The following is a 72,089-nucleotide window of genomic DNA, read 5'->3' as shown; positions in this document are numbered from 1 at the left end:
CAGCCACCCACCAACCCACCCCACCCACCACCCACCCACACCCACCAACCCACCACACGCACCTACCCCACCCACCCCACCCACCACCCACCACCGACCCACACACCCCACCCACCCCACCCACCACCCACCACCGACCCACCCACCCACTCACTCACTCAGTCACCCACCCACCCACTCACTAACTCACTCAGTCAGTCACTCAGTCACTCACCCACCCACACACTAACTCACTCACCCACCCACTCATCCACCAACCCACCCACCCACCCACTCATCCACCAACCCACCCACACACCCACTCATCCACCCACTCACCCACCCACTCAACCACCCACCCACACACTCACCCACCAACCCACTCACCCACCTGCTCACCCACCCACTCACCCCCCACCCACCCACTCACTCACTCACTCACTCAGTCAGTCACTCAGTCACTCACCCACCCACACACTAACTCTCTCACCCACCCACTCATCCACCAACCCACCCACACACTCACCAACCCACTCACCCACCAACTGAACCACCCACTCAATCACCCACTCACTCACCCACCCACACACTCACCCACCAACCCACTCACCCACCCACCCACCCACTCACTCACTCAGTCAGTCACTCAGTCACCCACCCACCCACACACTCACTCACTCACCCACCCACTCATCCACCAACCCACCCACACATACACTCACCCACCCACTCACCCACCCACTCAACCACCCACCCACACACTCACCCACCAACCCACTCACCCACCTGCTCACCCACCCACTCACCCACCCACCCACCCACTCACTCAGTCAGTCACTCAGTCACTCACTCACCCACCCACACACTAACTCACCCACCCACCCACTCAACCACCCACTCAACCACCCACTCAATCACCCACCCACCCACCACCCAATCCACCCACCCACCCACCACGAACGTGACGTTGCCTCTCGTCCGACACGGACAATCTGTAGCGACGGACGGCTCTGCCTCCGGCCTCTACGGTGCTCTCGTAGACGCACTCGTAGACGCCTCCGGCGCTCAGCGCGACCGCCTCGAGCACCACGGAGCCGTCGCCGAGTCGCAGGTCACCGGCGAAGGTCACGGAGGCTCGCGGCGTCGCGTGGCAGGAGGGGACGCCACCCTGCCACCCGCAGAAGAGGATCTGGGGCGCAGCGGGGGACATCGACGGCATATTCTTAGGTTCTTTCGGTAAAGTCACCATGTAGGTAAAAAAAATATTAAAATAAAATAAAAATAAAATAAAAATCACGACGTTTCGGAGGCAACACAAGATTCCGTCTTCAGGTGGAACCGTCACAGCACGATAGCTGTATCAAGTAAATGAGAGATTCTAAGAGATACTACCCCGTATATATACTGGTTGAGGGGGGGGGGGATGGGCCAGGAACGGCCCACTTTTTTATTATTATGGTAAGGTGCGGCTTGAGACTACGGCTAGGCTACATAACAAAGGACTGAGCCTTTATTATGGTAAGGTGCGGCTTAACACTACGGCTAGGCTACATAACAAAGGACCGAGCCTGAGAGGGGGGGGGGTGCCAGAGTTTTTCAAAATGATGGCAACGGTAAGACGAAACCTTAATGACTTGGAGAAGATCTGCAAAGAGGAGTGGGACAAAATCCCTCCTGAGATGTGTGCAAACCTGGTGGCCAACTACAAGACACGTCTGACCTCTGTGATTGCCAACAAGGGTTTTGCCACCAAGAACAAAGTCATGTTTTGCAGAGGGGTCAAATACTTATTTCCCTCATTAAAATGCAAATCAATGTATAACATTTTTGACATGCGTTTTTCTGGATTTTGTTGTTGTTATTCTGTCTCTCACTGTTCAAATAAACCTACCATTACAATTATAGACTCATCATTTCTTTGTCATTGGGCAAACGTACAGAATCAGCAGGGGATCAAATACTTTTTTTCCCTCGCTGTACATCTGCAGAACGTGAAGAACCAGTGGCATCTACATCTACAGAACGTGAAGAACCAGTGGCATCTACATCTGTAGAACGTGAAGAACCAGTGGCATCTACATCTGAAGAACGTGAAGAACCAGTGGCATCTACATCTGTAGAACGTGAAGAACCAGTGGCATCTACATCTGTAGAACGTGAAGAACCAGTGGCATCTACATCTGTAGAACGTGAAGAACCAGTGGCATCTACATCTGTAGAACGTGAAGAACCAGTGGCATCTACATCTACAGAACGTGAAGAACCAGTGGCATCTACATCTGTAGAACGTGAAGAACCAGTGGCATCTACATCTGTAGAACGTGAAGAACCAGTGGCATCTACATCTGTAGAAAGTGAAGAACCAGTGGCATCTACATCTACAGAACGTGAAAAACCAGTGGCATATACATCTGTAGAACGTGAAGAACCAGTGGCATCTACATCTGTAGAAAGTGAAGAACCAGTGGCATCTACATCTACAGAACGTGAAAAACCAGTGGCATATACATCTGTAGAACGTGAAGAACCAGTGGCATCTACATCTGTAGAAAGTGAAGAACCAGTGGCATATACATCTACAGGAGATTATTCAACGTTTGAAGCCATTTCTTGTGTTTAGTGTACATGCCGTACATCACGTTGGGAATGGACAGGACCAAACTTGGACTTACAAACACAGACCTCTGGAAGATAACTCGTTTGTAAGTGGAGGAGTTCCTGTATATTTAAACTCCAGCAGACTCTCGATTTTCTGCGTATCCGGTTTATACTACACTGCTAAAGCTATATACTACACTACTATACACTTATATACTACACTACAATACACTATATACTACACAACTATACACTATATACTACACTTCTATACACTTATATACTACACTACTATACACTTATATACTACACTACTATACACTATATACTACACTACTATACTCTATATACTACACTTCTATACACTTATATACTACACTACTATACACTATATACTACACTACTATACACTTATATACTACACTACTATACACTTATATACTACACTACTATACACTATATACTACACAACTATACACTATATACTACACTACTATACACTTATATACTACACTACTATACACTATATACTACACAACTATACACTTATATACTACACTACTATACACTATATACTACACTTCTATATACTTATATGCTATATACTACACTACTATATACTACACTACTATACACTACTATACACTATATACTACACTACTATACACTATATACTACACTACTATACACTTATATACTACACTACTAAACACTATATACTATGCTACTTTCCACTTATATACTACACTTTTATACACTACTATACACTATATAAAACACTACTGTATGCTACTATACACTATATACTACACTTTTACACACTACTATACACTGCTATACACTACTATACACTACACTACTATACACGACACTACTATACACGACACTACTATACACTACACCACTATACACCACTATACACTACACTACTATACCGTACACATTACACTACTATAGACTACACTACTATACACTATACACCACACTTTCACTACACTATACACTACACGACTATACACCACACTACTATACACTACACCACTAAACATTACACTATACACCACACTACTATACACTACGCCACTAAACATTACACTATACACTACACTACGATACACTACACTAACTTACACTACACTATACACCACACTACTATACACTACACCATTAAACATTACACTATACACTACACGACTATACACTACACTATACACTACACACTACTATACACTACACTACTATACACTACACCACTAAACATTACACTATACACCACACTACTATACACCACTAAACATTACACTATACACTACACTATACACTACTACACTACACTATACACTACACTATACACTACACTACTATCCACTACACTACACACTACACCACTATACACTACACTACTATACACTACACCACTAAACACTACACTATACACTACACTATACACTACACTATACACTACACTACTATCCACTACACTACACACTACACCACTATACACTACACTACTATACACTACACCACTAAACATTACACTATACACTACACTATACACTACACCACTATACACTACACTACTATACACTACACCACTAAACATTACACTATACACTACACTATACACTACACTATACACTACACTATACACTACACTATACACTACACTACTATACACTACACTATACACTACACTATACACTACACTATACACTACTACACTATACACTACTACACTATACACTACACTATACACTACACTATACACTACACTATACACTACACTACTATCCACTACACTACACACTACACCACTATACACTACACTATACACTACACCACTAAACATTACACTATACACTACACTATACACTACACTATACACTACACTACACACTACACTATACACTACTATACACTACACTATACACTACACTACACACTACACTATACACTACTATACACTACACTATACACTACACTACACACTACACTATACACTACACTATACACTACTATACACTACACTATACACTACACTATACACTACACTACACACTACACTATACACTACTATACACTACACTATACACTACACTATACACTACACTATACACTACACTACTATCCACTACACTATACACTACACTATACACTACACTACACACTACACTACACACTACACTATACACTACACTATACACTACTACACTATCCACTACACTATACACAACACTATACACTACACTATACACTACACTACACACTACACTATACACTATACACTACACTACACACTACACTATACACTACACTATACACTACTACACTATACACTACACTATACACTACACTATACACTACACTACTATCCACTACACTATACACTACACTACACACTACACCACTATACACTACACTATACACTACACTATACACTACACTATACACTACTACACTATACACTACACTATACACTACACTACACTATACACTACACTATACACTACACTATACACTACACTATACACTACACTATACACTACACTATACACTACACTATACACTACTACACTATACACTACACTATACACTACACTATACACTACACTATACACTACACTATACACTACACTATACACTTCACTATACACTACACTATACACTACTACACTACACTATACACTACACTATACACTACACTATACACTACACTACACTACTATACACTACACTAAACACTACACTACTATACACTACACTATACACTACACTATACACTACACTACACACTACACCACTATACACTACACTATACACTACACTATACACTACACCACTATACACTACACTATACACTACACACTACACTATACACTACACTATACACTACACTATACACTACACTATACACTACACTATACTCTACACTATACACTACACTATACACTACACTACGCGCGTTCATCATCGCCATCTTCAGCTCACCGTGGTCGACGCGGGCGAGTCTCCGTGTCTCCAGCGCAGGCTGCTGATGTTGCCGCTGGTTGCGCAGTGCAGCCTCACGTCATCACCCGCAGTAGCGGTCACCAGTCGGTAGGGGGCCTTGTGAGCTGCGGGACAGGCCACAAGAGGCACGGCTGGGATTGCAGAACGAACCCGCGACCACCTGTGTAGCCGGCGAGGGAGTTAACATCTCGTAGACGCGCGGGGAGAGAGACGCAGACTCGAAATGTACAGCAGGAGGCATCGTCAGGGTCTGGGAGACTCACACACTCACACTCACTCACTCACCCACTCACTCACACTCTCACTCACCCACTCACTCACCCACTCATTCACCCACACACTCACTCACTAACTCACACTCTCACACAACCACTCACACTCTTACTCACTCACACTCACACACGCACACACTCACACACTCACACACTCACACACTCACACACTCACACTCTCACTCACACACACACTCACTCTCACTCACACTCACACTCTCACTCACACACTCACTCACACTCACACACACTCACTCACTCCCACTCTCACTCACCCACTCACTCACTCACACTCACTCTCACTCACACTCACACTCTCACTCACACACACACTCACTCTCACACACACTCACTCACACACACACTCACTCTCACTCACTCACCCACTCACATACTCACACACTCACACATTCACTCTCTAACTCACTCACACACTCACTCACTCACACACTCACACACTCACTCACACTCACACACTCTCACTCACACACACACTCACACTCTCACTCACACACTCACACACTCACACACTCACACTCTCACTCACACACACTCACTCAATCACACTCTCACTCACACTCTCACACACCCACACACTCACTCACTAACCCACTCACACACTCACTCACTCACACACTCACACACTCTCACTCACACACACTCACTCACTCCCACTCTCACTCACTCACCCACTCACTCACACTCACACACTCACACTCTCACTCACACACTTACACTCTCACTCACACACTCACTCACACTCACATACTCACTCACTCACACTCACACACACTCTCACTCACACACACTCACTCACTCCCACTCTCACTCACTCACCCACTCACTCACACACTCACTCCCACTCTCACACACCCACACACTCACTCACTAACCCACTCACACACTCACTCACTCACACACTCACACACACTCACTCACTCACACTCTCACTCACTCCCACTCTCACTCACTCCCACTCTCACTCACTCACCCACTCACTCTCACTTTGTGGGTTCCTCACCTCCATGGATCACGCGAGAGACGCCGGCGAGGAGGAGGAGGAGGAGAGCCTTGAGGTGACGATGCATCGTGGCGAGCCTACGGAGTTGGCAACATCCATCACAGCGCATAGACTCAACACTGCCACCCATAGACTCAACACTGTCACCCATAGACTCAACACTGTCACCCATAGACTCAACACTGCACCATAGACTCAACACTGTCACCCACAGACTCAACACTGCCACCCATAGACTCAACACTGCCACCCACAGACTCAACACTGTCACCCATAGACTCAACACTGCCACCCATAGACTCAACACTGTCACCCATAGACTCAACACTGCCACCCATAGACTCAGCACTGTCACCCATAGACTCAGCACTGTCACCCATAGACTCAACACTGTCACCCATAGACTCAACACTGCCCATAGACTCAACACTGCTCCATAGACTCAACACTGTCACCCACAGACTCAACACTGTCACCCATAGACTCAACACTGTCACCCATAGACTCAACACTGCCACCCATAGACTCAACACTGCCACCCATAGACTCAGCACTGTCACCCATAGACTCAACACTGCCACCCATAGACTCAACACTGTCACCCATAGACTCAACACTGTCACCCATAGACTCAACACTGCACCATAGACTCAACACTGCCCATAGACTCAGCACTGCTCATAGACTCAACACTACCTATAGACTCAACACTACCCATAGACTCAGCACTGCACCATAGACTCAACACTGCACCATAGACTCAACACTGCCCATAGACTCAACACTGCCCATAGACTCAGCACTGCCCATAGACTCAACACTGCACCATAGACTCAACACTGCCCATAGACTCAACACTGCACCATAAACTCAACACTACCCATAGACTCAACACTGCACCATAGACTCAACACTACACCACAGACTCAACACTGCACCACAGACTCAACACTACCCATAGACTCAACACTACCCATAGACTCAACACTGCACCATAGACTCAACACTGCCCATAGACTCAACACTGCCCATAGACTCAACACTGCACCATAAACTCAACACTACCCATAGACTCAACACTACCCATAGACTCAACACTGCACCATAGACTAAACACTGCACCATAGACTAAACACTGCACCATAGACTCAACACTACCCATACACCCAACACTACCCATAGACTCAACACTGCACCATAGACTCATCACTGCACCATAGACTCAACACTGCCCCTGCTAGGAGATGTTAACTACCTCGCCTGGTCTGCAGGAGGTCGTGGATTCGATCCCGGACCCTGACGACGCCTGCCGCTGTCTATGTTGGAGTCTGCGTCTCTCTTCCAGCGGCGATGGCTGCGTGGATCTGTTTCGGGGTCCTCCTCCCGTTGTTTCCCAAACAAATTTGGAGCCAAACGTCAGCACGCGTTTCCCACGTCGCTACGTTTCCACGCCACGGTGATGGTGGTGATTTGTGGGAACGTTTTTGGCGTAAAACACGAAAAATGTAATCTGGCTTTCGCCTGATGAAGCGAGTTGTAGGTACTGGCAAAACGTCGAACTCAGATTGTAAATGTTGTGGCTTGGCTCTCCAACACAACCACTGGTGTGCTGTACTAGTATACTACACTTTACACTACATTACTATACACTATACTACTATACACTACACTACTATACACTGCACTATACACTACACTATACACTACACTATACACTACACTATACACTACACTATACACTACATTACTATACACTATACTACTATACACTACACTACTATACACTACACTATACACTACACTATACACTACACTATACACTACACTATACACTACACTATACACTACATTACTATACACTATACTACTATACACTACATTGCTATACACTACATTACTATACACTACACTATACACTACACTACTATACACTACACTACTATACACTACACTACTATACACTACACTACTATACACTACACTGCTATACGCTACACTATACACTACACTACTATACACTACACTATACACTACACTATACACTACTATACACTACACTATACACTACACGATACACTACACTATACACTACACTACTATACACTACACTATACACTACTATACACTACACTATACACTACACTACTATACACTACACTATACACTACACCACTATACACTACACTATACACTACTACACACTACACTATACACTACACTATACACTACTACACACCACTATACACTACACTATACACTACTACACTATACACTACACTATACACTACTACACACTACACTATACACTACTACACTATACACTACACTATACACTACTATGCACTAGTGCTGTACCTGTGACGAATTGGCACGTTTTGTTTACGTGACAACCCCTTACGAGTTGGCTGTGTCGGGTGGTGGCGGGTTTCACGACACAACATTCACACATTCACGCGATCCAACACCCAAACGAACTCCCTCTATTATGGATGATATTGGTCGCGAGAGGCTGTTGCGTGTTAAACAAGAATGTGACTCTCCTGGTGTAAGAGAATTATAAACGATACTCACCTTGGGCTGTCTCTCTCTGTGTGTGTCTCTGCGTGTGTCTCTCTCTGTGTGTCTCTCTGTGTCTCTCTCTCTGTGTCTCTCGGTGTCTCTCTCTGTGTGTCTCTGCGTGTGTCTCTCTCTGTGTGTCTCTCTGTGTCTCTCTCTGTGTGTCTCTCTGTGTCTCTCTCTGTGTGTGTCTCTGTGTCTCTCTCTGTGTGTGTCTCTGCGTGTGTCTCTCTCTCTCTCTCTGTGTCTCTCTCGGTGTCTCTCTCTGTGTGTCTCTGAGTGTGTCTCTCTCTGTGTCTCTTTCGGTGTCTCTCGGTGTCTCTCTCTGTGTGTCTTTCTGCGTGTTTCTCTCTGTGTGTCTCTGCGTGTGTCTCTCTCTCTGTGTCTCTCTCGATGTCTCTCTCTGTGTGTATCTCTGCGTGTCTCTCTGTGTGTCTTTCTGCGTGTGTCTCTCTGCGCGTGTCTCTCTCGGTGTCTCTCTCGGTATCTCTCTCGGTGTCTCTCTCTGTGTATCTCTCTGTCTCTCTCTGTCTCTCTATCAGTCTATCTCTGTCTCGCTCTCAGTGTCTCTCTCTGTCTCTCTCTCGGTCTCTCTCTTTCTGTCTCTCTCTCTCTGTTTGTCTATCTCTATTTGTCTATCTCTGTGTCTCTCTCTCTGTCTCTCTGTGTGTCTCTCTCCGTATGTCACCAACTGACCGTTCAAATGTTCCCCGAATCTCCTGGCCGACTTCCCGTGGACCCACGAACTCCCCAACTCTCCTCCACCCTCAACGCGTTTTCTTTTTCCAACCTCAACGCGGTGCCCAGGATCCTATCAGCGACGTACATCTGCCAGCAACGTGGAATGCTTTGGTGACGTGGGTTCGATCCCGGACCCTGTGAGATGTTGACTACCTCGCCTGGTCTACAGGAGGTCGTGGGTTCGATCCCAGACCCTGTGAGATGTTGACTACCTCGCCTGGTCTACAGGAGGTCGTGGGTTCGATCCCAGACTCTGTCAGATGCTACATTCCTCTGTTGATTTGCAAATTCATTAGTCAAGGCGCCCTTCCTCCTCTAACCCAGCAGCTTAAATATACGCTGCCAAGCCTGGTGGTGTGTCATTCAGACGCTGTCTTTCCGACAGACCTGTTCTTCACCTGAGGACGGCTGCTTGCGTTGTGGCCGAAACGTCGTGAGAATTGTATTTTATTATGTTTCATTATTATTATTTTATTATTTCTCACTAGTGAGAATTTTTTATTATGTTTAATTATTTATTATTTTATTATTTCTCACTAGTGAGAATTGTATTTTATTATGTTTTATTTTTATTATTTTATTATTTCCCTTCTACGTGATGACTTTACCGAAAGAACCAAGAAGATCAATCCCTGCAGTCACGAAAGAAGCTTTACATCGAAAAATAAACATAGTTTAGTTCAATCTCGATTTGAAGCTTTCGTGACTGCAGGAATTATTCTTTGGTTCTTTCGGTAAAGTGACGTATAAAGATAAAGCAATAAATTAAATAATAGCATACTACGACGTTTCGATTGCAACACAAGCAATCATCATCAGGTATAAAAGAAATAGCAACAAAAATCTAACCAGAAAACTATAGACAGACATATAAGCAGACAGACATCATAAAGATACGTGTTCTCTCTCTGTGTATCTTTATGATGTCTGTCTGCTCATATGTCTGTCTATAGTTTTCTGGTTAGATTTTTGTTGCTATTTCTTTTATACCTGATGATGATTGCTTGTGTTGCAATCGAAACGTCGTAGTATGCTATTATTTAATTTATTATTGTATCGTTATACGTGACTTTACCGAAAGAACCAAAGAATAACTATGAGACATCTCTTTTAGCAGTGGCAAAATATAACAGTAGGTTTTTACCCTTTCTTACTGGTACACAAACTGACACCTTTATACAAGGCATCATGTTTGCAATAACCACAACACAAGCAGTCAAAATGGACCAGACATAGTAGAGTCGTGTGAAAGGGCTCCGTGTGGTGCCACTATCCCCTGGGAAGTCGTTACACCCCCCTCGTGTTACTGCCAATAGCCTCAATAAACCTACAGAGCTAAACCCTTGACCTTCGCCTCCGTCTCCAAGTCGCCTGGAACTCCTCAACACTAGTACAGCACTAGTGTGTAGTGTATAGTGCAGTGTAAAGTGTAGTGTAGTAGTGTATAGTGTAGTGTATAATGTAGTGTAAAGTGTAGTGTAGTAGTGTATAGTGTAGTGTAAAGTGTAGTGTAGTAGTGTATAGTGTAGTGTATAGTGTAGTATACTAGTACAGCACTAGTGTGTAGTGTATAGTGTAGTGTAGTAGTGTATAGTGTGTAGTGTAGTGTATAGTGTACTAGTACAGCACTAGTGTGTAGTGTAGTGTAAAGTGTAGTGTATAGTGTAGTATACTAGTACAGCACTAGTGTGTAGTGTGTAGTGTAGTAGTGTATAGTGTAGTGTATAGTGTAGTATACTAGTACAGTCACACCGATGTGTTGGAGAGCCAACCCACGACATTTACAATCTGAGTTTAGTTTTAGTATGTGTCTCTGTGGGTCTCTGAGTATGGGTCTCTATGGGTCTCTGTGGGTCTCTATGAGTATGTGTCTCTGTGGGTCTCTATGAGTATGAGTCTCTATGGGTCTCTGTGGGTCTGCATGAGTATGTGTCTCTGTGGGTCTCTGTGGGTCTCTGAGTATGGGTCTCTGTGGGTCTCTATGAGTATGGGTCTCTATGGGTCTTTGTGGGTCTGCATGAGTATGGTTCTCTGTGGGTCTCTGTGGGTCTCTATGAGTATGGGTCTCTGTGGGTCTCTATGAATATGGGTCTCTATGGGTCTCTGTGGGTCTGCATGAGTATGTGTCTCTGTGGGTCTCTATGAATATGGGTCTCTGTGGGTCTCTATGAATATGGGTCTCTATGGGTCTCTGTGGGTCTCTATGAGTATGGGTCTCTATGGGTCTCTGTGGGTCTGCATGAGTATGGGTCTCTGTGGGTATCTGTGGGTCTGTAGTGGGCCTTAGACATCTGGGAAAATAAAGCGAATTTAGTTAACTTTTCCTCCTACATAATATTCTTTACAAGGTTTTTACCCTTTAAAACTGGTACAAAACTGACACCTTTATTCAAGGCATCATGTTTGCAATAACCACAACACAAAGTAGTCTGGTGTCATCTGGTCCAACACCAATGGAGACTAGGCTCTAAAGAAAGCTGTCTCGGGTGTGGACAAAATCAACTTCAAGGACAGTGCATACCGTTATCATCATCAGAGTTGCTTCTTTTTGTTTGCTTTTTTGACTGCTTGTGTTGTGGTTATTGCAAACATGATGCCTTGAATAAAGGTGTCAGTTTTGTACCAGTTTAAAATGGTAAAAACCTACTACTATATTTTGCCACTGGTAAAATAAATCTCATGTTGATCGCAAGAGCGATGCTTCGGCTCACTCGAATTGGTGGAGAATATTATTTATGTATTATTTTGAATCAAGTTTTCTGACCGGTTTGTCTGCTCCCCAGAGCTCGCAAACGGGTTTTGATTCCTTACCCGTACCCGTACCCGGCCGCACCAGGGTCACAAACGGGTACCCGTACCCGATACCCGGCTACCCGGCTACCCGTACCCGGCCGGGTACCCGATTGCGACCTCTGGGATGAAGCCATGTTGCAGACGCGGGTGGGTTGAACCAGTAGTGTGTGTGCAGTGTGTGTGTGTGCAGTGTGTGTGTGTGTAGGGTGTGTGTGTGTGTAGGGTGTGTGTGTGTGCAGTGTGTGTGTGTGTCGTGTGTGTGTGTCGTGTGTGTGTGTGTCGTGTGTGTCGTGTGTGTGTGTGTCGTGTGTGTGTGTGTCGTGTGTGTGTGTGTGTCGTGTGTGTATGTGTCGTGTGTGTGTGTGTCGTGTGTGTGTGTGTCGTGTGTGTGTGTGGTGTGTGTGTGTCGTGTGTGTGTGTGTGTCGTGTCTGTGTGTGTCGTGTGTGTCGTGTGTGTGTGTCGTGTGTGTGTGTGTCGTGTGTGTGTGCAGTGTGTGTGTGTGTGTGTGCAGTGTGTGTGTGTAGGGTGTGTGTGTGTAGGGTGTGTGTCGTGTGTGTCGTGTGTGTGTGTCGTGTGTGTGTCGTGTGTGTGTCGTGTCTGTGTGTGTCGTGTGTGTCGTGTCGTGTGTGTCGTGTGTGTGTGTGTGTAGTGTGTGTGTGCAGTGTGTGTGTGTGTGCAGTGTGTGTGTGTAGGGTGTGTGTGTGTCGTGTGTGTGTGTGTCGTGTGTGTGTGTGTGTGTCGTGTGTCGTGTGTGTCGTGTGTCGTGTGTGTCGTGTGTCGTGTGTGTCGTGTGTCGTGTGTGTCGTGTGTGTGTGTGTCGTGTGTGTGTGTGTCGTGTGTGTGTGTGTCGTGTGTGTGTGTGTCGTGTGTGTCGTGTGTCGTGTGTGTGTGTCGTGTGTGTGTGTCGTGTGTGTGTGTCGTGTGTGTGTGTCGTGTGTGTGTGTCGTGTGTGTGTGTCGTGTGTGTGTGTCGTGTGTGTGTGTCGTGTGTGTGTGTCGTGTGTGTGTGTCGTGTGTGTGTGTCGTGTGTGTGTGTCGTGTGTGTGTGTCGTGTGTGTGTGTCGTGTGTGTCGTGTGTGTCGTGTGTGTGTGTCGTGTGTGTGTGTCGTGTGTGTGTGTCGTGTGTGTGTGTCGTGTGTGTGTGTCGTGTGTGTGTGTCGTGTGTGTGTGTCGTGTGTGTGTGTCGTGTGTGTGTGTCGTGTGTGTGTGTGTGTGTGCAGTGTGTGTGTGTAGGGTGTGTGTGTGTGTCGTGTGTGTGTGTGTCGTGTGTGTGTGTGTCGTGTGTGTGTGTGTCGTGTGTGTGTGTGTCGTGTGTGTGTGTGTGTCGTGTGTGTGTGTGTGTCGTGTGTGTGTGTGTGTCGTGTGTGTGTGTGTGTCGTGTGTGTGTGTGTGTCGTGTGTGTGTGTGTGTCGTGTGTGTGTGTGTGTCGTGTGTGTGTGTGTGTCGTGTGTGTGTGTCGTGTGTGTGTGTGTGTCGTGTGTGTGTGTGTGTCGTGTGTGTGTGTGTCGTGTGTGTGTGTGTCGTGTGTGTGTGTGTGTGTCGTGTGTGTCGTGTGTGTCGTGTGTGTCGTGTGTCGTGTGTGTGTCGTGTGTGTGTCGTGTGTGTGTGTGTGTCGTGTGTGTGTGTGTCGTGTGTGTGTGTGTCGTGTGTGTGTGTGTCGTGTGTGTCGTGTGTGTGTCGTGTGTCGTGTGTGTGTCGTGTGTGTGTGTGTCGTGTGTGTGTGTGTCGTGTGTGTGTGTGTCGTGTGTGTGTGTGTCGTGTGTGTCGTGTGTGGTGTGTGTGTGTGTGTCGTGTGTGTGTGTGTCGTGTGTGTGTGTGTCGTGTGTCTGTGTGTGTCGTGTGTCGTGTGTGTCGTGTGTGTGTGTGTCGTGTGTGTGTGTGTGTGTGTGTCGTGTGTGTGTGTGTGTCGTGTGTGTGTGTGTGTCGTGTGTGTGTGTGTCGTGTGTGTGTGTGTCGTGTGTGTGTGTGTCGTGTGTGTGTGTCGTGTGTGTGTGTGTCGTGTGTGTGTGTGTGTGTCGTGTGTGTGTGTGTGTGTCGTGTGTGTCGTGTGTGTCGTGTGTCGTGTGTGTCGTGTGTCGTGTGTGTGTGTGTCGTGTGTGTGTGTGTCGTGTGTGTGTGTCGTGTGTGTGTGTCGTGTGTGTGTGTGTCGTGTGTGTGTGTGTCGTGTGTGTGTGTGTGTCGTGTGTGTGTGTGTCGTGTGTGTGTGTGTCGTGTGTGTGTGTGTCGTGTGTGTGTGTCGTGTGTGTGTGTGTCGTGTGTGTGTGTGTGTCGTGTGTGTGTGTCGTGTGTGTGTGTCGTGTGTGTGTGTGTGTGTCGTGTGTGTGCAGTGTGTAATGTGTGTGTGTGTAGTGTGTGTGCAGTGTGTAATGTGTGTAATGTGTGTGTGTAATGTGTGTAGTGTGTGTGTATAATGCGTATAGTGTGTGTGTGTAATGTGTGTAGTGTGTAATGTGTGTAGTGTGTATGTGTAATGTGGTGTGTGTAGTGTGTATGTGTAGTGTGTGTGTGTAATGTGTGTAGTGTGTGTGTAGTGTGTGTTTGTAGTGTGTGTAGTGTAGTGTGTGTGTAGTGTGGTGTGTGTGTTGTGTGTGTGTGTATTGTGTGTAATGTGTGTGTAGTGTGTAATGAGTGTAGTGCGTATGTGTGTAGTGTGTGTGTAATGTGTGTAGTGTGTGTGTATAATGCGTGTAGTGTGTGTGTGTAATGTGTGTAGTGTGTAATGTGTGTGGTGTGTATGTGTAATGTGGTGTGTGTAGTATGTATGTGTAGTGTGTGTGTGTAATGTGTGTAGTGTGTGTGTGTGTGTAGTGTGTGTGTAGTGTGGTGTGTGTGTTGTGTGTGTGTGTATTGTGTGTAATGTGTGTGTAGTGTGTAATGAGTGTAGGGCGTATGTGTGTAGTGTGTGTATTGTTTGTGTGTAGTGTGTGTGTGATGTGTGGTGTGTGTGTAGTGTGTATGTGTGTAATGTGTGGTGTGTGTGTAATGTGTGTAGTGTGTGTGTGTAATGTGTGGTGTGTGTGTGTGTAGTGTGTGTGTAGTGTGTGTAGTGTAGTGTGTGTGTCTGTGTGTGTGTGCAGTGTGTGTAGTGTGTGTAGTGTGTGTGTATGGTGTGTGTGTGTCTGTGTGTGTGTGAGTGTGTGTCTGTGTGTGTGTGAGTGTGTGTCTGTGTGTGTGTGTCTGTGTGTGTGTGTCTGTGTGTGTGTCTGTGTGTGTGTAGTGTGTGTAGTGTGTGTGTATGGTGAGTGTGTGTCTGTGTGTGTGTGTGTGTAGTGTGTGTAGTGTGTGTGTATGGTGTGTGTGTGTCTGTGTGTCTGTGTGTGTGTGTCTGTGTGTGTGTGCGTCTGTGTGTGTGTAGTGTGTGTGTATGGTGAGTGTGTGTCTGTGTGTGTGTAGTGTGTGTAGTGTGTGTGTATGGTGTGTGTGTGTCTGTGTGTGTCTGTGTGTGTCTGTGTGTGTCTGTGTGTGTCTGTGTGTGTCTGTGTGTGTCTGTGTGTGTCTGTGTGTGTCTGTGTGTGTCGCTTGCGTGAGTGGGCGGGTTCACGTCGCTCTGTCTTTGACCTTTGAACACAACAACCCACACGAGCAAAGCAGGTGAGGCGTGCGGGCGCCTGTGTGGGTATGTCTGTGTGTGTCTGTGTGTGTGTCTGTGTGTGTGTGTCTGTGTGTGTGTCTGTGTGTGTGTGTATCTGTGTGTGTGTGTGTCTGTGTGTGTGTCTGTGTGTGTGTGTGTCTGTGTGTGAGTGTGTGTCTGTGTGTGTGTCTGTGTGTGTGTGTCTGTGAGTGTGTGTCTGTGTGTGTCTGTGTGTCTGTCTGTGTGTCTGTGAGTGTGTGTCTGTAAGTGTGTCTGTGAGTGTGTGTCTGTGAGTGTGTGTCTGTGTGTGTGTCTGTGTGTGTCTGTGTGTGTGTCTGTGTGTGTCTGTGTGTGTGTGTCTGTGTGTGTGTCTGTGTGTGTCTGTGTGTGTGTCTGTGTCTGTGTGTGTGTCTGTGTGTGTGTCTGTGAGAGTGTGTCTGTGTGTCTGTGAGTGTGTCTGTGTCTGTGAGTGTGTGTCTGTGAGTGTGTGTCTGTGAGTGTGTGTCTGTGCCACTTAGTGGCGAATGGCGGTGTGTGGCTGAGTGGGTGGCTACGTGGGTGAGTGGGTGGCTCAGTGGGTGAGTGGGTGAGTAGGTGGGTGGGTGGCTGAGTGGGTGGCTAAGTGGGTGAGTGGGTGGCTGAGTGGGTGGGTGGCTGAATGGGTGGGTGGGTGGCTGAGTGGGTGGCTGAGTGGGTGGGTGGGTGGCTGAGTGAGTGGGTGGGTGGCTGAGTGGGTGGGTGGGTGGCTGAGTGGGTGGGTGGGTGGGTGAGTGAATGAATAGATGGGTGGGTAGGTGAGTGGGTGGGTGCGTGAATGGGTGCGTGGGTGAGGATCTGGGTGAGTGGGTGGGTGAATGAATGAATAGATGGGTGGGTAGGTGAGTGGGTGGGTGAGTGAATGGGTGAGTGGGTGAGTGAGTGAATGAGGGGGTGCGTAGCTGATGATGGGGGTGAGTGGCTGGGTGATTGAATGAGTGGGTGGGTGGGTGAGTGAGTTGGTGCGTGGCTGAGGATGGGGGGTGAGTGGGTGTATGTTGCATTTGAGTCTGCATAGAACGGGTGGGGCAGGTTCACAGTTTCGGTTCATGTTTAGCACCAGTAGTTATTTGTGGAGGATGTTCATTTGGAGATTTTTTTTTCTTCTTCTTGTTCTTCCGCACGGGCCTGCTCCTGCGACGCAGTTCCACATCGTAGGTGGGTCAAGCCACAGCCAGGGAGGAGGAGCAGTCGTGGTGTAGCATGGCAGTGTTGAGTCTATGGTAGTGTTGAGTCTATGGGCAATGTTGAGTCTATGGGCAGTGTTGAGTCTATGGGCAGTGTTGAGTCTATGGCAGTGTTGAGTCTATGGGCAGTGTTGAGTCTATGGCAGTGTTGAGTCTATGGCAGTGTTGAGTCTATGGGCGATGTTGAGTCTATGGGCAGTGTTGAGTCTATGGCAGTGTTGAGTCTATGGGCAGTGTTGAGTCTATGGTGCAGTGTTGAGTCTATGGCAGTGTTGAGTCTATGGGCGATGTTGAGTCTATGGTGCAGTGTTGAGTCTATGGGCAGTGTTGAGTCTATGGGCGATGTTGAGTCTATGGTGCAGTGTTGAGTCTATGGCAGTGTTGAGTCTATGGGCGATGTTGAGTCTATGGTGCAGTGTTGAGTCTATGGCAGTGTTGAGTCTATGGGCAGTGTTGAGTCTATGGGCGATGTTGAGTCTATGGTGCAGTGTTGAGTCTATGGCAGTGTTGAGTCTATGGGCAGTGTTGAGTCTATGGTGCAGTGTTGAGTCTATGGGCAGTGTTGAGTCTATGGGCGATGTTGAGTCTATGGTGCAGTGTTGAGTCTATGGCAGTGTTGAGTCTATGGGCGATGTTGAGTCTATGGGCAGTGTTGAGTCTATGGGCGATGTTGAGTCTATGGGCAGTGTTGAGTCTATGGGCAGTGTTGAGTCTATGGGCAGTGTTGAGTCTATGGGCGATGTTGAGTCTATGGGCAGTGTTGAGTCTATGGGCGATGTTGAGTCTATGGGCAGTGTTGAGTCTATGGCAGTGTTGAGTCTATGGCAGTGTTGAGTCTATGGGCAGTGTTGAGTCTATGGGCGATGTTGAGTCTATGGGCAGTGTTGAGTCTATGGGCAGTGTTGAGTCTATGGCAGTGTTGAGTCTATGGCAGTGTTGAGTCTATGGGCGATGTTGAGTCTATGGGCAGTGTTGAGTCTATGGCAGTGTTGAGTCTATGGCAGTGTTGAGTCTATGGCAGTGTTGAGTCTATGGCAGTGTTGAGTCTATGGGCAGTGTTGAGTCTATGGCAGTGTTGAGTCTATGGCAGTGTTGAGTCTATGGGCAGTGTTGAGTCTATGGGCGATGTTGAGTCTATGGGCAGTGTTGAGTCTATGGGCAGTGTTGAGTCTATGGCAGTGTTGAGTCTATGGCAGTGTTGAGTCTATGGGCGATGTTGAGTCTATGGGCAGTGTTGAGTCTATGGCAGTGTTGAGTCTATGGCAGTGTTGAGTCTATGGCAGTGTTGAGTCTATGGCAGTGTTGAGTCTATGGGCAGTGTTGAGTCTATGGCAGTGTTGAGTCTATGGGCAGTGTTGAGTCTATGGCAGTGTTGAGTCTATGGGCGATGTTGAGTCTATGGGCAGTGTTGAGTCTATGGCAGTGTTGAGTCTATGGCAGTGTTGAGTCTATGGCAGTGTTGAGTCTATGGCAGTGTTGAGTCTATGGGCAGTGTTGAGTCTATGGTGTAGTGTTGAGTCTATGGTGCAGTGTTGAGTCTATGGCAGTGTTGAGTCTATGGCAGTGTTGAGTCTATGGGCAGTGTTGAGTCTATGGTGTAGTGTTGAGTCTATGGTGTAGTGTTGAGTCTATGGGCAATGTTGAGTCTATGGGCAGTGTTGAGTCTCTGGGCAATGTTGAGTGGAGTGAGTAGGCGGGTGGGTAGGTGGTGGAGTGTTGAGTCTCTATGGCAGTGTTCAGTCTATAGGTGGCAGTGTTGAGTCCATGGTGCAGTGGTGAGTCTATGGGGCAGTGTTGAGTTGAGTCTGTGGTGCAGTGTTGAGTCTATGGGTGGCAGTGCTGAATCTATGGCAGTGTTGAGTCTATGGGTGGCAGTGTTGAGTCTATGGTGCAGTGTCGAGTTTATGGGTGGCAGTGTTAAGTCTATGGGTGCAGTGTTGAGTCTATGGGTGCAGTGTTGAGTCTATGGGTGCAGTGTTGAGTCTATGGTGCAGTGTTGAGTCTATGGTGGAATGTTGAGTCTATGGGTGGCAGTGTTGAGTCTATGGGTGGCAGTGTTGAGTCTATGGTGTAGTGTTGAGTCTATGGGTGGCAGTGTTGAGTCTATGGGTGACAGTGCTGCATCTATGGCAGTGTTGAGTCTATGGTACAGTGTTGAATCTATGGTGGAGTGAGTAGGCGGTTTGGTGGGTGGTGGAGTGTTGAGTCTCTATGGCAGTGTTCAGTCTATAGGTGGCAGTGTTGAGTCTATGGTGCAGTGTTCAGTCTATAGGTGGCAGTGCTGAGTCTATGGTGCAGTATTGAGTATATGGTACAGTGTTGAGTCTATGGGTGGCAGTGTTGAGTCTATGCAGTCCCTCCAGAAAAACGCGATTATGCGATCGCAAGATTCCACGCAAAATCAGCCAAAGTCCGCATATTTATGCGAGGGGCGCGTTTTTTCAAATACGCCGCACTTTCGCCGCATAAATTGCAGATTTCCGCGCGCAAAATATGCGGGCTTGCATGATTTCATAATCCCCGCATTTTCGTTGCAAAAAGTCACAAATATCTTAGCAGAAATAGGAAAAATGTTGCGTTTACTTCACACAAGCGCAGCCATTTCCCCTGTTGCCATGGGAACGTTATGAAGTGACGTCACTCATTACGCAACATCATTGAAAAGCTGCAAACCCCGCGATGCCAATGAAACCATGATGAAGAGTTTATGCAACTTTACAGTTGTAAGATTGCACTTTTTTGTTAGTAGTATGTAAATTTACATTACTGTAAGACTGTACTGTTACTGTATTGCTTACGTTACTGTGCACTGAAAACACTTATTTTAACAGAAGATGTCTGTTTTGTATAGCTACCTCTGTAAAACAGGAAGCACACATTTTATTTTTTAATATTTTATTTATTCATTTTTACAGAAGTTGTAGCATATTCATTTTGTAAAGCTACAGAACTTGTTCGACTCAATGTTTTGTAAGTTTGAGCCATCTGTTTGTTAAGGTCTGAAATAAAACAAGATGAGAACTTAAATATTCCTAGCACTTTCTGTGATGTAGTATGCTTGCTTATCATAGGAAGTAATAAGAAATGACTCTTTACATTAAAGTAGTAGCCTAGTGAATAGGGTGTTGGGGGAATCACTTTTTTTTCTCTTTTTCATCAAACCGCAGTTTTTGCAAGTTCCCGCAATTTTTGCAAGTTCCCGCAATTTTTGCAAGTTCCCGCAATTTAATCGCATAAAATTGCATAAATATCCCGCATATTCCATTGCATTTTTTAAGAAAACGTGCCGCATAATCAACGATTTTTGCCCGCAATAATCACCAAAAAACTCCGCGTTTTTCTGGAGGGACTGTCTATGGGTGGTTTACACAGGGTGACCTCTGTCATTGTCTAGCGTGCTGAGTGCTGAGTGAGCGATGGAGTCGGGAATTCCTCTGCCCAGGCAGAGTCGTGGAGCTCCTCTGGTTTCACTCTGGGATGGCCTCCTACTCCTGCCTGCTGATGATGCTGCTGCTATCGGTGTCTCTTGCAGGTATGAGAGTTGCATCCTCCGTGTGTGTGTGTCAGTCTATGGGTCTCTGTGTGTGTCAGTCTATGGGTCTCTGTGTGTGTGAGTGTCGGGTCTGTGTATGTGAGTCAATGAGTATGTGTGTCTATGGGTCTCTGTGTGTATGAGTCAGTGGGTCTATGTGTGTGTGTCTACCGGGTCTCTGTGGGTCTGTGTGTGCGTCAGTCTATGGGTCTGTGCGTGTGTTAGTCTATGGGTCTGTGTGTGTGTCAGTCTATAGGTCTCTGTGTGTTTGCCACTCTATGGGTCTGTGTGTGTGTCAGTCTATGGGTCTATGTGCGTGTGAGTCTATGGGTCTGTGCGTGTGTGAGTCTATATAGGTCTCTGTGTGTGTGCCATTGTGTGTGTGTATCAGTCTATGAGTCTCTGTTTGTGTGTTAGTCTATGGGTCTGTGTGTGTCAGTCTATGAGTTTATGGATCTCTGTGTGAGTCTAGGAGTGTCCCAATTAGTCTATGTGTCTCGGTGTGGGTCTACGGGTCTTTGTGTAGTGAGTCTATGAGTCTGTGTGGTAATCTATGGGTCTCAGTGTGGGTCTTTGTGTGGTGAGTCTATGAGTCTCTGTGTGATGATCTGTGGGTCTCTGTGTGGTGAGTCATGGGTCTCTGTGCCAGTGTATGGGTCTCTGTGGGTCTATGGGTCTCTGTGTGAAACTTTGAGTATCTGTGTGAGTCTACGGTTCTCTGCGTGATTCTATGGGTCTCTGTGTGAGTCTATGGTTCTCTGCGTGAGTCTATGGGTCTCTGGGTGAGTCTATGGTTCTCTGTGTGAGTCCTATTGGTCTCTGTGTGATTCTATGGGTCTCTGTGTGATTATATGGGTCTCTGTGTGAGTCTATGGTTCTCTGTGTGAGTCTATGGGTCTCTGCGTGAGTCTATGGGTCTCTGTGTGAGTCTACGGTTCTCTGCGTGAGTCTACGGTTCTCTGTGTGAGTCTTCGGGTCTCTCTGCGAGTCTATGGGTCTCTGCGTGAGTCTATGGGTCTCTGCGTGAGTCTATGGTTCTCTGTGTGAGTCTCTGGTTCTCTGCGTGAGTCTACGGTTCTCTGTGTGAGTCTATGTGTCTCTCTGCGAGTCTACGGTTCTCTGCGTGAGTCTACGATTCTCTGTGTGAGTCTTTGGGTCTCTCTGCGAGTCTATGGGTCTCTGCGTGAGTCTATGGGTCTCTGCGTGAGTATATGGTTCTCTGTGTGAGTCTACGATTCTCTGCGTGAGTCTATGGGTCCTGTATGAGTCTATGGGTCTCTGTGTGAGTCTACGGTTCTCTGTGTGAATCTATGGTTCTCTGTGTGAGTCTATGGGTCTCTGTGTGAGTCTATGTGTCTCTCTGCGTGAGTCTACGGTTCTCTGTGTGAGTCTTCGGGTCTCTCTGCGAGGCTATGGGTCTCTGCGTGAGTCTATGGGTCTCTGCGTGAGTCTCTGGGTCTCTGCGTGAGTCTACGTCTCTCTGCGTGAGTCTCTGGATCTCTGTGCGAGTCTATGGGTCTCTGTGCGAGTCTATTGTTCTCTGTGCGAGTATTTGGGTCTCTGCGTGAGTCTACGTCTCTCTGCGTGAGTCTCTGGGTCTCTGTGCGAGTCTATGGGTCTCTATGTGAGTCTATGGGTCTCTGTGTGAGTCTATGGGTCTCTGTGTGAGTCTGTGTGTCTCTTTGTGAGACTACGGTTCTCTGCGTGAGTCTACGGTTCTCTGTGTGAGTCTTCGGGTCTCTCTGCGAGTCTATGGGTCTCTGCGTGAGTCTATGGGTCTCTGCGTGAGTCTATGGTTCTCTGTGTGAGTCTCTGGTTCTCTGCGTGAGTCTACGGTTCTCTGTGTGAGTCTATGTGTCTCTCTGCGAGTCTACGGTTCTCTGCGTGAGTCTACGATTCTCTGTGTGAGTCTTTGGGTCTCTCTGCGAGTCTATGGGTCTCTGCGTGAGTCTATGGGTCTCTGCGTGAGTATATGGTTCTCTGTGTGAGTCTACGGTTCTCTGCGTGAGTCTATGGGTCCTGTATGAGTCTATGGGTCTCTGTGTGAGTCTACGGTTCTCTGTGTGAATCTATGGTTCTCTGTGTGAGTCTATGGGTCTCTGTGTGAGTCTACGGTTCTCTGCGTGAGTCTACGGTTCTCTGTGTGAGTCTTCGGGTCTCTCTGCGAGTCTATGGGTCTCTGCGTGAGTCTATGGGTCTCTGCGTGAGTCTCTGGGTCTCTGCGTGAGTCTACGTCTCTCTGCGTGAGTCTCTGGATCTCTGTGCGAGTCTATGGGTCTCTGTGTGAGTCTATGGGTCTCTATGTGAGTCTATGGGTCTCTGTGTGAGTCTATGGGTCTCTGTGTGAGTCTGTGTGTCTCTTTGTGAGTCTATGGTTCTCTGCGTGAGTCTACGTCTCTCTGCGTGAGTCTCTGGGTCTCTGCGTGAGTCTACGTCTCTCTGTGTGAGTCTACGTCTCTCTGCGTGAGTCTACGGTTCTCTGTGTGAGTCTTCGAGTCTCCGAGTGACGAGGCTGAATCTGGCCCAGTAAGCGTTTCGGCAACAACTCGGTCGGCGATTCACAGCCGACGACGGCGATTCTCATCCGCTCAGCCGCCGTCGCTGGCGACTCCGACCTCACGGTGACCACGGAGCGGAGAGTCTTCGCCGCGCCGGGAGGGCGAGCCGTCCTGGCTTGCAGCTTCAGCTGCAGCGGCTGGGAGCCGGGCGCCCGGCCGCTCGTGGAATGGTGTCGGCCGAGAAATTCCACCAAGGAAAAGGTTCGCGTCGCCTCCCGGGAGTCGCGCATCTCCTCGCCCCCAAATGGCCCCAATGTCTGTGAGGGAGCGCTCCGTCCCATGCTGGCGTGTCCAAAAGGGTTTCCGTTGCGTGTGTGCGTTGCGTGTGTGCGTTGCGTGTGTGCGTTGCGTGTGTGCGTTGCGTGTGTGCGTTGCGTGTGTGCGTTGCGTGTGTGCGTTGCGTGTGTGCGTTGCGTGTGTGCGTTGCGTGTGTGCGTTGCGTGTGTGCGTTGCGTGTGTGCGTTGCGTGTGTGCGTTGCGTGTGTGCGTTGCGTGTGTGCGTTGCGTGTGTGCGTTGCGTGTGTGCGTTGCGTGTGTGCGTTGCGTGTGTGCGTTGCGTGTGTGCGTTGCGTGTGTGCGTTGCGTGTGTGCGTTGCGTGTGTGCGTTGCGTGTGTGCGTTGCGTGTGTGCGTTGCGTGTGTGCGTTGCGTGTGTGCGTTGCGTGTGTGCGTTGCGTGTGTGCGTTGCGTGTGTGCGTTGCGTGCATCCAACAGATCCGCATCCCCCAGAATGGTTACCGGTGATATGAAGGGAAGAACGAAAATTAACGTGACGACCCTCGTCTTGAACGCACACCAGAGCTCGCAAACGGGTTTTGATTCCTTACCCCTCGTACCCGTACCCGGCCGCACCAGGGTCGCAAATGGGTACCCGTTCCCTACCCGTACCCGTACCTTACACGAAATGAGTGACAAACGGTCTACCCGTACTCGTACCCTACCCGAAATGAGTGACAAACGGTGACTCACCAGTGACTCACGGCCTACCCGTACCCGGCCGGGTACGGGTAGCCGGGTATCGGGTAGGGTACGGGTATCAGGTACCCGGTTGCGACCTCTGACGCACACTCCGCCTCTGTGCATCCGACAGATCCTGGTCGCCCAGAAGGACTCTCCGACGCGGACGCTCGCTCCGCGGGTCGAGTGGAGCGGCGACCTCGGCGGCAGCTGCAACGCCACCATCGCCATCGTGGATCTCGACCGGTCCGACGTGGGCTCCTACATCTGCGAAGTCACCGATCCGCTCCGCTACAGAGAGGGGCGCAGCAGCGTGGAGCTGGTCGTGGTGGCGGCGGGAGCGGAGACACAGACGAGTAGGAACAACACGTGTGATTCATCTTCTTGGTTCTTTCGGTAAAGTCATCACGTAGAAGGGAAAAAATAAAATAATAAAAATAAAACATAATAAAATAATTCTCACGACGTTTCGGCCACAACGCAAGCAGCCGTCCTCAGGTGAAGAATGAAACGCCACCAAAGCTTGGAGCCAGCTTAAATATACGCAGACCTACCCGCGTCGTATGAGTGTTAACACTGCGTGTGTGTGTTGGCATGTGCGTGTGTTTTGTCAACATCGCAGCACCAATGGCGGGCCAAAACAGCAATCTGCGAGTGCGCACGTCCGGCTCGGTGTTCGTCCGGGCGGGGGTCGCCGCCATCCTCGAGTGCTCCTACACGTGCGGAGCGACCGGCGTGCAGGACACGGTGGTGGAGTGGTGGCGGATGCAGGTGCCCACCAGCGAGAAGGTGGGTGGTGGTGGTGGTGGTGGTGATGGCGGTGATGGTGGTGGCAGTGGTGGTGACAGTGGTGGCGGTGGAGGTGGTGGTTGTAGTGGCGGTGATGGTGGTGGCAGTGGTGGTGACAGTGGTGGCGGTGGAGGTGGTGGTTGTAGTGGCGGTGATGGTGGTGGCAGTGGTGGTGACAGTGGTGGCGGTGGAGGTGGTGGTTGTAGTGGCGGTGATGGTGGTGGCAGTGGTGGTGACAGTGGTGGCGGTGGAGGTGGTGGTTGTAGTGGCGGTGATGGTGGTGGCAGTGGTGGTGACAGTGGTGGCGGTGGAGGTGGTGGTTGTAGTGGCGGTGATGGTGGTGGCAGTGGTGGTGACGGTGGTGGCGGTGGAGGTGGTGGTTGTAGTGGCGGTGATGGTGGTGGCAGTGGTGGCTGTGTCGCCCGTGACCCTCCCTCGCCCCTCCACTCCTCCTCGTCCCTCCCCTACCCCCTACTCACCCCTCTACTGTGACCCCCTCCCCTACCCCCTCCCCTACCCCCTCCCCTACCCCCTACTCACCCCTCTACCGTGACCCCCTCCCCTACTGCCTCCCCTACCCCCTACTCACCCCTCTACTCTGACCCCCTCCCCTACTGCCTCCCCTACCCCCTACTCACCCCTCTACCGTGACCCCCTCCCCTACCCCCTCCCCTACCCCCTACTCACCCCTCTACCGTGACCCCCTCCCCTACCCCCTCCCCTACCCCCTACTCACCCCTCTACTGTGACCCCCTCCCCTACCCCCTCCCCTACCCCCTCCCCTACCCCCTCCCCTACCCCCTCCCCTACCCCCTCCCCTCCTCTACCCCCTCCCCTCCCCTACCCCCTCCCCTACCCCCTACCCCCTACTCACCCCTCTACTGCTGTCAACCCATTGCCGTACCCTGGCACGGCCCCTTGTGATCCAGCATCCAGCGTTGTCACCACACAGCAGTCAACCACTGGCCCCGCTTCATTGAAGCTATCATCATAGCAGTCAACCCATGGCACCCGCTTGATTGAAGCTATCATCATAGCCGTCAACCCGCAAGGTTTAGCCCGAATTCTTGTACAGCGACGGTGCGTTTTCAGGACCATACGGCGTACAGCCGTCTGTGTCGTGCTGTCCCACTAGCGGATTGGCACCACGTTCTGTGTCCGCGTGACAAACCCCTTTCCGATTGGCTGCATCGGGTGGTGGCAGCGGCGAGATGTAACGACGCAACATTTATATATTTTACGCGATCGAACCCAACAGACACGAAAAACAAGCATAACCCGTAAAAACAAAGTTTTTCACTATAAATCCTTTATATGCGTGGCGGCTAGAGTCCTCTCGTCCTCTGGCTTGAGATGGCTGCCACCTATGGGTCAGATGATTGCATGGCAGCATTAAGCAATTGGTAATTAAAGATAATATTTTTGTCCTAAAAAGTGTAAAATTTTTGAAAAATTTTTACACGAACATTAATTGTCACGCACAACGAGTCTGTGTGCAAAATGTCAGCTCGATTGGATCACGGGAAGTGGGTTAAAAAACGACCGAAAGATTTGCACGGTCCTAAGCAAGCAAGCAAGTGAACTTAATATAAAGGATATAAAAACCCCATCGATTATGGACAACGCCGGTCGAGAAAGCGTCGCTACCACTACCACCGCGACCACCACTAGCCACGCGTTAAACTGAGCGCGGCGTGTTAAACTAACTGGGTTGCGTTCCCCATGTGCGCAAGATCTTGGTGATGGACGGGTCCACGCATCTCTACAACCGGAGGGCCGAGTGGATCGGCGACACGGGCACCTGCAATGCGTCCATCGTGCTCAGGTGGGTGGCCTTGCAGGGCGCTTCTCTGCCTCTCTGTGTCAACTTGCTGGGCAACGGCGGCAATGTTGGGCAGGAAATTAATGAACGTGTTGGGCGGTACAGCGGTAGTACGCGCTATGCAAGTATGTATAGACAGGAGACTCAATTATCCACGCCAATGATGGGCAGGATGGCCGCGGATAATTCACGCGAATGATCCGAAAAATATGAAACCGTTTTCCGCGGATCTCTTTGCAAAAGGTAACTAATATATTTTCTTAATTTACACCTATTATAATGGGTGTACTAATGATGGAGGACTGATCGATGATGCACATGCTCAGTGATGATGACACTTTCCTGGCTCCCGCCCACTAAGTGGATGATCACAGAGCCACAGCCAATCAACATCAAGCAAACTCTGACCAACCAAGTAGACTCAACACTGTTACCCATAGACTCAACACTGTCACCCATAGACTCAACACTGTCACCCACAGACTCAACACTGTCACCCATAGACTCAACACTGTCACCCATAGACTCAACACTGTCACCCATAGACTCAACACTGTCACCCACAGACTCAACACTGTCACCCATAGACTCAACACTGTCACCCATAGACTCAACACTGCCCCCCATAGACTCAACACTGCCACCCATAGACTCAACACTGCCACCCATAGACTCAACACTGCCCCCCACAGACTCAACACTGCCACCCATAGACTCAACACTGCCACCCATAGACTCAACACTGCCACCCACAGACTCAACACTGCCACCCACAGACTCAACACTGCCCCCCATAGACTCAACACTGCCACCCATAGACTCAACACTGCCCCCCACAGACTCAACACTGCCACCCATAGACTCAACACTGCCACCCACAGACTCAACACTGCCACCCACAGACTCAACACTGCCACCCACAGACTCAACACTGCCACCCATAGACTCAACACTGCCACCCATAGACTCAACACTGCCCCCCACAGACTCAACACTGCCACCCATAGACTCAACACTGTCACCCATAGACTCAACACTGCCACCCACAGACTCAACACTGCCACCCACAGACTCAACACTGCCACCCATAGACTCAACACTGCCACCCATAGACTCAACACTGCCCCCCACAGACTCAACACTGCCACCCATAGACTCAACACTGCCACCCATAGACTCAACACTGCCACCCACAGACTCAACACTGTCACCCATAGACTCAACACTGCCCCCCATAGACTCAACACTGCCACCCATAGACTCAACACTGCCCCCCACAGACTCAACACTGCCACCCATAGACTCAACACTGCCACCCACAGACTCAACACTGCCACCCACAGACTCAACACTGCCACCCACAGACTCAACACTGCCACCCATAGACTCAACACTGCCACCCATAGACTCAACACTGCCACCCATAGACTCAACACTGCCACCCACAGACTCAACACTGCCACCCACAGACTCAACACTGCCACCCATAGACTCAACACTGTCACCCATAGACTCAACACTGCCCCCCACAGACTCAACACTGCCACCCATAGACTCAACACTGCCACCCATAGACTCAACACTGCCACCCACAGACTCAACACTGTCACCCATAGACTCAACACTGCCCCCCATAGACTCAACACTGCCACCCATAGACTCAACACTGCCACCCACAGACTCTACGCTGCCACCCATAGACTCAACACTGCCACCCATAGACCCATACGTACATACTACATAGAGTAGCATAAAAGCTTTGGCACTCGTCAAAGACTGTCGGGACAAGTGCTGTTAGCGAGTAGCAGCGCCTATGAAGGCTACCGGCGCTGTGGCACACACAGAGGGGGTGGGTGGCCAGCGCCACGCCCGGCCGCCTTTGTCTCCCCCAGTGCTAGCGATGTTGACTACACGACCGCTACACCAGGTACTAATTTGAGGCCGAGTCGACCTAGGGGAGGCACAGGACCGGTTCAGATAATAACAATCGCTGGTGTTGGTGACCGTGAGCGAGAATCAACTTCTGGTCACGGTGTTCGTAACGCAGCGCGCTAACCACTGCACCACCGCTCCCCTTTGTTAGCACTCGTCACACACACAACAACAACCGCCATTCGCTGCTAAGTGGCGGTGACGTCACCACGACGTTTGTGCCAGGCTAGGTGCACGTCAAGGCCACGGGAAGTGTCGAACGCCCGCTGTCAGGAAGTCGCAGGACAGACCCTGCAGGTGTCTATGGGTTGACTGCTGTGCCAGGCTAGGTGCAGGAGGTCACGGGACAGACCCAGCAGGTGCCATGGGTTGACTGCTGTGCCAGACTAGGTGCATGAGGAGGAGGTCACGGGATAGACTCAGCAGCTGTGTGCTCACACACACGTGTGCTCACACTCACACACACGTGTACACACACACGTGTACACACACACGTGTACACACACACGCGCACGCGAGTTCGTCCATCCGTGTGTAATGTGAGGATATATCCGGGTTTCTGACGGATCACAACTCGTTACGATGATTGGCTCTGTCGGTCCTGGCCCATAGCCAATGGGGGGAAGTCTAGGGGCGTGGCCCTGACGTGATGGGAAGGTGACATCTGTAAGTAGAGGATTGGTTCTGCTGGCTTTGGCCACAGCCAATGAGGAGACGAGTCAGGGGCGTGGTCCTGGGAGCCTACGATGGAGTCTAGAAGATTCCATGGAGGCTAACCAGGATTGGTGGAAAGGCACCATGTGACCCGGGTGTTAACAAGTAAACCCGTAAAAACAAAGTTTTTCACTATAAATCCTTTATATGCGTGGCGGCGAGAGTCCCTCGTCCTCTGGCTTGAGATGGCTGCCACCTATGGGTCAGATGATTGTCGGCCAGTATTAAGCAATTGGTAATTAAATATTTAATTTGTTTTCCCTAAACAGTGTAACATTTTGGAAAAAAATTTTCACGAACATTAATTGTCTCGCACAACGAGTCTGTGTGCAAAATGTCAGCTCGATTGGATCACGGGAAGTGGGTTAAAAAACGACCGAAAGATTTGCACGGTCGTAAGCAAGCAAGCACGCAAGCACGCAAGCAAGCAAGCGAACTTAATATAAAGTATTTAAAAAGGGGTGGAGACGAACAACACGTGGTCAGATCTGGAACGAGCGGAGGGAGAGGCCACGCTGGAGCGAGGTCCAGGCTGCCACGTGGTCCAGGCTGCCACGTGGTCCAGGCTGCCACGTGGTCCAGGCTGCCACGTGGTTCAGGCTGCCACGTGGTCCAGGCTGCCACGTGGCACAGGCTGCCACGTGGTCCAAGCTGCCACGTGGTCCAGGCTGCCACGTGGCACAGGCTGCCACGTGGTCCAGGCTGCCACGTGGTCCAGGCTGCCACGTGGTCCAGGCTGCCACGTGGTCCAGGCTGCCACGTGGCCGCGCGTGTCTCTCTCTCTCCCGATCTGTCAGCATGGTGAAGGAGTAAGATGAGAGTGTTTATTACATTGGTGACAGAAGTGTCTCTTGACCTTCATTACACCGTGTTCCATCGCGTGCAGAGACGTGCGGGAGAACGACACGGGCAGCTACCTCTGTGACGTCCTCCTGCTGCCCGCCTACAACGAGGGACGGGGCCTGCTGAAGTTGGAGGTCGCTGGCAACAGCGGTGAGTGGAGCGGCCATCGGACTCCCACCCACCTGACCCCCCCCCCCCCCCCCCACCTCATATACAGAGACTACTCCTCTACTACTCTGAGGTTTTTTCGGTAAAGTCATGTAGATGAAAAAAAAAAAATCATAGAAGTAAAATAAAAATTCTAAATCACGACGTTTCGGAGGCAACACAAGTGTCCGTCATCAGTTGTGGGACCGTCACAGCTGGAATTACTGTATCCAGTGAGGCAACATTCCAAGAGGCGAGCTCTTAAATACAAGTTAAGGGGGGAGGGGGGAGGGGATTATCTGAATGTGGTAGCCAATGAATGTAAAGTAATTCTGGCTGTGACGGTCCCACAACTGATGACGGAGACTTGTGTTGCCTCCGAAACGTCGTGATTTAATTGAGTTATTTTCATTTTTCATTTGTTTATTTTTTTATTTGTTTATTTTTCATCTACGTGACTTTACCGAAAAAACCTAAGAGTATGAATCCTTGCAGTCACGAAAGCTTCAAAGCTAGAATCCTCCTCTACTTATGGACATTCGACTTACAGACTTTCTACTGACGAACATTCTACCAACTCCTCTACTTACAATCATTCGACTTACGGATTTTTTACTTACAAACAAACAAACAACTTACGACCTTTCTACTTACGAACATTCTACTAACTCCTCTACTTACAAACATTCGACTTGCGGATTGTTTACTTACAAACAAACAACTTACGAACTTTCTACTGACGAACATTCTACTAACTCCACTACTTACAAACATTCGACGTACGGATTTTTTACTTACAAACATTCGACTTACGGATTTTTTACTTAGGAACATTTCAACTTCCGATCTTTCAAAGATACTAACAAATTATCTCCCCCGTAATGTCCAGTTGCAGTCTGTTCAGAACCGAGAGTTGTAAGTTCAATAGATGGCGGTGGTGGCATCTACATCTACAGAACATGAAGAACCAGTGGCATCTACATCTACAGAACGTGACGAACCAGTGGCATCTACATCTACAGAACGTGAAGAACCAGTGGCATCTGCATCTGTAAAACGTGAAGAACCAGTGGCATCTACATCTACAGAACGTGAAGAACCAGTGCCATCTACATCTACAGAACGTGAAGAACCAGTGGCATCTACATCTGTAGAACGTGAAGAACCAGTGGCATCTACATCTGTAAAACGTGAAGAACCAGTGGCATCTACATCTGTAGAACGTGAAGAACCAGTGGCATCTACATCTGTAGAACGTGAAGAACCAGTGGCATCTACATCTGTAGAACGTGAAGAACCAGTGGCATCTACATCTGTAGAACGTGAAGAACCAGTGGCATCTACATCTGTAGAACGTGAAGAACCAGTGGCATCGACATCTGTAGAACGTGAAGAACCAGTGGCATCTACATCTGTAGAACGTGAAGAACCAGTGGCATCTACATCTGTAGAACGTGAAGAACCAGTGGCATCTACAGAACGTGAAGAACCAGTGGCATCTACATCTGTAGAACGTGAAGAACCAGTGGCATCTACATCTACAGAACGTGAAGAACCAGTGGCATCTACATCTGTAAAACGTGAAGAACCAGTGGCATCTACATCTACAGAACGTGAAGAACCAGTGGCATCTACATCTACAGAACGTGAAGAACCAGTGGCATCTACATCTACAGAACGTGAAGAACCAGTGGCATCTACATCTGTAAAACGTGAAGAACCAGTGGCATCTACATCTACAGAACGTGAAGAACCAGTGGCATCTACATCTGTAAAGCGCGAAGAACCAGTGACATCTACATCTACAGAACGTGAAGAACCAGTGGCATCTACATTTGTAGAACGTGAAGAACCAGTGGCATCTACATCTACAGAACGTGAAGAACCAGTGGCATCTACATCTGTAAAACGTGAAGAACCAGTGGCATCTACATCTACAGAACGTGAAGAACCAGTGGCATCTACATCTACAGAACGTGAAGAACCAGTGGCATCTACATCTACAGAACGTGAAGAACCAGTGGCATCTACATCTGTAAAACGTGAAGAACCAGTGGCATCTACATCTACAGAACGTGAAGAACCAGTGGCATCTACATCTTTAAAGCGCGAAGAACCAGTGACATCTACATCTACATAACGTGAAGAACCAGTGGCATCTACATCTACAGAACGTGAAGAACCAGTGGCATCTACATCTACAGAACGTGAAGAACCAGTGGCATCTACATCTACAGAACGTGAAGAAGATGCAAGGTCGGTGATTACTTTGAGAAGGATTCACTCCAGATGCCAGGAAGCGGCATCACGTGAACGCCTTCGCGAGCGTTCGCCAAGCACAGCGTCCTGCTGATCGCTGCGTCGGTGACGATATGAACGCACCAACGAATGAATAAGCGAACGAACGAATCAACAGACGAATGACTGAGCACACCAAAGAAGGAAGGATCGAAGGCACGAACTCCCCCCTTTACCGTTTTGTTTCCTGTTCAGAGACCCCCAGCGGGAGGGAAGAGGAGGATCCGTCGAGGGTCAACGTCGTCGCCGTCGTCGTCGGCGTCGTCGCTGCCCTGGCCGGCGTCGCCGTCGCCACCATTGTGTACTTCGTTTGCAAGTGAGCGGCGTACGCGACGTAGTGTATAGTGTAGTGTATAGTGTAGTGTGTAGTAGTGTATAGTGTAGTAGTGTATAGTGTAGTAGTGTAGTGTATAGTGTAGTGTATAGTGTAGTGTGTAGTGTAGTGTATAGTGTAGTGTTGTAGTGTGTAGAGTAGTGGTGTATAGTGTATAGTGTAGTAGTGTATAGTAGTGTAGTGTATAGTAGTGTAGTGTATAGTAGTGTAGTGTATAGTAGTGTAGTGTATAGTAGTGTAGTGTATAGTGTAGAGATGCAGACTCCACATATACAGCAGCAGGCTTCAGGGTCGGGTTTGAACCCACGACCTCCTGCATACCAGGCGAGGTAGTCAACATCTCCTAGACATTTCAGTAACAAAGACCACATCAACGTGAATGAGCGCGGGCGATAATTCCGTTTACACCATTGGAACCTCATTTGCCAGTAAAAAAATATGATAATTGGTTTTTTACCCTTCTATCCGGCAACAAAACTGACACCTTTTTTTTTACCCCGAGCTCTCATACTCTGATGGTGCATTGTCTTTGAGTTGTGCGCCTTTTGGCGTCATCTGGTCCAACACCATGTGAGACTAGGTTCTAAGGAAAGCTGTCTCGGGTGTGGACCAATCAACTTCAAGGACCATGTGAGACTGGGCTCTAAGGAAAGCTGTCTCGGGTGTGGACCAATCAACTTCAAGGACAGTGCATACATTATCAGAGTTGTGTGTTTTGTTTGCATTATGGCTGCAGGTATTGTGGTCTATGCAAACATGACTCTTTGTAAAAAAGGTGTCAGTTTTGTTGCCAGATAGAAGGGTAAAAAAAAATTATGATAATTCCGTTGTTTGTGTATATTTTCCCTGTTGTATTCATCGTTTCAGGAGAAAGCGAGAGAGTCAAGAAACGCAGCCGCAAAGCTTCGCTGGGTGAGTGGGCGGGTGTTTGTGATCCACTGCTGGATGAAGGCCTCATGTAGTCCCAGCCGTAATCCTTCACCCAAAGCAATTACACTGCTCCATCTCCATAGCCCCCCCCTGCCCCCCCCCCCCCCCGTTAACTGCCACGCCAAGTCTATGGGTGGCAGTGTTGAGTTTACGGTGCAGTGTTGAGTCTATGGGCAGTGTTGAGTCTATGGGTGGCAGTGTTGAGTCTATGGGCAGTGTTGAGTCTATGGGTGGCAGTGTTGAGTCTATGGGCAGTGTTGAGTCTATGGGGGGCAGTTTTGAGTCTATGGGTGGCAGTGTTGAGTTTGTGGGTGGCAGTGTTGAGTCTATGGGGGGCAGTGTTGAGTCTATGGGCAGTGTTGAGTCTATGGGTGGCAGTTTTGAGTCTATGGGTGGCAGTGTCGAGTTTGTGGGTGGCAGTGTTGAGTCTATGGGTTGCAGTGTTGAGTCTATGGGTAGTGTTGAGTCTATGGGTGGCAGTGTTGAGTCTATGGGCAGTGTTGAGTCTATGGGTGGCAGTGTTGAGTCTATGGGCAGTGTTGAGTCTATGGGGGGCAGTTTTGAGTCTATGGGTGGCAGTGTTGAGTTTGTGGGTGGCAGTGTTGAGTCTATGGGGGGCAGTGTTGAGTCTATGGGCAGTGTTGAGTCTATGGGTGGCAGTTTTGAGTCTATGGGTGGCAGTGTCGAGTTTGTGGGTGGCAGTGTTGAGTCTATGGGTTGCAGTGTTGAGTCTATGGCAGTGTTGAGTCTATGGGTGGCAGTGTTGAGTCTGTGGGCAGTGTTGAGTCTATGGGTGGCGGTGTTGAGTCTCTGACAGTGTTGAGTCTATCGGTGTCAGTGTTGAGTCTATGGGTGGCAGTGTTGAGTCTATGGGTGGCAGTGTTGAGTCTATGGGTGGCAGTGTTGAGTCTATGGGCAGTGTTGAGTCTATGGGTGGCGGTGTTGAGTCTCTGACAGTGTTGATTCTCTGACAGTGTTGAGTCTATGGGTGGCGGTGTTGAGTCTCTGACAGTGTTGAGTCTCTGACAGTGTTGAGTCTATGGGTGGCGGTGTTGAGTCTCTGACAGTGTTGAGTCTATCGGTGTCAGTGTTGAGTCTATGGGTGGCAGTGTTGAGTCTATGGGTGGCAGTGTTGAGTCTATGGGTGGCAGTGTTGAGTCTATGGGCAGTGTTGAGTCTATGGGTGGCGGTGTTGAGTCTCTGACAGTGTTGAGTCTCTGACAGTGTTGAGTCTATGGGTGGCGGTGTTGAGTCTCTGACAGTGTTGAGTCTCTGACAGTGTTGAGTCTCTGACAGTGTTGAGTCTATGGGTGGCGGTGTTGAGTCTCTGACAGTGTTGAGCCTATGGGTGGCAGTGCTGAATTCACGACCTCCTGTATCCCGGGCGAGGTAGTCAACATCTCACCACAGGGATGGAGACGCAGACTCCAAATGAACAGCAGCAGGCATCGTCAGGGTCTAGGATTGAATCCATGAGTGAGTTGGTGAGTGGTGAGTGAGTTGGTGAGTGGGTGAGTGATGAGTGAGTGGGTGAGTGAGTTGGTGAGCGATGAGTGAGTTGGTGAGTGAGTTGGTGAGTGATGGTTGAGTTGGTGAGTGGTGAGTGAGTTGGTGAGTGAGTTGGTGAGCGATGAGTGAGTTGGTGAGCGGTGAGTGAGTTGGTGAGCGGTGAGTGAGTTAGTGAGTGAGTTGGTGAGTGATGAGTGAGTGGTGAGTGATGAGTGAGTTGGTGAGTGGTGAGTGAGTTGGTGAGTGAGTTGGTGAGTGATGAGTGAGTGGTGAGTGATGAGTGAGTTGGTGAGTGAGTTGGTGAGTGGTGAGTGAGTTGGTGAGTGAGTTGGTGAGTGATGAGTGAGTTGGTGAGTGTCGCTGCTGTTTTTGTTCCTTTTTTTGTCACTTCGCATTCAGTGACGATCGGAACGGCGAAACTAGGATCCCTCTGCAGGTGAGTGATGTACACACCACACACACGCGGCGCATACATCTTATATATAGATACACATTGTGTGCATGCGTAGTGCACACAACGTACACGGACACTGCGCATGCATAGTGTACACACGAAATGTAAATGAAGAATACGCGTGGACGATGCACATGCATAATGTACAGAATGCACACACACAGTGCATACAACACGTATGGATATTATGTACATGCATAATGCACACAATGTATAGACATCTTCTTGGTTCTTTCGGTAAAGTCACGTAGAATGGAAATAATAAAATAATAAAAATAAAACGTAATAAAATACAATTTTAAAATAATACAAATAAAACATAATAAAATACAATTTTTAAATAATAAAAATCAAACATAATAAAATTCAATTTTTTAATAATAAAATAATCAAACATAATAAAATCATTCTCACGACGTTTCGACCGCAACGCAAGCAGCCGTCCTCAGGTGAAGAACAGGTCTGTCGGAAAGACAGCGTCTGAATGAAACACCACCAAGCTTGGCAGCGTATATTTAAGCTGCTGGGTTGGAGGGGGAAGAGCGCCTTGACAAATGAATTTGCATATCAAGAGGAATTTAGCATATTTATGGGAAATGCAAGAATGTGGAATGCGTAGGAGGTGGGCAGGGGGGTTTTAAAGTCATATTATGCCCGTGCATTATGCAGGATTAGCAGCATCAAAGTGAGGATGTAGGGTTAGCAGTAATAGAGGGAAGGAATGTTAATAGTATGGAGCTGTTCTTCACCTGAGGACGGCTGCTTGCGTTGTGGCCGAAACGTCGTGAGAATTGCATTTTATTATGTTTGATTATTTTTATTATTCTATTATTTCCCTTCTACGTGATGACTTTACCGAAAGAACCAAGAAGATGAATCCCTGCTGCAGTCACGAAAGAAGCTTTAAATCGAAATGTATAGACACACAATGTGCTTGAATACTACCGCTGCCCACACTCTCACACAAAGACAAAGATCCCCCAGGTAGCCTTGACAGACTGCTTGGGCAAGGACTGTGGCTTATCACGCAGGGATTTAGAGCAGTAGCTAAAAAAAAAACGCATCCATCACCACTTGGGGAGACAAACGCGATCGGGGCGTGGTGCTGACCACTTACCTCATTCGCCGGTGCTGCTACTTGCTACTCATAGCACTTGCCCCAACAGTCTGTTGAGGCTATCCGGGGGAGATTTGTGTGTGGGTCAGTCAACCCATGGCACCTGCACGGTCTGTCCCATGACCTCCTCATGCACCTAGCCTGGCACAGCAGTCAACCCACGGCACCTGCAGGGTCTGTCCCGTGACCTCGTCCTCCAGCACCTAGCCTGGCACAGCAGTACAACCCATGGCACCTGCAGGGTCTGTCCCGTGACCTCCTCCTCCTGCACCTAGCCTGGCACAGCAGTCAACCCATGGCACCTGCAGGGTCTGTCCCGTGACCACCTCCTCATGCACCTAGCCTGGCACAGCAGTCAACCCATGACACCTGCAGGATATGTCCCGTGACCTCCTCCTCATGCACCTAGCCTGGCACAGCAGTCAGCCCATGGCACCTGCTGGGTATGTCCCGTGACCTCATGCACCTAGCCTGGCACAGCAGTACAACCCATGGCACCTGCAGGGTCTGTCCCGTGACCTCCTCCTCCTGCACCTAGCCTGGCACAGCAGTCAACCCATGGCATCTGCAGGGTCAGTCCCGTGACCTCCTCATGCACCTAGCCTGGCACAGCAGTACAACCCATGGCACCTGCAGGGTCTGACCCGTGACCTCCTCCTCATGCACCTAGCCTGGCACAGCAGTCAACCCACGGCACCTGCAGCGTCTGTCCCGTGGCCTCCTCCTCATGCACCTAGCCTGGCACAGCAGTCAACCCATGGCACCTGCTGGCTCTGTCCCGTGACCTCCTCCTCATGCACCTAGCCTGGCACAGCAGTCAACCAATGGCACATGCAGGGTCTGTCCCGTGACTTCCTCATGCACCTAGCCTGGCACAGCAGTCAGCCCATGGCACCTGCTGGGTCTGTCCCGTGATCTCCTTCTCATGCACCTAGCCTGGCACAGCAGTCAGCCCATGGCACCTGCAGGGTCTGTCCCGTGACCTCATGCACCTAGCCTGGCACAGCAGTACAACCCATGGCACCTGCAGGGTCTGTCCCGTGACCTCCTCCTCCTGCACCTAGCCTGGCACAGCAGTCAACTCATGGCATCTGCAGGGTCAGTCCCGTGACCTCCTCATGCACCTAGCCTGGCACAGCAGTACAACCCATGGCACCTGCAGGGTCTGTCCCGTGACCTCCTCCTCATGCACCTAGCCTGGCACAGCAGTCAACCCACGGCACCTGCAGGGTCTGTCCCGTGACCTCCTCCTCCTGCACCTAGCCTGGCACAGCAGTCAACCCATGGCATCTGCAGGGTCAGTCCCGTGACCTCCTCATGCACCTAGCCTGGCACAGCAGTCAACCCACGGCACCTGCAGGGTCTGTCCCGTGACCTCCTCCTCCTGCACCTAGCCTGGCACAGCAGTCAACCCATGGCATCTGCAGGGTCAGTCCCGTGACCTCCTCCTCATGCACCTAGCCTGGCACAGCAGTCAACCCACGGCACCTGCACGGTCTGTCCCGTGACCTCCTCCTCATGCACCTAGCCTGGCACAGCAGTCAACCCATGGCACCTGCAGGGTCTGTCCCGTGACCTCCTGCTCATGCACCTAGCCTGGCACAGCAGTCAACCCATGGCACCTGCAGCGTCTGTCCCGTGGCCTCCTCCTCATGCACCTAGCCTGGCACAGCAGTCAACCCATGGCACCTGCAGCGTCTGTCCCGTGGCCTCCTCCTCATGCACCTAGCTTGGCACAGCAGTCAACCCATGGCACCTGCTGGCTCTGTCCCGTGATCTCCTCCTCATGCACCTAGCCTGGCACAGCAGTCAACCCACGGCACCTGCTGTGTCTGTCCCGTGATCTCATGCACCTAGCCTGGCACAGCAGTCAGCCCATGGCACCTGCAGGGTCGGTCCCATGACCTCCTCATGCACCTAGCCTGGCACAGCAGTCAACCCACGGCACCTGCTGTGTCTGTCCCGAGATCTCATGCACCTAGCCTGGCACAGCAGTCAGCCCATGGCACCTGCAGGGTCGGTCCCATGACCTCCTCATGCACCTAGCCTGGCACAGCAGTCAACCCATGGCACCTGCACGGTCTGTCCCGTGACCTCCTCCTCCTGCACCTAGCCTGGCACAGCAGTCAGCCCATGGCACATGCACGGTCTGTCCCGTGACCTCCTCATGCACCTAGCCTGGCACAGCAGTCAACCCATGGCACTTGCAGGGTCTGTCCCGTGACCTCCTCCTACTCATGCACCTAACCTGGCACAGCAGCACACCTTGAGGACACCGTATCGCACGTTTTATGACCTCGTGTGTCCTGGATGATTTCCCCACAGACACCGCCAGACGCTGCTGCTGCCCATGATGATGACGGTGGGGATGCCGACGATTAATTTGAGGCTGGGGATGTTGACGAGGAGTCTCTCGCTCTGAGGAGTTGACGAGGCGGCGGCTCAGAGTCGGAAGAAGCGGACGGATGCTGCTGCTGCCGGCAGCGGTTTGTGTCGTCTGTGTGGTGTAGTGTGTGTGGTGTAGTGTGTGTGGTGTAGTCTGTGTGGTGTATTGTGTGTGGTGTAGTGTGTGTGGAGAGTTTCCCATACCTGGGCAGTGTGCTTATGACCGGCTCCAGTTTATCAGCAGAGGTCTCACTCCGAATCAGTCGAGCGGCAATATCTTTTCATCGGTTGTGTAACGCTGTGTGGAAGCTACCTGGTCTGTCGCTCCGCACGAAGCTTTAGGTCTTCGCGGCCACGGTCATTCCCTCCCTTCTCTACGCTTGCGAAACGTGGACCCCCCCTAGTGGAGCATTTTCGCCGGTTGGAAACATTTAGGCTGGCCTGCCTACGATCCATCATGGGTTTAACCAGGCTGGATTGTGTGAGGAGCTCACAAGTCCTTGAAAGATCTGGGCAAAGTCCCATCAGTGAGCTCCTCCGGCAGGCAAGGCTGCGTTGGCTGGGTCATGTAGCCCGCATGCCCAGCCACCGCATGCCTAAACAGCTTCTGTTCGGCCGGATCGAGGGGGCTAAACGGGCGCGGCACGGGCTAGAGAAGAGATGGAGTGATGTGGTACAGGAGGACGTGGAGCTGAGTGGACTTGCCGATGACTGGTACCAGCGGTGTCAAGATCGGCCTCAGTGGAGGAGGCTCGTGAAGGACGCTACTGGGCAGTTGGAGGCAGTCGCCCTCCAACAACAACGGAGGGCGGAGGAGCGACGCTCACAACAACGAGCGGAGCGCCGGGTGGCTAAAGCACAGCAAGTTGGCACAGTAGGGGGCACAGGTGGTGCATCAGCCAGTCATCTCGGTCATCTCGGTCAGTCGACCCGTGGCACCTGCTGGGTCTGCCCCGTGACCTCCTGCCAGCGGGCGTTCGACACTTCACGTGATAGCCTCAAGGTGCACCTAGCCTGGCACAAGCGTCGTGGTGACGTCACCGCCACTTAGTGGCGAATGGCGGTTGTTGTTGTTGTTGTGGTGTAGTCTGTGTGGTGTAGTGTGTGTGGTGTAGTCTGTGTGGTGTAGTGTGTGTGGTGTAGTCTGTGTGGTGTAGTGTGCGTGGTGTAGTGTGCGTGGTGTAGTGTGCGTGGTGTAGTCTGTGTGGTGTAGTGTGCGTGGTGTAGTCTGTGTGGGGTAGTGTGTGTGGTGTAGTGTGTGTGGTGTAGTGTGCGTGGTGTAGTGTGCGTGGTGTAGTGTGCGTGGTGTAGTGTGCGTGGTGTAGTCTGCGTGGTGTAGTGTGTGTGGTGTAGTGTGCGTGGTGTAGTGTGCGTGGTGTAGTGTGCGTGGTGTAGTGTGTGTGGTGTAGTCTGTGTGGTGTAGTGTGTGTGGTGTAGTGTGTGTGGTGTAGTGTGTGTGGTGTAGTGTGTGTGGTGTAGTGTGTGTGGTGTAGTCTGTGTGGTGTAGTGTGTGTGGTGTAGTGTGTGTGGTGTAGTGTGTGTGGTGTAATCTGTGTTGTGTTTGTTATCCTTCCCCAGCACCGCCGATTAGCACGGATGGCTGAGTACGGTGCCAAAGAAGTTCAACATACACACACAACACTATACACTACTATACACTATACACTACACTATACACTACACTATACACTACTATACACTACACTATACACTACACTATACACTACTATACACTACACTATACACTACACTATACACTACACTATACACTACACTACACACTACACTATACACTACTATACACTACTCTACTATACCCTACTACACTATACACTACACTACACTATACACTACTACACTATACACTACACTATACACTACACTATACACTACATTATACACTACACTATACACTACACTACACTACTACACACTACACTACACAACTACACACTAAACTACTATGCACTATACATTATACTACTAAACACTACACTCTGCACTACACTATAAACTACACGGCTATATTGAGGACATATTTCTTCAGAACTGTTTTTGTTTCAAGTTGTCCTTGCCAAGCACTTCCAGTTAGCATGGTTGGCTGTGTGTGGTGTGAACGAGTTAGTCTCCAGAGGTATGTGTTCGTATGTTGATGTATTCTGCAATTGTCGATGCCACTGGTTCTTCACGTTCTGTAGATGCCACTGGTTCTTCACGTTCAACAGATGTAGATGCCACTGGTTCTTCACGTTCAACAGATGTAGATGCCACTGGTTCTTCACGTTCTGTAGATGTAGATGCCACTGGTTCTTCACGTTCTGTAGATGTAGATGCCACTGGTTCGTCACGTTCTGTAGATGTAGATGCCACTGGTTCTTCACGTTCTGCAGATGTAGATGCAACTGGTTCTTCACGTTCTGCAGATGTAGATGCCACTGGTTCTTCACGTTCTGTAGATGTAGATGCCACTGGTTCTTCACGTTCTGTAGATGTAGATGCCACTGGTTCTTCACGTTCTGTAGATGTAGATGCCACTGGTTCTTCACGTTCTGTAGATGTAGATGCCACTGGTTCGTCACGTTCTGCAGATGTAGATGCAACTGGTTCTTCACGTTCTGCAGATGTAGATGCCACTGGTTCTTCACGTTCTGTAGATGTAGATGCCACTGGTTCTTCACGTTCTGTAGATGTAGATGCTACTGGTTCTTCACGTTCTGTAGATGTAGATGCCACTGGTTCGTCACGTTCTGTAGATGTAGATGCCACTGGTTCTTCACGTTCTGTAGATGTAGATGTCACTGGTTCGTCACGTTCTGTAGCTGTAGATGCCACTGGTTCGTCACGTTCTGTAGATGTAGATGTCACTGGTTCTTCACGTTCTGTAGCTGTAGATGCCACTGGTTCTTCACGTTTTACAGATGTAGATGCCACTGGTTCTTCACGTTCTGCAGATGTAGATGCAACTGGTTCTTCACGTTCTGCAGATGTAGATGCCACTGGTTCTTCACGTTCTGCAGATGTAGATGCCACTGGTTCTTCACGTTTTACAGATGTAGATGCCACTGGTTCTTCACGTTCTGCAGATGTAGATGCAACTGGTTCTTCACGTTCTGTAGCTGTAGATGCCACTGGTTCGTCACGTTATGTAGATGCCACTGGTTCTTCACGTTCTGTAGATGTAGATGCCACTGGTTCGTCACGTTCTGTAGATGTAGATGCCACTGGTTCGTCACGTTCTACAGATGTAGATGCCACTGGTTCTTCACGTTCTGCAGATGTAGATCCCACTGGTTCTTCACGTTCTGTAGATGTAGATGCCACTGGTTCGTCACGTTCTGTAGATGTAGATGCCACTGGTTCTTCACGTTCTGTAGATGTAGATGCCACTGGTTCTTCACGTTCTGTAGATGTAGATGCCACTGGTTCTTCACGTTCTGTAGATGTAGATGCCACTGGTTCGTCACGTTCTGTAGCTGTAGATGCCACTGGTTCTTCACGTTCAACAGATGTAGATGCCACTGGTTCTTCACGTTCAACAGATGTAGATGCCACTGGTTCTTCACGTTCTGTAGATGTAGATGCCACTGGTTCTTCACGTTCTGTAGATGTAGATGCCACTGGTTCTTCACGTTCTGTAGCTGTAGATGCCACTGGTTCTTCACGTTCTACAGATGTAGATGCCACTGGTTCTTCACGTTCTGTAGATGTAGATGCCACTGGTTTGTCACGTTCTGTAGATGTAGATGCCACTGGTTCTTCACGTTCTGTAGCTGTAGATGCCACTGGTTCGTCACGTTCTGTAGATGTAGATGCCACTGGTTCTTCACGTTCTGTAGCTGTAGATGCAACTGGTTCTTCACGTTCTGCAGATGTAGATGCCACTGGTTCTTCACGTTCTGTAGCTGTAGATGCCACTGGTTCGTCACGTTCTGTAGATGCCACTGGTTCTTCACGTTCTGTAGATGTTGATGCCACTGGTTCGTCACGTTCTGCAGATGTAGATCCCACTGGTTCTTCACGTTCTGTAGATGTAGATGCCACTGGTTCGTCACGTTCTGCAGATGTAGATGCCACTGGTTCTTCACGTTCTGCAGATGTAGATCCCACTGGTTCTTCACGTTCTGTAGATGTAGATGCCACTGGTTCGTCACGTTCTGTAGATGTAGATGCCACTGGTTCTTCACGTTCTGTAGATGTAGATGCCACTGGTTCGTCACGTTCTGTAGATGTAGATGCCACTGGTTCTTCACGTTCTCACACACAGATGCCGCGCTCATTCAACGAGGCCTCAAGCTTATCCACACAATTACATTTCGTCGTGTTATAACCGTTTTTGTTGCCATTTGTTAGTTCATACTTTTTGTATCGGTGCCGTTTCTTAATTTGTTTCTAAAGTTGGTAATTTTACGCTTGGTGGCGGTAGGATGGTTTTCAATTGATTGCTGGAGTGGCTGTATATTGGATTTGGCCCTTATATACAATTCTAGATTTGAAGCTTTCGTGACTGCAGGGTAAAGTCACGTAGAATGGAAATAATAAAATAATAAAAATAAAACATAATAAAACAATTCTCACGACGTTTCGGCCACAACGCAAGCAGCCATCCTCAGGTGAAGAACAGGTCTGTCATTTTATTACGTTTTATTTTTATGATTTTATTATTTCCATTCTACGTGACTTTACCGAAAGAACCAAGAAGATGACACAGACCTGTTTAACTTGAAGGTTGTAATTCCGTGTTCATCGCGACGTCCTTTTTACTTCGATTTAAAGCTTTCGTGACTGCAGGGATTCATCTTCTTGGTTCTTTCGGTAAAGTCGCGTAGAATGGAAATAATAAAATAATAAAAATAAAACATCAACTATTATTTTATTATCTTTTATTTTTTTTATAAAATAATATTTTATTATGTTTAATTTTTTTATAAAATAATATTTTATTGTTTTATTTTATTTTATTATTTCCATTCTACGTGACTTTACCGAAAGAACCAAGAAGACGTCCCTTTTACTTCGATGTCTCAACAGCGTCACGGAGAGACCACGTGACGTCAGGGTTCTGCCTTTGTCGTGAGGGCTGTGAGTTGACGCCGAGGAGGAGAGGGGCGGGGGAGCCTTGGCCCCCCATGTGGAGTGACGTCACCTGCTCATGAATATTAATGAGGGGGGCTGTTAGATGTGGAGTGACGTCACCCGCTCATGATTATCAATTAAGGGGGGTCCATGTGGAGTGACGTCACCTGCTCATGAATATTAATGAGGGGGGCTGTTAGATGTGGAGTGACGTCACCCGCTCATGATTATCAATTAAGAGGGGTCCATGTGGAGTGACGTCACCTGCTCATGAATATTAATGAGGGGGGCTGTTCGATGTGGAGTGACGTCACCCGCTCATGATTATCAATTAAGGGGGGTCTATGTGGAGTGACGTCACCTGCTCATGAATATTAATGAGGGGAGCTGTTAGATGTGGAGTGACGTCACTCGCTCATGATTATCAATTAAGGGGGGTCGATGTGGAGTGACGTCACGAGCGTTTGGGGTACAGACATTCCTGGGTGATTATAGTAGGTGTCACTGTAGATGCTTACGTGATGAAATGAGCACGAATGACGCCAAATAAAATGAAAGTTTTAAATTTCTGAGGCTCTTGGCTACGTGATCATTCAACTCGCGTCCTCCCCGAAGCCTGCTCCAATCTCACTCTGCAGAACAGGCGGACAGCATACAAACTACACCCTGTAGAACAGGCGGACAGCATACACACTTCACCCTGTAGAACAGGCGGACAGCATACAAACTACACCCTGCAGAACAGGCGGACAGCATACAAACTACACCCTGCAGAACAGGCGGACAGCATACAAACTACACCCTGTAGAACAGGCGGACAGCATACACACTTCACCCTGTAGAACAGGTGGACAGCATACAAACTACACCCTGTAGAACAGGCTGACAGCATACACACTTCACCCTGTAGAACAGGCGGACAGCATACAAACTACACCCTGCAGAACAGGCGGACAGCATACACACTTCACCCTGTAGAACAGGTGGACAGCATATACACTACACCCTGTAGAACAGGCGGACAGCATACAAACTACACCCTGTAGAACAGGCGGACAGCATACAAACTACACCCTGTAGAACAGGCGGACAGCATACAAACTACACCCTGCAGAACAGGCGGACAGCATACAAACTACACCCTGCAGAACAGGCGGACAGCACACAAACTTCACCCTGTAGAACAGGCGGACAGCATACAAACTACACTCATCTTCTTTGTTCTTTCGGTTAAAGTCACGTAGAATGGAAATAATAAAATAAAATAAAACATAATAAAATAATTCTCACGACGTTTCGGCCACAACGCAATCAACCGTCCTCCATCCTCTCGGTCAAGAGGAATTTAGCATATTTGTGTGCACGTGCTGTGTGTGTGCACGTGGTGTGTGTGTGCACGTGCTGTGTGTGCACGTGGTGTGTGTGCACGTGGTGTGTGTGCACGTGCTGTGTGTGTGCACGTGCTGTGTGTGTGCACGTGCTGTGTGTGTGCACGTGGTGTGTGTGTGCACGTGGTGTGTGTGCACGTGCTGTGTGTGCACGTGGTGTGTGTGCACGTGGTGTGTGTGCACGTGCTGTGTGTGTGCACGTGCTGTGTGTGTGCACGTGGTGTGTGTGCACGTGCTGTGTGTGCACGTGGTGTGTGTGCACGTGGTGTGTGTGCACGTGGTGTGTGTGTGCACGTGGTGTGTGTGCACGTGCTGTGTGTGCACGTGGTGTGTGTGCACGTGGTGTGTGTGTGCACGTGCTGTGTGTGTGCACGTGGTGTGTGTGCACGTGCTGTGTGTGTGCACGTGCTGTGTGTGTGCACGTGGTGTGTGTGTGCACGTGCTGTGTGTGTGCACGTGGTGTGTGTGCACGTGCTGTGTGTGTGCACGTGGTGTGTGTGCACGTGCTGTGTGTGCACGTGGTGTGTGTGCACGTGCTGTGTGTGTGCACGTGGTGTGTGTGCACGTGCTGTGTGTGCACGTGGTGTGTGTGCACGTGGTGTGTGTGCACGTGGTGTGTGTGCACGTGGTGTGTGTGCACGTGGTGTGTGTGTGCACGTGCTGTGTGTGTGCACGTGGTGTGTGTGTGCACGTGGTGTGTGTGCACGTGCTGTGTGTGCACGTGGTGTGTGTGTGCACGTGGTGTGTGTGCACGTGGTGTGTGTGTGCACGTGGTGTGTGTGCACGTGCTGTGTGTGCACGTGGTGTGTGTGCACGTGGTGTGTGTGTGCACGTGCTGTGTGTGTGCACGTGGTGTGTGTGCACGTGCTGTGTGTGTGCACGTGGTGTGTGTGCACGTGCTGTGTGTGTGCACGTGGTGTGTGTGCACGTGCTGTGTGTGCACGTGGTGTGTGTGCACGTGCTGTGTGTGCACGTGCTGTGTGTGTGCACGTGGTGTGTGTGCACGTGCTGTGTGTGCACGTGGTGTGTGTGCACGTGGTGTGTGTGCACGTGGTGTGTGTGCACGTGCTGTGTGTGCGCTGTGCGTAGCCTGGAAGCGTATTATTAAGTAATATATATGACATTTACAATCCCTTATAGGGGAAACACATACTACTTAACTGATTACTAATCTATTATATAATTACACCCCCCTCCCCCTCTCCCCCCCTGATCTCTGCACCTGATTGGGTGCAGTGATTGGATCCAGTGATTAAGCAACACATATTCCAATTACAACTCTTTATAGATGAGTCACATGCTAATGAACTGATTACTAATCTATGATATAAATACAATAACCCCTCCACCCTCCTCTGACCTCTGCACCTGATTGGGGTCAATGATGACGACGTCTCGCTCTGTGTAAGACCAGGAGCGGGTGGATGCTGCTGCTGCATCTAATTACCAGCGAAACGTCACTGTAGTCGGACTGTGAATGTCGTGGATTCACTCTCCAACACACCGGTGGGCTGAATTAGTATTCTACGCTATACACTACACTATACACTACACACTACATTACTATACACTACACTACACTATACACTACACTATACACTGCATTACTATATACTATACACTACACTATACACTACGTTACTATACACTACATTACTATACACTACACTAGATACTGTATTATACACGACACACTATATCACTATACACTATTACACTATACACTATTACACTATACACTACACACTACACTATATACTGCATTATATATTACACTATACACTACTACACTATACACTACTACACTAGTAACTATTTGGAGTTTTGTTTACGTGAAAAATCTATTACTGGTTGGCCGTGTCGGGTGGTGGAGGGTTTCGACACAATACTTTTACTGACGCCATTCAACCCAAACAGACTTATTGTGAACAATATTGGTCGCGAAAGCCTGCTACGCGTTATATCCACTTCGATAGTTGTGTGTGTGTGTATATAGTGTGTGTGTTGTCTGTGCATATTCCTATATATGGTGTGTATATATCTATGTATAGTGTGTGTGTGTATTTATATGTACGTATTGTGTGTGTGTGTATATATAGTGTATATAGGTGTGTGTGTGTGTATATAGTCTGTGTATATGTGTACATCTATACGTGTGTGTGTGTATATATAGTGTGTGTGTGTGTGTATATATGTACATCTATACGCGTGTGTGTGTGTGTATATAGTCTGTGTATATATGTACATCTATACGTGTGTGTGTATATAGTCTGTGTATATGTGTACATCTATACGTGTGTGTATATATGTACATCTATGTGTGTGTGTGTATATATAGTGTGTGTATATATGTACATCTATACGCGTGTGTGTGTGTGTATATATGTACATCTATACGCGTGTGTGTGTATATATGTACATCTATACGCGTGTGTGTATATATGTACATCTATACGCGTGTGTGTGTATATATGTACATCTATACGCGTGTGTGTGTATATATGTACATCTATACGCGTGTGTGTGTATATATGTACATCTATACGCGTGTGTGTGTATATAGTCTGTGTATATGTGTACATCTATACGTGTGTGTATATATGTACATCTATGTGTGTGTGTGTATATATGTACATCTATACGTGTATGTGTGTATATATGTACATCTATGTGTGTGTGTGTATATATGTACATCTATACGTGTATGTGTGTATATATGTACATCTATACGCGTGTGTGTGTGTATATATGTACATCTATACGTGTGTGTGTGTGTATATATGTACATCTATACGTGTGTGTGTGTGTGTATATATGTACATCTATACGTGTGTGTGTGTGTGTGTATATATGTACATCTATACGTGTGTGTGTGTGTGTATATATGTACATCTATACGTGTGTGTGTGTGTATATGTACATCTATACGTGTGTGTGTATATATAGTGTGTGTGTGTATATATGTACATCTATACGTGTGTGTGTGTATATATATATAGTGTGTGTGCACGTGCCCGTAATTACGTATTGGTTCGATAGCGGCTTCCGTTACTTTCCACCGAGGCCACACGCAATATCGATTATCGGCATCAGCATCTGCTGTCGGTAGCCACATCGTCGTCGTGATCGTCGCCGCAGCCGCAGCAGCAGCAGCAGCCAAATTGCGTAAAATTTCTGATGGCGGGGCACTGGGGCAGCGTGACGTTTGCAGGTTCAGTAGGTGCAGTTGTGGTGTGGGGTGAGTGTGTGGTGTAGTGTGTGGGGTGAGTGTGGTGTGTGGAGTGTGAGTGTGGTGTGTGTAGTGTGTGGGGGAGCGGTGGTGTAGCGGTTAGCGTGCTGCGCTATGAACCTGGCGACCCGGGTTCGATTCCCGCTCACGGCTAACACCAGTGACGATTATCTGAACAGGTCCTGGGCCTCCCCTAGGTCGACTCAGCCTGAAATGAGTACCTGGTGCGGTGTGTAAACATCGCCACTGGGGAGACAAAGGCGGTCGGGCGTGGTGCTGGCCACCCACCCCCTCGTGTGCCGTGCCGGCCTTCATAGGTGACACTCGCTAACAGCACTTGCCCCTACAGTCTGTTGAGGCTACACGGGGGATCTTTATCTTTGTCTTTGTCTTTGTCTTTGTCTTTGTAGTGGTGTGTGGTGTGTGGTGTGTGGTGTGTGTAATAGTGTAGTCTGGTGTGCACATAGCCTGGCACCAGCGTCGTGGTGAGGTCACCACCACTTAGTGGCGAATGGTGGTTGTGGTGTGGTGTGTAGTGCGGTGTAGTGTTGTGTGAGTGTGGTGTGTTGTGTACGTTGAACATTCACACAATCGTACTAGCCAACCGCACTAATTGTGAGTGAGTAGTGTATAGTGCAGTCTATAGCGGTGTAGTGTCGTATTTATTAGTATATAGTAGTGTAGTGTATCGTGTAGAGTGTGTAGTGGTGTATAATCGTGTAGTGTATGTACGTTGAACCGTGCGAATCGGAGGTCCGTGGCAAGGGCAATAAACCAAACAGCATTATTATTTGTTATTTGGTTCTTTCGGTTAAGTCACGTCTAAAGATAAAATAATAAATTAAATTAAATAATAGAATACGACGTTTCGATTGCAACACAAGCAATCATCATCAGGTATAATGAAATAGCGACATAAAATCTAACCAGAAAACTATAGACAGACATATTAGCAGACAGATATCACCAAGATGTATCTCTGCTAATATGTCTGTCTATAGTTTTCTGGTTAGATTTTATGTCGCTATTTCATTATACCTGATGATGATTGCTTGTGTTGCAATCGAAACGTCGTATTCTATTATTTAATTTATTATTTTATCTTTAGACGTGACTTAACCGAAAGAACCAAATAATAATTCCTGCAGTCACGAAAGTTCTAAAATTAAGATTGAACCACAACAGCAGCAACAACATGCAGCAGTTCTGAAGAAGTGAGTTTGTCAATCTCGATGATGATTTGAAACTGATGTAGCTCCAGTGGATTACTCAGATCGGAAGGAAGAGCGTTCCAGACGGCCACAGAAGCGACACATGTGCAGTGAACCCGCTTGAATGCTCCTGCTGCTGTTGAGTGACTCCTGCAGCCAGTGATGGCTGCAGGGTTTTGGTGGTACATGTTGTTGACGCCGTTTATTGTGAAAATTCCGTCACAGTTCCTATGATCACTGTTTCATTGCTTTCATGGCTTTATTTTGGTGATTTCGAAAAGTGTCTTGGTTTATAGCCATGTTTGTGTTGTTGTAGTACAGAGTTAGACTGATGGCCTTAATCTAAGTTGTCTTGTTGTTGTTTGTGTAGTTGTAGTACAGAGTTGGACTGATGGCCTTAATCTAAGTTGTCTTGTGGTTGTTGTTGTTGTACAGAGTTAGACTGATGGCCTTAATCTAAGTTGTCTTGTGGTTGTTGTTGTTGTTTGACTTGCATCCCACTGGGATTTTTGCACACAGCGTTGGTGTACGGTGCTTTTTTCTGCAATATTTTGCTGTCTTTTCTTGGATTTTCTGTTTGCACTCAGTCACAAGTCCCTTTAAGATGTTTTCGTGTTCATGTTTTTGTTTTTTTGTTTGTTGCGGTTGTACCCGATTCAAGAGCCGAATGGCTCACAGGGCTACACCTAATACATGAACTTGAACTTGAAGTTGTCCGTGTTGACGGTCATATTCTACACGTGGGCGAAAATTTTTAATATCACTGGTCAACAAAAAAACCATGTTTTTCTGGCCTGGCCTTTTGCAGCCGTTCTAGACTAATTTCAGGATGCTGATTCCAAATCTGATCTCAGATTTGCTCGATCACATCTCATTTTTATGCTATCGGCATACCCCATTCTCATTGATTTTACCCGAAATTAACTCTGTCACTTATGATTGCAAGTTGTTGCGAGTCAGTGACTACTTTAGTGTTAAAATATGGTGCTGTATTTTTAGGATAGTGTGTTTAAAATATAATTTATGTAGATATCCACATTTATTTAATCTTTTTCTTCCGCGGATTTTATTGAAAATGCAATATTTGATATCTCAAAAACCTGATGTGATAGACAAAAACTGATGCCAGATTTGGAATCAGCACCCCAAAATTACCTTAAAACCGTCGGAATACCTTATGCCAGAAAAAGTATGTTGACCAGTGTATTCGCTGTGGTGCACTTACGCAGATCAGCCTTTGACTTACAGCAGAGGTCGCAAACGGGTTTTGATTCCTTACCCGTACCCGGCCGCACCAGGGTCGCAAACGGGTACCCGTACCCGGCCGGGTACGGGTAGCCAGGTATCGGGTAGGGTACGGGTATCGGGTACCCGGTTGCGACCTCTGACTTACAGACAGGAGGGTCCTCTTTTGGTTATTTCGTTAAAGTGACGTAGAAAGAAAACAAAATAAATAATAGAATACGACGTTTGGATTGCAACACAAACAATCGTCATCAGGTGGAAAACAAAGCTAGTGAACTCAGAAATGCAATGCAATACAACAGACAGAGCCGGCGAACATAACAGTCAACATCCTACCTGGTTGATTTTACGTTCTTCCAAAGATTGCTACATTTGAGAGAGAGGCAAAACACAGACACGGAGACACACAGACAGACACACAAGCAGTGAATAACAACAACCGCCATTCGCCACTAAGTGGCGGTGACGTCACCACGACGCTTGTGCCAGGCCATGTGCACAACGCAAGCAGCCGTCCTCAGGTGAAGAACAGGTCTGTCTGAATGACACACCCCATTCATTTTCATTCAGACGCTGTCTTCCCGACAGACCTGTTCTTCACCTGAGGACGGCTGCTTGCGTTGTGGCCGAAACGTCGTGAGAATTGTATTATTTTATTATGTTTAATTTGTATTATTTTATTATTTCCCTTCTACGTGATGACTTTACCGAAAGAACCAAGAAGATGAATCCCTGCAGTCACGAAAGCTTTAAATCGAAATTTAAATGCCAGTTGGAAAATCAATTATATAACCCTGTGTTGTATAATACTAACAATCCTATGTGTCCTGACTTTTGGGCCACCCCTGTACAATTGTAACTCGTAACCCAGTGATCGTTCTCACAGCGCCCCCCTCTTGAAATGTTTGCACCACCACCACCATCTCAATGTTTGCACCACCACCACCAACATCTCAATGTTTGCACCACCAACACCAACATCTCAATGTTTGCACCACCACCATCTCAATGTTTGCACCACCAACATCTCAATGTTTGCACCACCAACACCAACATCTCAATGTTTGCACCACCACCATCTCAATGTTTGCACCACCAACACCACCACCATCTCAATGTTTGCACCACCAACACCACCAACATCTCAATGTTTGCACCACCAACATCTCAATGTTTGCACCACCAACACCACCAACATCTCAATGTTTGCACCACCAACATCTCAATGTTTGCACCACCAACACCACCACCATCTCAATGTTTGCACCACCAACATCTCAATGTTTGCACCACCAACACCACCAACATCTCAATGTTTGCACCACCACCATCTCAATGTTTGCACCACCAACACCACCACCATCTCAATGTTTGCACCACCAACATCTCAATGTTTGCACCACCAACACCACCAACATCTCAATGTTTGCACCACCAACACCACCAACATCTCAATGTTTGCACCACCACCATCTCAATTTTTGCACCACCAACACCACCACCATCTCAATGTTTGCACCACCACCATCTCAATGTTTGCACCACCACCATCTCAATGTTTGCACCACCAACATCTCAATGTTTGCACCACCAACATCTCAATGTTTGCACCACCAACATCTCAATGTTTGCACCACCAACATCTCAATGTTTGCACCACCAACATCTCAATGTTTGCACCACCAACATCTCAATGTTTGCACCACCAACATCTCAATGTTTGCACCACCAACATCTCAATGTTTGCACCACCAACATCTCAATGTTTGCACCACCAACATCTCAATGTTTGCACCACCAACATCTCAATGTTTGCACCACCAACATCTCAATGTTTGCACCACCAACATCTCAATGTTTGCACCACCAACATCTCAATGTTTGCACCACCAACATCTCAATGTTTGCACCACCAACATCTCAATGTTTGCACCACCACCATCTCAATGTTTGCACCACCACCATCTCAATGTTTGTGTAGTGGTGGTGTTGACGTGCGCCGACTGTGACAGTGATGGATCACGGGGCGGCGCGGGGTGCGGGGTTGGGCACGCGTTGTGGGCGTGGTGTGGACGCGCGCGCCGGGAGTGACAGATGACGGGGCGGCGCGGCGTGGGTGGTGAGGCACGCTGAGATGTGGGAAAACAGGATCGTAGCCAGCGCCCAGTGATTGGTCGAAGAGGATGGGTGCTCGCAGCGACGTCCGCAGGTGGGGTATAAAGGGGGACGCGCGAGAGCACTCGGGGAGAGTTACCCAGTTGAAGACCGAAGACGGAGTTGAAGACCTAGTGCCCCGAGACCCCTAGTCCCGCCGTCCTTGTGGGGACCGGGGCCCTGTGTGGCTCGGAGGCGAGACTGTGGGACCCGGGGTCCGACGCCCACGTGGGTCGGGCTGGGGACCCACAGTCAAGACGGACACCCCGGGCAGGGAGTGTCCAGAGTAGCTCAGTGGGCGTTAGTCGCCGAGTAGCTAAGTGGGTGTTGGTCACCCGAGTAGCTCAGTGGGCGTTAGTCGCCGAGTAGCTAAGTGGGTGTTGGTCACCCGAGTAGCTCAGTGGGCGTTAGTCGCGAGGGTAGCTAAGTGGGTGTTGGTCACCCGAGTAGCTCAGTGGGCGTTAGTCGCCGAGTAGCTAAGTGGGTGTTGGTCACCCGAGTAGCTCAGTGGGCGTTAGTCGCGAGGGTAGCTAAGTGGGTGTTGGTCACCCGAGTAGCTCAGTGGGCGTTAGTCGCCGAGTAGCTAAGTGGGTGTTGGTCACCCGAGTAGCTCAGTGGGCGTTAGTCGCGAGGGTAGCTAAGTGGGTGTTGGTCACCCGAGTAGCTCAGTGGGCGTTAGTCGCCAGGGTAGCTAAGTGGGTGTTTGTCACCCGAGATACTAAGTGGGTGTTAGTCACCTGTGAACGAGTTTGGTAAAATAAAGAGTGTGTTACCCGTGAAGTCGTCTCCCGCCGAGTTACTACATTACATTTGCACCACCACCACCACCATCATCTCAATCTCGATCTCAAATCCGTGACTCGACATTTAGTTCCGTGAAACAGCTGCCCACGGCTGATTTGAGGTGAAATTCGAATTATGTATTTTCCTCGCCGAAGGTTGATCCCTTCCCCCCTCCTCTCTCTCCCCCCGTCTCTCTCCCCCCGTCTCTCTCTCTCTCTCCCCCCTCTCCCCCCGTCTCTCTCTCCCCCCGTCTCTCTCTCCCCCCATCTCTTTTTTTAAAATTCTTTATATTAAGTTCACTTGCTTGCTTGCGCGCTTACGACTGTGCAAATCTTTCGGTCGTTTTTTAACCCACTTCCCGTGATCCAATCGAGCTGACATTTTGCACACAGACTCGTTGTGCGTGACAATTTATTTTCGTGAAATTTTTTTTCCAAAATTTTACACTTTTTAGGACAAATAAATTATATTTAATTACCAATTGCTTAATGGTGGCAGGCATCTGACCCATAGGTGGCAGCCATCTCAAGCCAGAGGACGAGAGGACTCTAGCCGCCACGCATATTAAGGATTTATAGTGAAACACTTTGTTTTTACGGGTTAATTTTTGTTTTTACGATCAGTGGAAACAAGAAGATGCTCGGTGTAGTCGGCACTTTGCTTCGTTCATCATTTCGTTTTTTTTGGTTTTTAATGCTTTAATTTGTGTAACCCCCCCCCCCCTCTTTTTAAATGAAAAATTTCACAAAATATTTTACGCTCTGCTCTCCTTACCCCCCTCTCTCCCTCTACCCCCCCCTCTCTCTCTACCCCCCTCTCTCTCTCTACCCCCTCTCTCCCGACTCTGTCTGTGTTCCCCCTGTTGTCTACGTACATATGTTTAACTACGACAAGTGCTGCATCTGCACCCAGCCCCAGTAGCTCACATCTGCACGCAGAGCTCAGTCGGTGCTACTTTCTTCGTGGACACCAACATCAACACGAAGAAGCTCGCTCTCCCCCTCCTCCTCCTCCTTACCCCTTCCCCTCTCTCTCTACCCCCCCCTCTCTCTACCCCCTCTCTCTACCCCCCCCCTCTCTCTACCCCCTCTCTCTACCCTCTACCCCCCTCTCTCTCCCCCTTCTCTCTACCCCCCTCCCACCCTCTCTCTACCACCCTCTCTCTACCCTCCACCCTCTACCCCCCTCTCTCTCTCTCTACCCCTCTCTCTCTACCCCCCTCTCTCTCTACCCCCCCCCCCTCTCTACCCCCCTCTCTCTCTCCCCGTGCTTTCAGCAACACAGCACGTAGATTTGTAACGATATGTAGCGTTTGCTTTCTTTCGTTTGCTGGTGACTGTTTTTCATATTGGAATCGCCTCGGGTGCTTTTGCTGCTGGCGGCAATAAAAGTTGTTTAAAAGTCAAAAGTCTCCCCCCCCCCCTCTCTCCCCCCTCCCCCTTCTCGGACTTTTCCAGTTTCCCGGAAGAGAGAAAGAGAGCGACCCAAACAGCAGATTGCCATCAGCTCACGCCGGCAAAATGTCAAACCTGCAGTGGGGTTTCTCCCCGTCCCCTAACCTACGGCCGGCGTGAGTGTGAGAGAGTGAGGGTGAGTGTGAGTGAGAGAGAGTGTGAGGGTGAGTGTGTGTGAGAGAGTGAGTGAGAGTGTGTGTGTGTGTGTGAGGGTGAGTGTGTGTGAGAGAGTGAGTGAGAGTGTGTGTGTGTGAGGGTGAGTGAGAGTGTGTGTGTGTGTGAGAGAGTGTGTGTGAGAGAGTGAGTGTGAGTGTGTGTGAGGGTGAGTGAGAGTGTGAGTGTGTGTGAGTGGGTGAGTGGGTGAGTGTGAGAGAGAGTGAGAGTGTGTGTGTGTGTGAGGGTGAGTGAGAGAGAGAGTGTGAGAGTGAGTGTGTGAGAGAGTGAGTGGGGAGCGGTGGTGCAGCAGTTAGCGCTACACTGCGCTACAAACCTGGCGACACGGGTTCGATTCCCGATTAACGGCCAACACCACCAGTGACGATTATCTGAACCGGTCCCGGGCCTCCCCTAGGTCGACTCAGCCTCAAATGAGTACCTGGTGCGATGTTTAAACATTGTGCCACTGGGGAGACAAAGGCGGCCGGGCGTAGTGCTGGCCAGCCACCTCCTCGTGTGCTGTGCCGGCCTTCATAGGTGCTCGCTAACACAACTTGCCCCTACAGTCTGTTAAAGGCTACACGGGGCACCTTTGGCTTTGTCTGTATGTGTGTGTGTATAGCAGCTACTCGCTACCAGCACTTGCCTCAATTCGTTTGTCGGGGCTACACGGGGGACCTTTGTCTCTGTATAGGTGCTGCCAGCTAACAGCACTTGCCCCAGCAGTCTGTCGAGGCTACACGGGGGATCTCTGTCTGTGTGTGTATATAGCAGCTACTCGCTACCAGCACTTGTCCTGATCATCTGTTAGAGGCTACACGGGGCACCTTTGGCTTTGCCTGTGTGTGTATATAGCAGCGACCCGCTACTAGCACTTGCCTCAATTAGTTTGTCGAGACTACACGGGGGACCTTTGTCTGTGTCTGAGTATTGAACCATTCATCCCACCGCTCTGCGCTGAGTCGCTACCTCCAGGTGAGACTCACCACTCACTCACCACTCACTCACTCACCACTCACTCACTCACCACTCACTCACTCACCACTCACTCACCACTCGCTCACTCACCACTCACTCACCACTCGCTCACTCACCACTCACTCACCACTCACTCACCACTCACTCACCACTCACTCACTCACCACTCACTCACCACTTAGTCACTCACCACTCACTCACTCACCACTCACTCACCACTCGCTCACTCACCACTCACTCACCACTCACTCACTCACCACTCACTCACCACTCACTCACCACTCACTCACTCACCACTCACTCACCACTCACTCACCACTCGCTCACATCACCACTCACTCACCACTCACTCACCACTCACTCACTCACCACTCACTCACCACTCACTCACCACTCACTCACCACTCGCTCACTCACCACTCACTCACCACTCACTCACCACTCACTCCTCACCACTCACTCCTCACTCACCACCCACTCACCACTCACTCCTCACCACTCACTCACTCACCACTCACTCGCTCAGTCACTCGCTCACCACTCACTCACCACTCACTCACCACTCACTCACTCACCACTCACTCACTCACCACTCACTCACCACTCACTCACTCACCACTCACTCCTCACCACTCACTCACCACTCACTCACTCACCACTCACTCACTCACCTCACCACCACACTCACCACTCACCACCACTCACTCACCACTCACTCACCACTCACTCACCACTCACTCACCACTCACTCACCACCACTCACCACTCACTCACTCACACTCACTCACCACTCACTCACACTCACTCACCACTCACTCACACCACCACTCCACTCACCACTCACTCACCACTCACTCACACTCACACACCACTCACTCACTCACCACTCACTCACCACTCACTCACCACTCGCTCACTCACCACCCACACACTCACACACTCACTCACTCACTCACCACTCACTCACCACTCACACACTCACCACTCACTCACCACTCACTCACCACTCACTCACCACTCACTCACTCACCACACACTCACCACTCACTCACCACTCACTCACCACTCACTCACCACTCACTCACCACTCACTCACTCGCCACTCACTCACCACTCACTCACTCACCACTCACTCACCACTCACTCACTCACCACTCACTCACCACTCACTCACTCACCACTCACTCACCACTCACTCACCACTCACCACTCACTCACCACCACTCACCACCACTCACCACCACTCACTCACCACACCACTCACTCACCACTCACTCACCACTCACTCACTCACCACTCACTCACCACTCACTCACCCTCACTCACCACTCACTCACCACCACTCCTCACACTCACCACCCACTCACCACTCACTCACCACTCACTCACTCACCACCACCACACACACACACTCACTCACCACTCACTCACTCACCACTCACTCACCACTCACTCACCACTCACTCACTCACCACTCACTCACCACTCACTCACCACTCACTCACTCACCACTCACTCACCACTCACTCACCACTCACTCACCACACACTCACTCACTCACTCACCACTCACTCACTCACTCACCACTCACCACACTCACCACTCACTCACCACTCACTCACCACACTCACACCACTCACTCACTCACCACTCACTCACCACTCACTCACCACTCACTCACCACTCACTCACTCACCACTCACTCACCACTCACTCACCACTCACTCACCACTCACTCACACACCACTCACTCACCACTCACTCACCTCACCACTCACTCACCACTCACTCACTCACCACTCACTCACCACTCACTCACTCACCACTCACTCACCACTCACTCACTCACCACTCACTCACCACTCACTCACCACTCACTCACCACTCACTCACCAACACTCACCACTCACTCACCACTCACTCACTCACCACTCACTCACCACTCACTCACCACTCACTCACCCACTCACTCACCACTCACTCACCACTCACTCACCACTCACTCACTCACCACTCACTCACTCACCACTCACTCACCACTCACTCACCACTCACTCACTCACCACTCACTCACCACTCACTCACCACTCACTCACCACTCCTCACTCACCACCACTCACCACTCACTCACCACTCACTCACTCACCACTCACTCACCACTCACTCACCACTCACTCACCACTCACTCACCAACACTCACCACTCACTCACCACTCACTCACCACTCACTCACTCACCACTCACTCACCACTCACTCACCAAACACTCACCACTCACTCACCACTCACTCACCACTCACTCACCACTCACTCACTCACCACTCACTCACCACTCACTCACCACTCACTCACTCACCACTCACTCACCACTCACTCACCACACTCACTCACCACTCACTCACCACTCACTCACACTCACTCACTCACCACTCACTCACCACTCACTCACTCACCACTCACTCACCACTCACTCACCACTCACTCACCACTCACTCACCACTCACTCACCAAACACTCACCACTCACTCACCACTCACTCACCACTCACTCACCACTCACTCACTCACCACTCACTCACCACTCACTCACCAACACTCACCACTCACTCACTCACCACTCACTCACCACTCACTCACCACTCACTCACCACTCACTCACTCACCACTCACTCACCACTCACTCACTCACCACTCACTCACCACTCACTCACCACTCACTCACCACTCACTCACCAAACACTCACCACTCACTCACCACTCACTCACTCGCCACTCACTCACCACTCACTCACCACTCACTCACCACTCACTCACTCACCACTCACTCACCACTCACTCACCACTCACTCACCAAACACTCACCACTCACTCACTCACCACTCACTCACTCACCACTCACTCACCACTCACTCACCACTCACTCACTCACTCACCACTCACTCACCACTCACTCACTCACCACTCACTCACCACTCACTCACCACTCACCACTCACTCACTCACCACTCCTCACCACTCACTCACCACTCACTCACCACTCACTCACCACTCCTCACCACTTAGTCACTCACCACTCACTCACCACTCACTCACCACTCCTCACCACTTAGTCACTCACCACTCACTCACTTACTCACTACTCACTCACTCCTCACCACTCACTCACCACTCACTCGCTCACCACTCACTCATCACTCACTCACTCACTCAGTCACTCACCACTCACTCACCACTCACTCACTCACACGCCACTCGCTCACCACTCGCTCACCACTCACTCCTCACCACTTAGTCACTCAGTCACTCACCACTCACTCCTCACCACTCATCACTCACTCAGTCACTCCTCACCACTCACTCACTCATCACTCACCACTCACTCCTCACCACTCGCTCACCACTCACTCACCACTCGCTCACCACTCACTCCTCACCACTCACTCCTCACCACTCACTCCTCACCACTTAGTCACTCACTCCTCACCACTCACTCACCACTCACTCACCACTCACTCACCACCCACTCACTCGCTCATCACCCACTCACTCACTCAGTCACTCACACGCCACTCACTCACTCAGTCAGTCACTCACCACTCACTCGCTCACCACTCGCTCCTCACCACTCACTCGCTCACCACTCACTCCTCACCACTCACTCGCCACTCACCACTCACTCACTCACTCACCACTCACTCACTCACTCACCACTCACTCACTCACTCACCACTCACTCACTACTCACCACTCACTCCTCACCACTCACTCCTCACCACTCACTCCTCACTCACCACTCACTCCTCACTCACCACTCACTCAGTCACTCACTCACTCACCACTCACTCACTCACTCACCACTCACTCCTCACCACTCACTCCTCACCACTCACTCCTCACCACTCACTCCTCACCACTCACTCCTCACTACCACTTAGTCACTCGCTCACCACTCACTCACTCCTCACCACTCACTCACTCACTCACTCACACGCCACTCACTCACCACTCACTCACTCCTCACCACTCACTCCTCACCACTCACTCACCACTCACTCACTCAGTCACTCACACGCCACTCACTCACCACTCACTCACTCCTCACCACTCACTCCTCACCACTCACTCACCACTCACTCACACGCCACTCACTCACCACTCACTCACACGCCACTCACTCACCACTCACTCACACGCCACTCACTCACACACCACTCACTCACCACTCACTCACCACTCACTCACACGCCACTCACTCACCACTCACTCACTCCTCACCACTCACTCCTCACCACTCACTCACCACTCACTCACACGCCACTCACTCACCACTCACTCCTCACCACTCACTCACCACCATTCACTCATCACTCACTCACTCGCCACTCACTCCTCACCACTCGCTCACCACTCACTCCTCACCACTCACTCACTCAGTCACTCGCTCACCACTCACTCCTCACCACTCACTCACTCACTCGCCACTCACTCACCACCCACTCACTCACTCAGTCACTCACACGCCACTCACTCACCACTCACTCGCTCACCACTCACTCATCACTCACTCACTCACCACTCACTCGCCACTCACTCACACGCCACTCACTCACCACTCACTCGCTCATCACTCATCACTCACTCACTCACCACTCACTCACTCACTCACCACTCACTCACTCACTCACCACTCACTCACACGCCACTCACTCACCACTCACCACTCACTCATCCCTCACCACTCACTCATCCCTCACCACTCACTCATCCCTCACCACTCACTCCTCACCACTCACTCACTCACACGCCACTCACTCACCACCCACTCACCACCCACTCACCACCCACTCACTCGCCACTCACTCGCCACTCACTCACCACTTACTCACTACTCACCACTTACTCACTACTCACCACTTACTCACTACTCACACACTCAGACACACAAACACTCAGACACACACACACTCAGACACACACACACACTCAGACACACACACACTCAGACACACACACACTCAGACACACACACACTCAGACACACACACACAAAAACACACACACACAAAAACACACACACACAAAAACACACACACACTCAGACACTCAGACACTCACTCACACACTCATTCACACTCAGAAACTCACACACTCATTCACACTCAGAAACTCACACACTACTCACACCCTCTCACACCGTCTTACTCACTCTCGCACACTGTCACACTCGCACACTCGCACACTTGCACACTCGCACACGTGCACACTTGCACACTGTCACACTCAGACACTCACACACACTCAGACACTCACACACACACTGAGAAAGGGAGAGAGTGAGAGCCTGTGTGTGTGAAAGTGTGTGAGAGAGTGTGTGAGTATGTGCTAGCTGAGACCAGGCCACCTTAGGTTGGAATGGGGTCCTGGGTGTACACCCACCACCGGAGTGGAAGAATGGCAGGCGCATCTTACAGATGACAAGTCGATGGTCAGAGGGCAGATCAGCTCCACGGTAGGTCCTGGTGTCAAGGACATGGACCCGCATCCGCTGGTCCGTCACTATGTAGTCCAGCAGATGTTCTTGCTTGGACCCGGCATGCATCCATGATGTTGTGTGGATGCGCCGATGCCGGAACAGCGTGTTGGTAATTACAAGCCCATGGGCTGCACAAAAATCTAGCAGCCTCCTACCGTTGTTATTGAGCTGATCTGGCCCATGCCTTCCAATCACTCCAGACCAGGTGCCAGCATCATGACCAACTCGGGCGTTGAAATCACCCTACAGGATGACTCTATCCCGAGGGGCCACTTTAGCCAGCACCTGTGACAGGAGGTCATAGAAGGCATCTAACTCATCGGCCTTGCCTGCATCCCTCCACGGATGTTCGTCTTCGGTGGGGGCATAAGTAACCACGACCACCACTCCTCGCCTCCGGTTGATGGGAAGGTGAGCCCAAAGTAGCCTGGGGCTTACTCACACACACTCAGGCACTCACACACACACTCAGACACTCAAACATACACTCAGACACACACACAGACACTCACACCCTTACACACTCTCATATACACACTACCACCACCACCAACCAACTCCAACACCACCAACCTTCACCACCACTACCGCCTCCACCGCCACTACCAGCACTACCACTACCACTACTACCACCACTACCACCATCACCACCACCACCACTACCACCACTACTACCACCAACCCCACCACTACCACCACTACTACCACCAACCCCACCACTACCACCACCACCACTACCACCACTACCACCACTACCACCACCACCATCCTCAGCACCTCCACCCACCTCCTCGACCTTGCAGTGGCAGGTTCAGACCGCGAGCCAGAATCGGTGACCACAGAGAGGAGATGTTCCATTTACACAGCTGCACAGTGCAGAGTTTAGTAGCGAATGTTAGTGTAGTAGTGTATAGTGTAGTAGTGCAGAAGTGTATAGTGTATAGTGTAGTGTGTAGTGTATAATGTATTACTATATAGTCTCGTAGTGTAGTATTATATAGGGAATTCCAACAAGACCTACATCTCTGCTTTATTGACCTGGTCAAGGCCTATGATACCATCAGTAGCCTGGGCTCTGGGTTGTTCTTCGTGCTTTCGGAGTCCCTGACCCTCTGCTCATGATCATTAAGGACCTTCATGATGGTGAGCGGGCCCGGGTAAAACTACGTGGCCAGGAGTCAGAGCCTTTCCCTGTACACCTTGGGGTGCGACAGGGATGTCCTCTGGCTCCCACATTGTTTAACATCTATTTAGACCGCGTAGTTCGTGAAGCCTTCAATAGCTATACTGGGGGAATTTCCATTTGGTACAGATATAACGGGAGGCTGATCGATGCCTGGGTGCGATCAAGGAATGGGCTCCCTATTGGTCAACCACATTATGTATGCCGATGAATTGGTAATAGCTGCTCATTCAGAGGAGGAGTTGGAGACGCTACTGCTGAGACTGGAGCGTGCCACTAAGAGGTGGGGCCTTACCATCAGCCCCACCAAAACTAAGCACCTGCCTCGGTATTTTGTACCATTGGACACTCCACCCCCACAACTCCGAATCGGTGATGGGGCAGTAGTGGAGAGAGTGGAGAGTTTCCCAAACCTTGGCAGTGTGCTGATGACCGGCTCTAGTTTAACAGCAGAGGTCTCACTCTGAATCAATCGAGCGGCAATATCTTTTCATCGGTTGCGTAACGCTGTGTGGAAGCTGCCTGGTCTGTCGCTCCGCACGAAGCTTCAGGTTTTCTGGGCCACAGTAATTCCCTCCCTTCTCTACGCTTGCGAAACGTGGACCCCCCTAATGGAGCATCTTCGCTGGTTGGAAATATTTAGGCTGGCCTGCCTACGATCCACCTGGGTTTAACCTGCAGGCTGGATTGTGTGAGAAACTCACAAATCCTTGAAAGATCTGGGCAAAGTCCCATCGGTGAGCTCTTCCGGCAGGCAAGGCGCCGTTGGCTGGGTCATGTAGCCCGCATGCCCAGCCACCGCATGCCTAAACAGCTTTTGTTCGGCCGGATCGAGGGGGCTAGAGATGGAGTGATGTGGTACAGGAGGACGTGGAGCTGAGTGGACTTGCTGATGACTGGTACCAGCGGTGTCAAGATCGGCCTCTGTGGAGGAGGCTCGTGAAGGACGCTACTGGGCAGTTGGAGGCAGTCGCCCTCCAGCAACAATGGAGGGCGGAGGAGCGACGCTCACAACAACGAGCGGAGCGCCGGGTGGCTAAAGCACATCAAGTAGACACAGTAGGGGGCACAGGTGGTGCATCAGCCAGTCATCTCGGTCATCTCGGTCAGTCGACCCGTGGCACCTGCTGGGTCTGCCCCGTGGCCTCCTGCCAGCGGGCGTTCGACACTTCACGTGGCCTCAAGGTGCACATGGCCTGGCACAAGCGTCGTGGTGATGTCACCATCACTTAGTGGCGAATGGCGGTTGTTGTGTGTTGTGTGTCTGTGTGAGTGCCTAGGCGTAGTGTAGTGGTTAGCAAGCTGCGCTACAAACTTGGCAACCCAGGTTTGATTCCCGATCACGGCCACCAACAGCGGCCAACAACACCAGTGACGATTATCTGAACTGGTCCTGGGCCTCCCTTAGGTCGACTCAGCCTCAAATGAGTACCTAGTGGAGTAAACATCGCCGCTGGGAAGACAAAGGCGGCCGGGCGTGGTGCTGGCCGCCCACCCCTCCTGTGTGTAGCCACAGCGCCGGTAGCCTTCATAAGTGCTGCTGCTACAACTCGCCACTAACAGCACTTGCCCCTACAGCCTGTCACAGGCTACACGGGGGACCTTTGTCTGTGTCTCTGTGGTGGTGATTGTGACGTCACTCCTCCCACGTGCAGGCGACATGAACCCTGTCACGTGGTTGCTGCTGCTCCTGGTGGCCGGAGGCTGCATCAGCGGTGAGCTCCTCAACCTCACCACCCCCCCCCCCCCACAAGCCACTCAGTGTATAGTGTATCGTGTAGTAGTGTAATGTAGTAGTGTATAGTGTAATGTAGTAGTGTAGTGTAGTAGTGTGTAGTGTAGTGTATAGTATGGGTTTCTATGTGAGTCTGAGTTTGTGTGTGATTCTATGGGTTCTTGCGTGAGTCTGTGGGTTTCTGTGTGAGTCTGTGGGTCTTTGTGTGAACATGGCCGGAGTAACGGTTGTAGGTCAGGAGTATGAACCCGTTGGGGTGGGCATCGCTGTGAGGGTGAGGTTTGTGTAACTGAGCCGGTCCCATTCAATGGCGTCCTCCTACGCATCACAACACTACTCCACAAGGACATGGAAACGGAGAGTGGGGTGACACCGGGACTTCAGGTTGAATGGGAAACTTTTCGACATCAGGAGGCTCCAAGCAGCTGCAGAGATTTGAATCGGAGCGTCTACTTGAGCTCCAGTATGCGGATGACTTCGCTCTGGTGGCACGCACCCCTGAAGCTCCGCAAGCCACAACCCACCCCGGCGGCAGCTGTGAGAGTGTGCAGCTGAATGGGGGCCGTCTGTTCACATCCCAAAGCAACAGAGGCGCTAGGTCAGTGGTCATCCGAGCCTCCGCCTGGACCAGCCGCATTCCCCATCTCGGACTCCACGCTCGCCATCGTTCCCCTCAGAAGACCGCGACGTGCGCCGGGAACATCCAGCACCGGATCACGCAGGCCTCGCCCCCCTTTGGACGACTCGGGTTGGAGGGTTTTTCAGCAACGGTAACCTCCACGCCAAAGTTGCGGCATACCGGGCGGCGGGCTGTGTGTTTCCTCCAGAGGTGGGACAAAGTCATTGTTATGCAAGTCCAAGTCGAGTCGCAAGTCCTCAAATTCATGACTCGAGTCTGACTCGAGTCCAAGTCACATGACTCGAGTCCACATCTCATAGGTGGGACAAAGTCATTGTTATGCAAGTCCAAGTCGAGTCGCAAGTCATCAAATTCATGACTCGAGTCTGACTCGAGTCCAAGTCACATGACTCGAGTCCACACCTCTGGTTTCCTCACTCCTCCATGGACGTGAAACGTGGACGGTTTGCAGCCGACACCTACGACAAACAGAGCCGCTTAGCATCCAAACGCCTCCAGTCGCGTTGTGAAAACGACACCCCAGCAAGGACCGTGTTCCCGCACTTGGAGAATCCTGCAGAGAGCGTCGAGGCGACCGTCGCACGCAGCCTCAACAGCTCAGGCGGCTCGTTGCCACGGCCATCCGAATGCCGGCGGACCGCCTGCCCGCCAAAGATGGCGTACGTACGGACAGCCGGAGCTGGGCCGTCGCTCTGCAGAGTTGGGCCGAAGAAAAACGGCTCACGGATCGGTTGAAGGCCTCGCTAAGGAAGCATGGGGTAGACCCCCCCCCCCCCCCCCCCCCTGTCTCCCTCGCGGCCGTTTGCTGCTGACCATTCCACCCCGACGCAGCCTCTGCCATCGAGGAGCGCGGTCGGCTGAAGGGAAAAAAATTGCCGAAACGCGGCCTGGCGAAGCGACAAAGGAAGCAGCGTGGACGTAGCTGCACCGGCCCCAGCGGGACCGGCCTCCGTGTGCTCTGTCTGCGGCAGGACCTCACGGCCATCAGAGAACCCACACGAAGTAATGGAAGTCTTCATCGGATGCGATGGACTAGCTTAAGCACGTGTGTGTGTGTGTACGTGTGGTGATGTCACCGCCACTTAGTGGCGAATGGCGGTTGTTGTACGTGAGTGTGAGTGTAGAGGTGGTGCTGACTACTCACCCACCCTGTGTGTGCCACAGTGCCAGTAGCCTTCATAAGCGCTGCTACTTGCTACTAACAGCCAATTGCCCCCAACAGCCCTGCGGAAGGCGACACGGTGGATGGCGTCCATCTTTGTGTCTCTCTCTCTGTGTGCCCAGGTCGGGCGCGTGCCGCTTTGCACAAACTGCTTCCGCCCGTGCTCGTGAAGGCGCCGCTGGGAGGCAACGCCACCCTGCGATGCTCCCTGCCGGTGGAGGTCGCCAGCCTGAGCCTCAGTCTCGTCCGCTGGAGGGAGCCACTTACGAAAGACACGGTACGGGAACCTCGTTGTTGTTTTGCTAGGCATCCAAGTTATGGAAAAATGGCGTCGTCTCACCACCAGTGTCAGTAGACCAGTATAGTGCTATATTATCACTTGTGTACGGCATTGTCTTTGATAATTACGGAACTATAATGTTCTATGGCGTTGTCTTTGATAGTAATGTAATTAGTGCTATAGTCTGGGTATTTTGTACCATCAAACACTCCACCCCTACAACTCCGAATTGGTGATGGGGCAGTTGTGGAGAGTTTCCCATATCTCGCGTGTGGTGCTAGCTGCGACTACTCACCTGTAAAGGCTACACGGAGGATCTTTGTCTTTGTATATACGTGTGTCTGTGTGTGTGTGTACGTGTGACTGAGTGTGTGTCTGTGTGCGGTGCAAGCTACTACTACTCGCTACTTACTCGCCCAGTTATGGCCACACGGGGGATCTTTGTCTTTGTATATACGTGTGAGTGTGTTTGAGTATGCATGAGTGTGTGTGTACGTGTGTGTGTGTGTGTGTATGTGTGTTTGTGTGCGGTGCTAGGTACTGCAACTCGCTACTTACTCGCCCAGTTATGTCGCCGTGCGCACCCCGCAGGTCTACATTTACACGGCGAGTGTGAACCAAACCCGGGCCAAGTACGACTACATCGTGCCCACGGTCGACATCGGTCGCGGCGAGAGCTCGCTGCTGTTGCTGGGAGTGGCGCACTCCATGGCCGGTGTCTACCAGTGCCAACTCGACACCGAGGGAATTGACTACTACCTGCAGGACGTGTTGCTGGAGGTGGTCGGTGGTGAGTGGGGTGGTGGTGGAGGGTGTAGCGAGTGGCCTCTGGCCTCTAGACGACTGTAGGGGCAAGTGCTGTTAGCGAGCACCTATGAAGGCCGGAACTTGTCCACGAGGGGGTGGGTGGCCAGCACTACGCCCGGCCACCTTTGTCTCCCCTAGTGGCGATGTTTACTACACACTTGTACTGGGAACTCATTTGAGGCTGAGCCGACCTAGGGGAGGCCCAGGACCGGTCCAGATAATCGTCACTGTGGTGGTTGGCCGTGAGCGGGAATCGAACTTTGGTCGCCGGGTTGGTAGCGCTATCCACAGCACCACCGCTCACCACTGTAGGCACATAGACACATGGACACATGGACAGACACGCACACGCACACCCAGACACACATGACACACACGATACACACACTCAGACACACCCAGACACACACGATACACACACACAGACACACTCAGACAAACACTCAGACACACACTCAGACACACACACTACACAACACACGACACACACACCCAGACACACACCACATGCACATAAACACTACACACACACACGACAAACACACCGGATACACACACACATGACACACACGACACAGACACATAACACACATGACACAGACACAAACGACACGACACACACACACACGACACACTCATCATCGCCATCATCTTCACCACCATCGCCGTTGACCCCTTCCGTCAGGTCTGTGCGAGGAGCAGCCGCTGACCACGAGGGTGGAGGTCTCCGCGGGACACTCGCAGCGCCTCCCGTGCTCCGTCAGCGGCGCGGTGCCGCAAATCGAGCGGCGGTCGCTCATCGTGCGGTGGGACGTCCACCTGGACAACGGCTCCAACTTTGTGGTGGGTACGGGGACGGGGGGCGGGGACGCCTCGACTTACGAACATTCCACTTACGAAGATTCTACTTGCGAAGATTACACTTACAAACATTCCACTTACGAATCTCCTACTTACGAACTTTTTTTTGACAAAAATTCGACTTGTGAACTTCATCCTTACAAACTTTTGACTTACGGACTTTCTACTTACGAACATTCCGCTTTTGAATCTCCTACTTACGACCTTCATGCTTTTACAAACTTTTGACTCGCGGACTTTCTACTTACGAAGATTCTACTTACAAACATTCCACTTACAAATCTCCTACTTACAAAAATTCGACTTACGAACATTCCAATTTTGAACTTCATGCTTACAAACTTTTGACTTACGAATATTCCACTTACGAATCTCCTACTTACGAACTTTTTTCTTACAAAGATTCAATTTATGAACTTCATGCTTACAAACTTTTGACTTACGGACTTTCTACTTACGAAGATTCTACTTACGAACATTCCACTTAAGAACTTTGTACTTCCGAACTTTTTTCTTACAAAGATTCAATTTACGAACTTCATGCTTACAAACTTTTGACTTACGGACTTTCTACTCACGAAGATTCTACTTACAAACATTCCACTTACGAATCTCCTACTTACGAACTTTTTTCTTACAAAGATTCAACTTATGAACTTCATGCTTACAAACTTTTGACTTACGGACTTTCTACTTATGAAGATTCTACTTACGAACTTTTTTCTTACAAAGATTCAATTTACGAACTTCATACTTACGGACTTTCTACTCACGAAGATTCTACTTACGAACATTCCACTTTTGAATCTCCTACTTTCGAACATTCCGCTTAAGAACTTTGTACTTACGGACGTTCGACTCATGATCTTTCTACTTACTCATCTACTTACAAAAATTTGATTTTATCTACTTACGAACATTCGCCCTCTGGAACTTAACTCGTTCACCCAGTAGAGGCAGTCCCTGTACTATAGTGTAGTAGTGTATAATGTAGTGTAGCAGTACATAATGTAGTGTAGTGGTATATAGTGTAGTGTTGAGTCTGTGGGTGGCAGTGTTGAGTCTATGGGTGACAGTGTTGAGTCTATGACAGTGCTGAGTCTGCTGCTGCTACCTTGCCCCCAGGTATCACCGCTCAGCCAGGGTGAGCGTTGGGAGGGGCTCCCGTCCTGGCTGCGGTTTGGCGGCGACCTCCAGGCAGGCGACGCGACCCTGGGCCTGCCGGGGGCCTCGGCGACCCACAGCGGCCTCTACTCCTGCACCCTCACCGCCACTACCGCCGCTAGCGGCACAACCGGCGGTACTGGCAGGACAGCCGCTACCGGCGCTACCGGAGCGGAGTGCCGGAGGTCCTACCGCCTGTCGGTCGTCGGCGGAAAGACGGAGCCGCACGGAGATGGTGGTGGTGGTGGTGGTGGCGGCGGCGGTGATTGTGGTGGTGGTGGTGGCCGTGGTGGTGGTGGTGATGGTGGTGGCAGTGGCGGTGGTGGTGGTACGTTACCCCAGCAACGGTTGCGAAGGGGGAGGGTTGGGGGGGGAAGAGGATGTAGTGGGATGGAGGATGGGGAGGGAGGAGGAGGTGGAGGGAGGAGAAGCACCACCCTCGTGGTGGTGGTGGTGGTTGTGCTCTGGTTTGCGCTACGTAGAGTGTAGTGTATAGTAGTATAGTAGTGGAGTGTATAGTAGTATAGTAGTGGAGTGTATAGTAGTGTAGTGTATAGTGTATACTAATGTAGTGTATGGTAATGTCTGTGTGCTACTAACAGCACTTGCCCCTACAGCCCTGCTAGAGGCTACCTGGGGGACCTTTGTGTGCTACTAACAGCACTTGCCCCTACAGCCCTGCTAGAGGCTACCTGGGGGACCTTTGTGTGCTACTAACAGCTCTTGCCCCTACAGCCCTGCTAGAGGCTACCTGGGGGACCTTTGCCTGTCGTCTTCCCCCCTCAGACTCGCCGCACGTGAAGACGGCACCGCCACCAACAACAACAACACCGCCACCACCACCAACAACAACACCGCCAACAACAAAAACAACACCGCCAACAACAACAACAACACCACCGCCACCACCAACAACATCACCACCAACAACAACACCGCCACCACCAACAACAACACCGCCACCACCAACAA

Source organism: Lampetra fluviatilis, chromosome 82 (assembly GCF_964198595.1).
Source record: "Lampetra fluviatilis chromosome 82, kcLamFluv1.1, whole genome shotgun sequence".
Lineage (NCBI taxonomy): Eukaryota > Metazoa > Chordata > Hyperoartia > Petromyzontiformes > Petromyzontidae > Lampetra > Lampetra fluviatilis.
Note: the sequence above shows the minus strand (reverse complement) of the source record.